Source organism: Neomonachus schauinslandi, chromosome 1, assembly GCF_002201575.2.
Source record: "Neomonachus schauinslandi chromosome 1, ASM220157v2, whole genome shotgun sequence".
In the NCBI taxonomy this organism is placed as follows: domain Eukaryota; kingdom Metazoa; phylum Chordata; class Mammalia; order Carnivora; family Phocidae; genus Neomonachus; species Neomonachus schauinslandi.
This window is the reverse complement of record NC_058403.1, coordinates 195610863-195679153: the sequence shown is the minus strand read 5'-3', so window position 1 is coordinate 195679153 and position 68291 is coordinate 195610863. Positions and strand designations below refer to the sequence as shown.

The 68291-nt window shown below is 55.6% G+C and overlaps 2 protein-coding genes across 5 annotated transcripts; one reads left to right on the top strand and one right to left on the bottom strand.

The window, feature by feature from the left end:
- Positions 1–20246: 20246 nt before the first annotated feature.
- Positions 20247–25390, bottom strand: CISH (cytokine inducible SH2 containing protein). Its single transcript, XM_021686988.1, has 3 exons — positions 25359–25390; positions 22064–22284; positions 20247–21817 (listed from the first exon to the last, which is right to left on the bottom strand). Exons 1-3 carry the CDS (start codon positions 25376–25378, stop codon positions 21285–21287), a joined length of 774 nt encoding a protein of 257 aa, XP_021542663.1. The 5' UTR covers positions 25379–25390; the 3' UTR covers positions 20247–21284.
- A 4972-nt stretch (positions 25391–30362) lies between these two features.
- On the top strand, positions 30363–58845 carry MAPKAPK3 (MAPK activated protein kinase 3). 4 transcript variants are annotated; one of them, XM_021686866.2, is made up of 12 exons: positions 30363–30502; positions 30773–30873; positions 30975–31049; positions 49220–49359; positions 50947–51011; positions 51478–51557; positions 53421–53544; positions 54744–54819; positions 55153–55277; positions 55955–56040; positions 56309–56389; positions 57071–58845. In XM_021686866.2, the coding sequence occupies exons 2-12, from the start codon at positions 30829–30831 to the stop codon at positions 57221–57223; spliced, it is 1050 nt and encodes a 349-aa protein (XP_021542541.1). In that variant the 5' UTR covers positions 30363–30502; positions 30773–30828; the 3' UTR covers positions 57224–58845. The 4 variants fall into 4 exon arrangements, with proteins under 4 accessions (XP_021542541.1, XP_021542540.1, XP_021542542.1 ...); XM_021686865.2 differs by having other exon boundaries at positions 30363–30472; positions 30773–31049; XM_021686867.2 differs by lacking the exon at positions 49220–49359 and having other exon boundaries at positions 50931–51011.
- Positions 58846–68291: the final 9446 nt, after the last annotated feature.

The following is a 68291-nucleotide window of genomic DNA, read 5'->3' as shown; positions in this document are numbered from 1 at the left end:
ACAGGGCTTGAATGCTCTGAGGTCCAGGCCACAATAGCCAATGGCTCTCCCTGGGGAAAGCCGGGCTTACCTGCCCTGTCTTCCCACCTTCCTGGGGCCAGAGCAAGGGATGAATTACCCCCTCTAGCATATGTCACGGAGCTGATGGTAGAGTCCAGGCTCGTCAGGCCCCTGAGGTCTTGAGGGATGTGCCTATTGCCCACCCAGCCTCCTTCAACCAAGCCCTAAGCATGGGCAGGGGACGTAGGAGTCCTTGACTGATGTACTCTGAAAGCAACTCCGTCCCCTCTGCTGACAGTTGAGGAAGCTGAGGCTTTACCTCACAGTTGGATGCTTGTCCTAGCTGCCCATGGGTTTCTCTGTGGGGGCCCATCTAGCTGCTCTATTGAAAGGTGCCTCCCAAACCCTTTTCTACCACCTGCCTGTAGCTGGACCCTGGGCCATTAACTGCTGCCAATCCATGCCCTAAACCCTTGGCTGTCTCCTCATGACATGAGTGTGGTCACTGTATCCTACAGAGTCCAGGTCTGAAGAGGTGGGGGAGGATGGCTATGGGAAAGGCCTTGCAGACCCTTTCGAAGCCCCGTCAGTGCTCTGAGTAAGCTTCCCTCAGAACAGCGGGTTCCACTGCTCAACAGGCTTTGAGAACTGATTTAACCTTTTCAGGCCAGCATGTCCTTCCCTGTCCACTTCTGGATTCTTCAGTCCGCTGCCCTGGACTGCAGCCTCCCTGCAGAACTCTCCATTCCCTAAACACAACTCCTTCCCTTCACCCAGCAGTGCCTTTCGTCAGGAGTGCCTTGCCCACCCCCGCCAGTCCAAAGGGTCCCCTCCTTCAGGCTGCAACCCAGAAGCTGCCTCCTCCAGAACACCTGCCCTGACCTCTCTATTCTCACCGCCGGCCCCTAGCCAACACCAGTGACAGTCTGCCCCATGTATTTGGAAACCTCCCTCATCTCTCCGGGGCCCCACGGTCAGTAATATCCACTAATAAACCAGCAACGTATGTGTTTTCTAGAATGAAGCTGGGACTTCCTGTGTGGCTCACGTCTGACCTGACAGCAGCTTTTGCATACTCTGGCCAGTAGGGAGAAGAAGCCATGAGGGCCCGGCCGAGCTAGGCAGCTGTCCCAGTTGAGCCATGGCTGCTAATGGTCTCAAGTGCACCTGATCTGTGTGCAGCGGCTGCGCCAGGAGTACAGGCTGTCCTTGGCGGCAGCAGGGGCAGGCGCCAGGTTTCCTGGAGCTCTGGGCTCCAGCCAGCCCCCAGCCAGAGTCTTGGCCAGAAGAACAGCCTGATCCCTTGTCACTAATAGAGGCCTGATCCTCAGTCCTGGATCAGCCCTCTGGACGGAGCTGGGGACTGTCAAAGCAACCCTACCCCTCCTGTGGCAGATCGAAAAATGGCCCCAAAGATGCCTGTGTCCTAAATCCCCCAACCCTGTGAACGTGTTGCCTTACACGGCAAAAGGAACTTCGTGGGTGTGACTAAGTTAAGGATCTTGAGATGGAAAGATTAGCCTGGATTATTCAAATGGGCTCAGTTGTAATCAACAAGTGTCCTTAGAAGAGGCGGGGCCGGACTGTCAGTGAGAGGAGATGCGAGGGAAGCAGACCTCACGGGCAGCCGGGGGAAAGGGCCGTGAGCCAAGGAATGCAGACAGCCGCCAGACACTGGCAAGGGCGAAGAAATGGATTCTCCCCTAGAGCCTCAAGAAAGAACAGAATCCTGCCAGTACCTTGGTTTTCACCTAGTAAAGCTAATTTTGGATTTCTGACCTCCAGAACTGCAAGATGATAAGTTTGTGTTGTTTGAAGCCACCGGATTTGTGGTAATGTGTTATAGCAGCAACAGGAAACTACTACAGATGGTAGTACCTGAAGTGAAGCGCTGCTCTAACAGATACCTACAAATGGAAGTGGCTTTGGCAATGGCCATGAGCTGGAGGGAGTTTGAGGTGCATGATAGATTGCCTTGAATACCTCTGCTCGGAGAGCTGGGGTGGCTGCAGTGCCCGGGTGGGGGGTGGGGAACCCTGCTCCATCTGGAGACCTAGGCTGCCCAGGCCCCCCCATCCACAGGTCTCACATACGGTAGAGAGCTGGCCCTTGCAGCGAAAAGACTAGAAGAGTGCTCAGAGTGGGCTCTGGAGAGGCTAACCTGGCACCAGGGGCAGCTAGGGAATGGGACTGTGATCAAGGGAGGGGAAGCAAGGCTGGTTTCCACAGTCCATCTGTGGTGGCCTTCAGAGAGGATCGCAGAGACTGGATCTGAGCCTGGCCTTGGCCCCCGTGGAGTCACGTGGCTGGCCCAGCACCTCTTGAGTATGTGAACTCTCTGGGTTGCAGATACCATATCTGTGAAATGGGTACAGCAGTCCCTGACCTCAAGCTGATGGACCTGACCCCTCCATGTAAGCTGTGGAGGGTTCGGCTTCTTCCAGCCACCAGCCAGTGCTCAGCTCCTGCTACAGGCCTGGACTGGGCTCAGATAGAGTTAAGTCGTTCCTGGGATTTTCAGCCTGTGGTTCCCAAAGCTGAAGTGACAAACGAGAGTCCTTGACCCTGTCCCTGTCCAGGCTAGGACCAAGATTCCACTACAGATGAAGGGGACTCAGGGGCTCTGGAGGCACCATCCCACCTGGCCAAGGCCTGGGGCTCCTGAAGCCACAGTCCTAACTCAGGAGCTGCAGGGAGAGCTGCTGGGAGGCCAGACATGGGCTGGTGTGCCTCATGGCAGGTCTGAGAATGTGGATTCTCCTGATATGCTTTGGATGAAGCCCAGAGGGGCCTGATCGTAATAGATGGGGTAGATTGTAGCAAGACTCATGTCTACTCCCTGATCCTCCCTCCTTCTAAACAGAAGGAAGGAGGTTACTCAGGGTCGCATAGCACTTGCCTCCTGACTCCTGGTGCAGTGCTCTCGGCCTCCATTGCTGCCAAGGGCCTGTGGTCATTTACTTGGATGGTGTGACTCTTTCATATGGCTCTTCAGGTAGCTCCTAAGGTCGCTCCTCATGGTAGCTCAGCCATTGCTGAGCGGCTGGATGGAGGAGGGGGTGGCCAGGACCACAATGGGGCCCGTGACTCTGACTGGAGCCTGGGGTACCTGGAGCCACCATAAACTGGGGAGTGGGGGAGTTCGGATAGTCAGCTTAAGAGTGTGGGATGCCATCAGGACATCTCAGAGGCAGTGTCGGGCAATGGACAGGTGTCGGGAGATTCAGATGCAACCAGTGGGGGCAGAGGTCAGAGGCAGCCCTTGAAGTGAAATTGGGAAGACCACTCTCCCACGCCTGAACATGGCCAGCAACAGTAACTGGGCATCTCCACGTGCCAGCTCCGACCAGGTGCTGCACACCCTGGTATAAATCCTGTCTGCACATCAGGAATGGCGTCCTTGGCCGCTAGACAGGTAAAGAGACTAAGGCTTAAGTGGCCCAACGTCACACAACCAGGAAGTGGCCATGGTGGGGTTTGAACCTAGTCCTCTGATGTCCCAGCTGGGGGCCTGGGGTGGGGATGGGTGGGGGGAGGTGGTGAGCAGGCCCTGGGGGCTGACTACAGCCCAGGGCGCTGACTACAGCCCAGGGCATCAATTCCCAGAGAGGCTTCAATACCTGCGGGTGGGGGAGCGGCAGGGCTCACCGGAGCTTCCAGGCAAAGGGGAAAGTGGCGAATCATCCAGAAGCACCAGGTGTAGAGCAAGCTGCCTTCCCTCCCAGGTGCACAGCTTTCTGCTAAGCAGGAGAGGAACCAGGTGAAGGGCCCTGCATGCAGGGCAGGGGAGGGCAGTGAGAGCAGCTGCTACTGAAAGGAGACCGATGTCCTCTGGCCGTGGGGTGGGACTGACAGACCTCGGACTCTGCTTCTCGGCTGACAGGCAGGGTGAGGAAAGTGAGTCCCATCTCAGCATGAGGCGGATGAAGCCTGCTGTGGCAGGCAAGGCGTTTTAGGTCCCCAGGCCTGGGGGGTTCTGGAAAGAGGCGCCAGGTGGATGTGCCTACCACCCTTCTTGAAGGCGTTCCACAGCTCAAGAACTGACTACACATCCCTCTCTCTGCCTGCACAGAAGTGCACCTTCTCTTCCTCGTTCTGCCCAGCCACTTAGAGCCACGGGGCTTGTTCTTTCAAACCAAGTTCAGGTGGAACTCAAAAATGTATTTTTACAAAGATAAAAAGTAGTATCTTAAACATAAATTTATTATTATTATTATTAAAAGATTTATTTATTTATTTGACAGAGAGTGCACAAGCAGGGGGAGCAGCAAAGGGAGAGGGAGAAGCAGACTCCCCGCTGAGCGGGGAGCCTGATGCAGGGCTCGATCCCAGGACCCTGGGATTATGACCTGAGCCGAAGGCAGACGCTTAACCAACTGAGCCACCCAGGCGCCCCAAACATAAATTTATTTTTAAAGTTCACATTCTCAACATCTTCTTAGCATTAAGTCCATCAAGAATAGCAGTGGGGGTGCCTGGGTGGCTCAGTCGATCCTGGGATCGAGTCCCGCGTCGGGCTCCCTGCTCGGTGGGAGGCCTGCTTCTCCCTCTCCCTCTGCCTGCCGCTCCCCTGCTCGCGTGCTCTCTCTCTCTCTCTCAAATAAATCTTAAAAAAAAAAAAAAAAAAAAAAAACCCCAGCAGGGAACACACGTTTGAACTGGGGGCTGGGATAGAAACCACCATCTTATGTCAGCCTCAGAGATTAGTTTCTCTCTGTGTTTGATTTCAGTAACACAGGACCATGTGACCCCCGACTGTCACAGATAAGTGGTTACAAGTGGTGGCAGTGTTTCTGAAGGCCACCTTGCAGTCTCTTTCATTCACAGGGACAGCAGGAGAAGTCTTATTTCAAGCTCAGCACAAACCCAGTTCTCTGGACACATGTGTCATAATTTGGTGTTATGTCCATTTGAGTCTGTGTGTGGTTTTTTATTTTATTTTTTAAAAAGATTTTATTTGTATTTGTCAGAGAGAGCGAGCACAGGCAGGGGGAGCGGCAGGCAGAGGGAGAAGCAGGCTCCAGCTGAGCAGGGAGCCCGATGTGGGACTTGATCATGACCTGAGCTGAAGGCAGACGCTTAACCGATAGAGCCACCCGGGGGTCCCTGTGTGTGTTTTTTTAAATTGGGCTCTTTATAATAACTAAAAATATGAAAAGAACAGAGAGGGAAAGCAAGAGGAAGGAAAGGAAAGGAGGAAGGGAAGAGAAGGAAAGGAGGAAGGGGAAGGGATGGAGGAGGGAACTCACGGGGCTCCTTTGGGTTCTTGGTGACAGCAGCCTCCACCTCTGCCTCTCCCGGGAAGCCTGCCCTGGCTGGTCTATCCCTACACATCCTAGAGATTCCCAGAGCCTCCTTTCGCCTAGCATCTCTCTCAGCAAGTGAATCTGGGCCACATGCTCCTGAAAAGTCTCAGGAATCCACAATCCCCTCTTGGCTCCTGTGTGGACCTTCCAGGTACTCAGTCCCTGGTTCTGGGGCCGGGAAGAAGGCTCCAAGCAGGGGACAGGGACTAGGGGCTTCCCTGGGTCCTATGGTGGTGTCTCCAGGGGTGAGAGGACTGGGGAACCCAGTGCCCCTGAAAGCCTGAGGTTTCTGTAGTTCCGGGTACCTTCATTTCTGGGAACATGCTATGCTTTGGAAAGAGAGAAATGAGAAGCAAAACCCTAGGGCCCAGCACCACCCCCCTTCCTGCCTCCCTTCCGCTGAGTCACAGCCAAGAGCCCAATACCTCAGCCTCCTCTTGGGGCCACTTGGGTGGGGTGGAATTCAGGGTCATGTGAGGATGCAGCATCTGGGACAAGTCCTCTTTTCCTGCCAACATCCTCTCTGAGGTTACTGAGGGCTGAGGCTACCTCCCAAGCTTGGGGAAGGGGTGACTGAGGTCCTTATCTGTCCTCACTCCCCTCCCATTGCCAGGCCCATTGTTCACCTGTAAGCACTGAGCACCAACTGTAAACCAAGCAAGGGGGTGGGGTGGTTTAGGTGGGGCCTATCATTGAGGAACTCGTGAACTTGGACAGGGACTCTGGACAGGCCTCCAGTGCGTGGCTGGGTCCTTAGGTTTTCTCTGGTCAGCAATGGGGAACCATGGGAGCCCTTAGGCTTTGGGGGAACCAGGCCACCTTATACACACACATCGTAGAGACCTGTACACCCTTACACAGGGACCCACATGCACGTGCATGTGCATAGGTACGGGACTTGAGCACTTGGGTCCATGTCCATGATCACAGGTGTCCGTGCAGGGCCTCCCATGGTTGGGGGAGTTCTAGGCTCTGGGACCCAGGTCAGGACCTTGTGTGCGTGTGTGTGTGGGGTGTCACCCTGTCTTGGAGGTCCAACCACTGTCTCTGAGTCATGGGAGCCCATGGGAGCTTGAGTTCTGTGCCCCCATTTCATTGGAAAGAAAGCTGAAGTCCAGAGAAGGTCCATGCCTCAGCCAGGATCACATAGCAAGTTAGGGGAGATCTGGGAGGGGAGGGAGCCAGACCCGGGTGCCTTGCCTACATCCCTAACCTCTTTGACCTGGCACTTGGGGCTGGACACCCCCTGACAACCACACTGCATTAAACTGGGAGATGAGATCGGTGATTCTCCCAGCAAACTCACCTGAGGACCAATCCCAGGGTATTCCCGCTTTATGGACCACTGCCAGGGGTTTCCTAGACACCACATCTCTGGTTGGGCTGTCCTAGATTCTTAGAATGCTCTCTCTGCCTCTCCCTCTCCCTCTCTAGTCCCTGAATGAAATCCAGACTTCCATATTCCAGTTAAATGCTTCCTCCACCTTCTCTGGCCCCATGGAAGGTTCCCCTGTCTCTGGATTCCCCTGAGTGTCTCTCCCCTTACTTCCACCTCCTGTTCACCCACCCACTAAACATAAAATTGATGTCTAGAGGCCTAGGCTGGCAGTGGAGGGTGCTTGAGGCAGAGACAGTGGGAGCCACACCCAGGCCAGCCCAGCCCTTCAGACTTTGCCTGTGGCGGGGATGGGCCTGGAGCTAGGACAGGAAACTGCATCACCTGTCCCCAGCTCCGCTCCTTCTCTGAAGGCCCAGCAAGGCCCTGTGTGACCTCTGAGGGAGGAGAAGACTGCCGGCTGACAGAGCAGGCCTGGGGCACTGCACTCGAGGCAAGATGGGCCCCTCTGAGTTTGCCATTCCGGGTTGTGTTTATTCCTCTGCGTCCGGAGCGCCCCTCCGAGGTGCGCTAGGCCTGTGCCTGTGTTTGGCCAGATGAAGGGTGGGGGCTGACGACGTGTACAGAGCCCTCAGGTATGGTGGGTGCTGTTCTTCCGTTAAATGGCCCCGGACCAAGTTCTCTGCTCCTTTGCAGAGCTCTTCCCTTCCACTTGGTCTCGGGAAGGGGGCAGAGGGGCTGCCTTTGCCCCACGAGGCTGCAGGCCCCATCGCCACCTGGCCATGTCCTCGCTCCTCCTCACCCCTAAGAGCTAAGGACTCTGTCCAGGGCGACAGCGGGTGGCTTTGCTGGGTCTCCGGGAACGGACCCAGCTGGCCCAGCCTCTGGAACGGCCGACTTGCGTCCAGCCTCTCGTGCAGAGGGTCCAGCGCAGGGGAGGACATCAGGATCTTGCCTGTGCACCTGCCCTGGAAAAAGTTCGGTGGGTTCTGGGGGGTAGAGGGGGTAAAACTCACAGTCAAGAGGAAGGTGGTTTTCAGTTTCTCACGCCTCATTTCCTCCCCTGGCTCTTGGAGGCCCATGCCCCTCATGAAAAGTTAGCTTTGCTGCTTATCTATTATACAGTGTTCGTTGTTATTTATTATACAGGGGGATGGCCTAACTGGTTCTTGCTGATGCATGGGAAAGTTAATTTCTGTATATTCTGTATATTCTGTAGATTTCTTATAACTGGCCACTTCTTGGTTTCTCTTAGATCTGTTGTTTGTTGCTTCTCTTGGATTTTTTTTTAATTAAATTTTAGTTAAACATACAATGCGTTATTGGTTTCTGGAGTAGAATTCAGTGATTCATCACTTACATACTACAACCCCCAGTGCTCATCACAAGTGCCCTCCTTAATGCCCGTCACCCATCTAGCTCATCCCCCGCCCACTTCCCCCCAGCAACCTTCAGTTTGTTCTCTGTCGTTAAGAGTTTCTTACGGTTTGTTTCCCTCTCTCCCTCTTTTCTTTTCCTCCTTCCCATATGTTTATCTGTTTTCTTTCTTAAATTCCACATGAGTGAGATCATAGGGTAGCGTCTCTTCGATTTTCTACATTGATGTTTTACTACTGAAAATAATGACATATTTGCCTTTTCCTTTCTAATATTTATAGCTCTTATTTATTTTCCTTGTCTTTTGGCTTGGCTAACATCTTCAATATAATACTGAAACATAGTGATGGCTAGAGCACTTGTGTCTTGTTTCCCACACAGGGATTGATGCCTCTGGTGCCTCCCTATCAAGTGTACTTGCTTGGATTTTGGAGAGAGAGACAGTCTTTCTCTAGTTAAGGATGGCTCCATCTACTCCTGGCTGACTCTGCTTTGCTCGTTTATTTTATCTTATTAATTTTTTTAAAAGATTTTATTTATTCATTTAACAGAGAGAGACACAGCGAGAGAGAGAGAACACAAGCAGGGGGAATGGGAGAGAGAGAAGCAGACTCCCTGCTGAGCAGGGAGCCGGATGCGGGGCTCGATCCCAGGACCCCGGGGTTAATGACCAGAGCCGAAGGCAGACGCCCAATGACTGAGCCACCCAGGCGCCCCTATATTATTAATTTTTTAAGAAGATTTTATTTGTTTATGAGAGAGAGAGAGGGAGAATGGGCGGGGAGAGAGGGAGAAGCAGACTCCCTGTTGAGCAAGGAGCCCGATGCGGGGCTCGATCCCAGGACCATGAGATCATGACCTGAGCCAAAGGCAGATGCTTAACCGACTGAGCCACCCAGGCGCCCCTGCTCATTTATTTTAGAAGCTTCTTTATTTGCATCATTTGTGTAACAAACCTTCAGTGAATGTTTGCTGTCAGGCCTACCCTTGGTACCAGAGGATGAAGGAAAAATTGACACAGATGCTGTCCATAGGGAGCTCACGGCCTAGTGGAGGACAGAGGCAAGTAAACAGGCCCTTGTCCTTGGGCCACATGGCCTGCACTTGACGGCAGTCTGCTCAGCACCATGTGGGGCACTGGGGATGGCCAGTATTCAGATAAGGCCCTGCTCCCTTGGAGCCCCCGGTGGAGTCAGATCCTCTCCCACTGAAGTTCCCACACAGTAGCTGCCATGCTCAGCCTGAGGCCTTCTCTGATGCACAGGGCAGCTTGGTAAGTGGCTGAAAGCCCATCCCCTGGAGCAGCCCTAAGCCAGGGAAGGTGGGCATTGGCTACACACCCCCGCTTCCCCGCTCCTTGCTGGGGCAACAGTGAGGTGTGTTCTACTCCATCTCTCAGCTGAGGACTGTGCCTCAGTGGCCCACAGAGGGAACCCACTCATTAACACACCTGGCTAATAAGTATCCTTTCCTTCCTGCCTCACCTCCCCTCTCCTCTACATCAGGAACTGGGAAGGCTCTGAGATTTTGCCCAACTCGCAGGCTAACAAGTTAGCCCCTTATATTCCCAAGGCTGCTGGCAGAAGGCACTAGACTCATGGTTCAGAAATAAGGATCAGTTTGTTACAGTAACAGCAGGATCAGCATTTTGTTGCACCACTTCCCTGAACCCCAGTTCCCGCAGGGTGACCCAGGAAGCGCCAGATGGTGCGTGCACATGCAGTGGGTTTGCATTACAGGAGAGGAGCCCTGGGGTCAGGGGCCTGAATGTTTTATAATAGGCTGCCAGCAAACTTGCCAACCTTGGACTCAGGGGGAGCTACAGTCTTTGCTGTACTGGACAAGAAAGAAATCTGCCTTTTTCCCTAGAGGGAGATACTGTCTCTGTTTTCTAAGGCTGTTTGGTATAATCATCACCCTTGAAAGGATTGTTTGGACAGGGAGTCATCTCCTCCAAAGGCAAGGATACAGAAATGGGAGAGAACCATGGAGAATTGTCTCCCAACACCCTACTGGTGAGTCTTTTTTAAGTAGGCTCCATGCCCAGTGTGGGGTCCAATGCAGGGCTTAAACTCACGACCCTGAGATCAAGACCTGAGCTGAGACCCAGTTGGACGCTGAACCAACTGAGCCACCCAGGCGCTCCCCTACTGGTGATTCTTGGCATCAAATAAGCTACTTGTATTTGGATCCTTGTCTTAGGGCCTATTAAGCTAATAAGCTACTTGTATTTGGATCCTTGTCTTAGGGCCTATCACCTCTGGCAGGGAGATGACCCTAAAAGGACATTAATGGATTTCTGATGTGACTCTCCTTTCCCCAGACTGACCTGCCCTGCAAATAATTCAGGGGAGCACATGAAGGAAGAAGAGGTTGCCTCACCCAGAATCAATACTGTCGTGACCCTGAGGGAGGTGCTCTAAAGGGCTCTTAGGGTTTCTTTTTTCATGTTTAAATATTTAACATTTAGGGTGGTTGCCTCTGTGACATAGACATTGGACTTTTCTTTTTTTCCAAAGATTCCAATACCATGTATTGGGTATTGTGCCTGGTCTCTTACCACTCTTTGCTCATCTGCCTGAGGCCTGTTGTTTAGATCATATCACAAACACACAAACGATCAATTCACAATAAATGGACTAAGAACACATGGGCATCAGCAACCCTGGGGATTTGACACTCAGCACTGACACAGTGTGAAACAGACCCAAACACCAAACATCCACTCCTGGTGACACCATTTGGGCCCCGGGGAAGCGCAGGAAGGTTGTGACCCTGCCTCAGAGTTCACAGAGGATGTGAATGTGAATTGGGAAGGTTTACTTCTATAAAAATAGTTAACAGTGAATAAAAGTTTCAAAAAGTTAAATAAAGTTTTAGTTTTAAATCTTTTTAATTTAAATGTTGACATTAGTTCATTGTAACTTGTAACATATATTTTGCCTTTTAATTTTACTAATTTTGATTATTGTTAAAATAGCTTTGTGGAGTATATTTTAAATACATGTCAGTATTTATTTATTTATTTATTTAGAGAGGGGCTGTGGGGAGGGGCAGAGGGAGAGAGAGAGAATCTTAACGGGGAGCCTGATGCAGGGCTCAATCTCACAACCCTGAGAACATGACCTGAGCTGAAATCAAGAGTCAGATGCTTAACCGACTGAGCCACCCAGGCGCCCCAATACTTTTCAATTTTTAAATATATTTAATTTAATTTATATTTTTGTGCTCTTTGAATATAATATTTCACTTTAAATCATTACTGCCAATAGGACAGTAATTATATGAAAAATCTTGATTATAATAACATAGCCAATAGTTTTACTGGAATAAAACAAGAACAGTGAATGTTACAGAACAAATATATAATACTTTATGAACTCGGTATGTCTTTATTTTCTTAGTCATCTCATACCACTGAACGCCTTGGACATGAGCAATAATCATGAAACTCAATCATCTTTGATATCTGACTTTCTGATATATATATATATTTTAAAGATTTTATTTATTTATTCATGAGAGACAGACAGAGAGAGAGAGGCAGAGGGAGAAGCAGGCTCCCAAGGAGCAGGGAGCCCGATGCGGGACTCGATCCCAGGACCCTGGGATCACGACCTGAGCCGAAGGCAGACGCTTAACTATCTGAGCCACCCAGGCGCCCTGACTTTCTGATATTTTTATGTGACTTCCAGACATAGAAAAACTACAGATTTATAGATTTTGTATTGTTATGAAAGTTTCTTTACTGAATAGGAGGATAGAACATATTTTATTGGCAGTCCATAGCTTGATTTATGATGTAATATTTAGATTCTGGGGGCACCTGAGTGGCTCAGTCGGTTAAGCGTCTGCCTTTGGCTCAGGTCATGATCCCAGGGTCCTGGGATCGAGCCCTGCATCGGGCTCCCGGCTCTCCCTCTCCTTTTGCTGCTCTCCCTGCTCAGGCTCTCTCTCTCTGTATCTCTCTGTCTCAAATGAATAAATAAAATCTTAAAAAAATATTTAGAGGGCGCCTGGGTGCCTCGGTCGTTAAGCGTCTGCTTTCGGCTCAGGTCATGATCCCAGGGTCCTGGGATCGAGCCTCGCATTGGGCTCCCTGCTCAGCGGGAAGCCTGCTTCTCCCTCTCCCACTCCCCCTGCTTGTGATCCCTCTCTCTCTCTGGCTCTCTGTCAAAATAAATAAATAAAATCTTAAAAAAAAATATTTAGATTCGGGGCGCCTGGGTGGCTCAGTCGTTAAGCATCTGCCTTCGGCTCAGGTCGTGATTCCAGGGTCCTGGGATCAAGCTCTGCATCGGGCTCTCTGCTCAGCAGGAATCCTGCTTCTCCCTCTCCCACTCCCCCCGGCTTGTGATCCCTCTCTCTCTCTGGCTCTCTGTCAAAATAAATAAATAAAATCTTAAAAAAAAATATGTAGATTCTGTAATGTGGGACTCCATGTGTCCTTTTGCCCAGAGCACTACGGGTATCAGGCCTGAGCTCCGGTGGGAAAAGCAGACGTGTCTATGGGTACTTCTTGATGCAATGAGGGCCAGCGAAAGTGCGCTGCTGGGGCTCGTGTCTCCGTGGGCTCCCGTTAAGGGGGAGCCGAGGGGTGGGGTGGGACAAGGGAGGAAACCCCAAGGAGAAAGGAAATCACCAGATCTACACATTTACTCCTTACCATGATAAAGGTGAGTGATAACATCGCCCCCACTTTACAGAGAGGGTTCGTGACTCGCTCAAGTCACGCAGGTTGCCTGGCTCTGAAACCACCTACAGCAGGTGTATCCCCCTGCACCCGTATCCCTCTGCAAACCCAGTAGGTGCCAGCCAGCAGCCCTTCCCACTCAGGATGGGTGGGCTCCACGTCCAGGTCTCCCATGGCAGCTTCTTCCCAGCCAGCTTGACCTGGGTGCAGGTGCCAGGGCCTCTGGCTGGTGGAGCACGCAGCCTTCCCCCCACTGCCAGCTGCGTCAGGTAGCCTGAGAACCGGCACTCCCAAGCGCAAGCACAGTGATGAACTGGGTCCCTAGGCTGCCCCGCCATCCTCCTGCAGGGGTCAAAGGACTTCTCTGTCACAGCCCTGCCTCACAGCCCCACCCGTGCACTGAACCTCAGGACTTCTCAATTCCACGACTGGCCCTGGAGGATGGGTTGGGGGCCCCCTTCTCTGTGATGCGTTGGGGGTGGGTGGTAGCAGGCTTGGGGCTGTGCTCGGTGAGAGGCAAAGAGTGACTTGAGGGCATGAGGGGAGAGGCAAGTCCCTGCCCCTGTCCAGCCTTGGCTAGGGAGGGTTCTTCTTTCTTTTGGAGGCAAACATGTCTTGAGTGGTCAGAAGGCTGCCCCAAGGCCACACAGCCAGGGAGGGAGGCCCTTACTTGCCCACTGTGCCGATCCTGACCTGCCCTCAATCCCCCCTCAGCCAGACTTCCAGGCTTCTGCTCTGACGGTGCCGATCCTGGGACCCCGTATTGGGAACACTGAGCCACACCCGCGAAGTGTAGCTGGGCCCCAACCCTGTCCCAGAGCCGGGTCATAGTCCCCAGGGCCTTCCTGGGGGCCCTGTAGCATCTCCTCTCCATTACCCAGGCAGGGAAACTGAGGCTCCAACAGGCTGGATGTGGGCTGAAGGCTGCACAACTGGGCACCGGGCTGGGACGACTCTGCGTGGCCTGACGCTAAAAGCTGAGGCCTGTTCCCCAACAGTGGGACAGGGATCTGAGGGACAGGCCTGTACAAATGACAGGAGTGCTGGCCAGAGGCTGTCTGTCCCTCAGGAAGGGGAACTCTGCGAACCAGGCCTGGCCCCGCTGACCCCACCTTGCTCTCCCTCCTACTCTCCTTAGCCCTTCCCAGCTTGGCTGCACATCCCACCTTCACCTGTGTGCCCACACTGCACGCTGCCCCACCCCCCACCCCCACGCACCCCCCTCTTCCCCTACTGTTTCCGGTTGTCCACTCTGTACCTATTCCTGGGCTGGACGCTGGGCACCGCAGAGGCCGTGCCAGAACTGGGCCTCTCCTGGGGCCCAGCAGACTTAATGCTGAGATGGCGGAGTCTCAGGAGGCACCTGCAGTCAGGTAGGGCTTCCTGGAGGCAAGGACCCAAGCGGAGGCCTCAGTACCCCCCCCTCCCCGAGGTCACTGCCTGTCCTCTGAGCCTCTCTCCCTGGAGTGGCCAGCAGGTTCCAGGAAGTGTCCCCTCACCCTGCAGTGCTGATTCCAAGAACTGCAGCTCCTGGCAGTGCTTGCTCAGGATCCTTTCCTAGAACACAGGCCTCGCCCCGCCCAGGCTGCTGGAGTCTCATTGGGCAGCTGGTGGAGGTAGTGGAGGAGGGGGGACCCTGGGAGGAGCCTCTGTAGGAACCAGACACTGGGAGGGGGGCCCAGGCTGCCAGCCCAGAGGGGATGGAGGCCAGGAGGTCAGTGAGTGTGAAAGCACTTTGACCCCAGTTCGCTGTGGGGGGGGCAAGTCCAGCGAGTTCAGCTCAGAGCCTCCCCGCACACCCTGGAGCCTCGCTCCTTGGGCCCAGAAATTTGGCTGGCTGCTGCAATTCCCCCCTCCATCTCCCTCTGTCCCCCGCCCCCCCATAAGCCCGGCACCCAGGGTCCCACCCCCTGGGCAAAATGCAAGGGCCTTACTCTGGCCTCAGAGCAGGCCTTCATCAGTGACTTCCAGAGGGACAGGCTGGGGACAGGCGTGGCAGGTTCTGAGCAGGGAGAGGGGATTGGGGCGGTCAGGCTTGGGGCCCTTGGAAGGATGTGACATCTATATTATTAATCCTGTTATAATGTCACCTAGCCTGGTTAGGACAGAGGAAGTCACCCCACCCCATACCTCAGCGAGTCAGGTCAGGCTGGTGGAGGTCTGGGGTGACAGGCTCGGATTCATGGGCAAGGACAGGGCCCAACTTCCCTCAAGGTCACTGGGCCTCTCCTCTGGGGCGAGTCCTCCACCCCCACCACCTCTGAGCTGGCAGCACGCCTGCCTGCCCGCCTGGGACCTGCCAGATCACGTTGAGCAACCAGTTCCTGAGAAGCGTTGAAGTCTGTTTGGTTTAAAATTAACTCCCCCACTCCTCCCTCCCCTGCTTGTGGGCCTCCTCTGAGTTCTTGGAAGAGGCACTCTGCTCTTTCTTCCTGGGAAGAGGCCTCCAGCCACAGCTGCTCCGATTCTGGTGAAAACACCTCACCCTGGGTGGGGGTGGGGGTGCCCGCACCACGCCTTCTCTGCCCTCTGAAAGGCCCAGGGGTCCTCCTGGAGCCCAGCATGCCCTGGTTCACCCACTGAGACCCAGGGGAGAAAGGGGGGGTGATTGTCAAGGTGCTGATAGGGGTGCTACTGCCCCCAAAGCCCACAGCTACCAATCAGGGACCCGCTGGCCCCGAGTGAAGAGGTAAAGGGCTATAGAGACCCAGCCTGGGCACCTCTAGGGTAGGGAGGTCACGGACGCTGGCAGCAAACCCAGGACTTTGGGGGCGCCTGGGTGGCTCAGTTGTTAAGCGTCTGCCTTCGGCTCAGGTCGTGATCCCGGGGTCCTGGGATCGAGCCCCGCATCGGGCTCCCTGCTCAGCAGGGAGTCTGCTTCTCCCTCTCCCTCTGCCCCTTTCCGCGCTCATCCTTGCTAGCTCTCTCTCTCATAAATAAATAAAGTCTTAAAAAAAACCCAACCCAGGACTTTGGCTTCTTTGAGACATAAAGAGAGATAAAGCAACCTGAGCAGGGTCACCCAGCTTTGCTGGCCAGGCTGACAACAATGATGCCCAGGGGCAGCCTCCACAGGCACTCGCATCGGGGCCAGAGTGCTCTCTGTGAGGAGGTCCTTGTCTCTTACCCACAGTCCTCTAACTGCCCTGGGAACCCACCTTCTTTTCAATAGACCTTCATCTTCTAGTGTCTCCTTGGGCTCCATGTCCCTGGGGCTTTGGAGAAAAGGTTTCCTGAGAACCTGCTCTCCTAATAGCTCCTCCTGCCATGGCCATCAACGCAAAAAGCTGAGAAAAACAAAGGAATGTTGGCCAAGTGGAAAGGTCAACACACACACACACACACACACACACACACACACAAGCTCATAGTGATGTTGCTCAGAGGTGGGACTGGTGGGGGTAGGGTAGGGATCAGTGAAGTGCTCTTTGGGAGGAGGCTGAGGGCCTAGAGGCCCTTTCCAGAATAAAGTTTTGGCCCAACCCAGACTATGAGTAAAAATTCTCACCTCTGATGGAGGAGGAGCCCAGCTCTGCTGAGGAAGAGCCCAGTCTGGTTCACTGATGCTGTGTGAAGGGAGAGTCCTCGGAATAGGGCTCTGCCTGGGGAGCGTTTGCTGGGCACCACTCCCCCTCCGGCAATACCGTCCCAATGTGGGGCTCGCCAGTGTGGACTGTGGTGGAACAGTCCTAGAGGACTGCCTGGAGGAGTCGTGGCAGGCCCAAGTTCCATCGGCCCTCAGAGACCACTTCTAGCACTCTGGGCCCTGCCTGCTTCAGCCAGGCCAGGGTCATGGAAGCAACTATCTTTCCATTAAGCATAAAGCTTTGGCCACACCAAAAATGCTCCCCCTGCTCCGGGCCTAGCTCATCTCCTTTGGCTCATAGGTGAGCATCATTCCACTCACCCCACATTACCCCAAAGCCAGACCGAGCCATTCTCCAACCACCCTGGGGCACAGGCACTACCGCTATTTCTGTTAGATGGGGACACTAAGGCTCCGGGAAGAAAAGTCCGGGTCTGGACGAGTCTGAGGCGCCACGAACCAGGCTTTTCAAGTTGCCAGCCAGCAGGCAGCTGACTCCAGTTCAAGAGTTCTAGGGGGAAGGGGACAAGCCCTGGCGTGGGACTCAGAACCCTGGGCTCCAAGCCCATATGCCCACTGCCTCTTCGTGACTATGGAAAGCTACTTTGCCTCTCTAGGTTTCAGGCTTGCATCTTCGAAATGGGGCAGACCCAGAGGCACCTGCCCAGCTCACCTCTGTCCCCTGTAGCTCACCTCTGAGGGCGCAGACCACTGAGGGCCGGGAGAGGAACAGGCCTTGAAGGAGACCACCCCCAGGGTCTGGGGCAAGGGTAGCCAATGGCCTAATCTTTACTGTTACTGTGAGAGAAGTTGCTAGAAGGTAGAGCTGGCCACACCTCCACCCCAGCCCATGCAGAGACCAACCAAGGGGTCTGTTCACCAAGGACCAGAATCCAAGGTCATTGGTAACTGACGCCTGAGGGTGGAGGGCTGGGCTTAGAGGGCAGAGCTAATGGGGAGAGGGCCCACTTCTAGCTCCAGGTGGTGCCAGCCCAGCTCCCCTGCAGCCCCATGGGGACCTCAGCAGACATCGACACCCAGCCCTCCTCTCAAAAAAGACAAAAACGATGGACAGGGAATAGTTATAATGACAGCTGTAACAGCTCTCCTCAGCATCACCGCATAAATCCTTCAGCCTCCCCATGTCCTCTCTGAGGGAGGCCCTGTCACTCTCCTCACTTCACAGCCAGGAATTTTCTCAGGGTCAGTGAGGTTGAAGGAGACTCCCCAGAACCAAGTGCATGGCACACAATCCAAACTGGAGCAGCAGGGGGGCGGTCGGGGTAAGACCAGGGTGGGGTCCTGTCGGCCAGAATTAAACCTCCAGGGCCTCTTCTTGAGTCTCAGATGTGGGAGGCTCAGCCTGCTGCGCAAGGGCAGCTAGGCAGACCCCTCGGGTGGCTGGCCGTGTGGCCTGCCTAAGCTGGGGAGCAAGGCCCACACCGTGCAGTCGGGGTGGTGAGGACTCACTCACCGTGAGAGGTTGTTGAGTTTCTGGCAAAGCTAGAACCTGCTTTGTTTAAAACTGGTCTAGGGGCGCCTGGGTGGCTCAGTCGTTAAGCGTCTGCCTTCGGCTCAGGTCATGATCTCAGGGTCCTGGGATCGAGCCCCGCATCGGGCTCCCTGCTCCGCGGGAAGCCTGCTTCTCCCCCTCCCACTCTCCCTGCTTGTGTTCCTTCTCTCGCTGTAGCTCTCTCTGTCAAATAAATAAAATCTTAAAAAAAAAAAAAAAACAAAACTGGTCTAACAGGTTGGTGTGAAGAGACTGCCCAGGCCTGCACAGGTTCCACGTCTCCTGGAGAAAGCCGGCCTTTGTGAGGTCCCCAGAATCCTCCTGCTTTCTTGGTCGGGACTTACTTCAAGCGCCTGCCCCTGCCCTTCACTGTGGGCCGCTGTGCAGGCTGGGAGCGTTTCCGCCTGAGAGTGCAAGCTGCCCAGCTCTGCCCCCAGCCCGATCCAGACTCGTGTTCGGCCTTGGCCCAGAGAGATTTACTCAGTTGGCAGATTAAAAGCTGAGCCTGGGTACAGGGGCACTGATGATCCTAGGGGTGGCAGGACACTTGGTGATCATGGGAGAAACGTCCCAGTAAGACCTCACTGATGAGAGAAGTCTGGATGGCCTGGTGGTATCTCTGTCCCAAAGTCATTCCGGAAGGCTATTATGAGTCTAGGGAGGGATACCACGTGGGATCATTCTCCAAACCCACCTCCCCATGGCCTGATGGAATCCTCCAGGGCCCAGCCTCCAGCCCTTGCCCCTGCTGCCTCCTCCAGAAAGTTCTCCTGACCCCACTGGTTGAGCACTCGAGGACACAGGGAGATAAACCCAGCATCTAAGATCAATTTGCCTGAAAGCTGCCAACCCCAGCTGCCTGTTCTTGCTAGCTCTTGTAGCAGCCCAGGGGGAGGGGGCCGTTGGGACCCCTCAAGGTAAGCTCTGCTCTGTGCCTCACTTCCCCAGCCAGTGCCTTGCCCCCTCTGGGCCTCAGTTTCCTCCTCCGTGGAGTATGGGTCATATTTAGGTCTAGTCCCACAGTTGTGGCGAGGACTGCATGAGGTGCAAAGCCTTCGTCCATTGCCAGCACCTGGCGGGCACCCTGAGCCACCCCCCAACCCCTGGAGACAATGAAGAGTTTGTGGGCCTCCTCCTGTGACAGCAGCTTTCTGTCCAGGCCGTGGCACGAAGTGGGGAACACCCGGCCTTTGGCCCCTCTGTGTCCACTACTCACCCATCGGGTGACTCAGATCTGGGGGTGGAGCAGACAGAGGAGTCACAAAGGGGCTGAGATCCAGGCTGGAGCAATGAGGAACAGCAGATATCCCTGGCAGGGTCATGGTGACCTGGAGGAGGCGTGCTGTCGGGCCCTGCAGCCAGCAACAGAGAGGGTGCCAGGCTGGGCACCTGGGCCTGGGCACTAGTCCCAGTAAAGTCAGCCTTCACTCACCTCTTATTCACTCTCATCCAGTATAAGCTCTATTCTTTGCTAGAACTATCTCCACGCCCACAAATTTCTGTGCCTCCACCGTTCTGGCTTTTTATCCCTTCCTGCTTCCTCCTGTCATCAGTATACCGCTCCTTATACCTTTCTGCTCTCAGTCTTCCAGCATTTGTCCCTTCTAATCATCTAAAGCCCAAGAAAGCAGGAAGGTTAAAACTATTTCTAAAATAAGGGTTAAAAGGCTATAAATGAGTTTCAGAAGAGCTTTCCTGTGAGTTATTCAAGTGAAAGTGCAGAAAACTTCAGGACACAGTGGAATTTCAGATACAGAAGTGTTACAAAGTCAGACCATCAGATGATGGAGAGTATTTTCATTTTAATCGCTCTTCCATCTACTTCTGGGGTATAGGGCCCTGAGAGGAGAGGGGTCCCCCCAACCCCAACTAGCCTGTGCCAGAACCTTTCCAGGTCCCACCGCAGGCCAGACCCTGCCAGCTTACTGGCCACCATCCCCAGCTCCACTGTTCTGCCCCACCGCACAGAATGACCCTTCCCCACGCCTCCTTGTGGTCACGCCCTGGTGCCTTTGCACTCCCTGTATTTCTCCTGACTTCCCTGTTGGCCTCATCTCAAAAGACACTGCCTCCAGGAGTGGGTGTTCCCATAGCACCCTTCCCCCAGGATCCTCCACTTTCAGTCTTTAATTGACATCTCCTGTTCACACGTCTCTCAGGCCGGGTGGTCTGCTGCCACCACCCCCAGCTGGCAGGGGCCTGGGCAGTGACCCGGCAGGCAGTCCCGCTGCCCTTCACCTCCTGCCTCCCATTCTCCAAGGGGAACAAGAGGTAGCAGGAGAGGAAACCTGCTCCCTGTTCCCCTCCAACTTTTAGTGGGTCCCCTAGTAGGGCCTGCTCAGCCATATAAGGTCGCTGGGCCCCAGCTGACCCAGATGTAAAGTGGGGGATAATAATAATATCAAATGGGACAAATTGTATAAGAACTCAAAAGAGGACCCACTGAGGGCTCCTTAAATGAAAAGTACAATTTTATTGTCGATACAGAAAAAATCAGTAGAAGAAAAAAAGACTACTGAACTGGGTTTTGCCTGTTATAATAATAATTATTTTATAAAGTCTTATCAGATACGTGTTCCTTTCCCTCTCATGTGCAGGTGCCTTTCTGGGCAGGAGGCGGGCCCAGCAGACCCGGGGCCCAGCCAGACCAGCCCTGCGCAGGTAGGGCTCTGCCCTGTGACGGGGTGAGCGGCGGGCTCTGCTGGGCACTGACACCTTGCCTCCATTTTCTTGTCCATTTACCCACCCTCCCAAAGCAGGGCTGGGGGCAGAAGAGGGGGGACACATTCACAGGTGGGTGGGTCAGCGCCAGGATATCCAGAACTGCCTCGGGTCCAGCAACAGGTCTCAGGATGGGGCTCTCCACAAGGAGGAACCAGAGAAGCTGGGGCAGAGCTGGGGTCTCCAGAGCACTCAGGGCTCAGGGCAGAGAGGTGGGGCTGGCTCACCTCGAGACCAACCCCAGGAGAATAAATAAATAAATACTGTATAACTTTGCCATCCCCCAGCCTGGCCTGTTCCCCCATCGGGGGACGGTCACTGCCAACCTCAGTTCCTCTGGCCGCCATCCCGAGACAGGGTGGCTGGAAGGAGGGGGCCCGCCCCACCCTGTGGACTGAGAAACCAGGGCCGGCAAAGTCTACACAGTTCAGGAGGTCATAGCGGGCAAGTGGGGGCCTGGGCCCAGCCCACAGGGTGAGACAAGGTCCTGCCTGTCTCCCTCTCTTCTGACCCATGGCTCTCCACAACGAGCCACAAGGGAGCTGGGCGGGGGTTGACCTCCCGGCTGTGGGACGCTTTTCCCTGCCCCTCACCCCCCAGCCTTTGCTCCTGCTGGCTCTTCCTGGTCCGGCCGCTCAGGGGCACGTAGTCACCGGGCTGACCGGAGGAGGGACGGCGGGAGCCCAAGTCCAGCTGGGGCCGCTGTCCCCTCGGGGTACGGCCGGGTGAGGCTAGGCAGACGCTCGGGCGCGTCAGAGCTGGAAGGGGTACTGTCGGAGGTAGTCGGCCATGCGCCGGGGCAGTGGCAGGCAGTCCACGTCCGCCGCCAGGCGGTTGATGACGAGGCGACACAGGTGCTGCAGGCTGCGGGCGCTGCTTCGGCGCACGAACGGCTGCACCAGCTTCAGGTGCACAGCCGTGACTGCGGGCGCGGGCAGCGCCGGGTCGCCGGGCACGTCTTCCTTCGGGGTAGGCGGGGCCGGGGTGGGCGCAGGGTCAGGGCTGTCACTTCGGCTGTCGGCGGTACAGGAGGCCACATAGTGCTGCACCAGGCTGACCACGTCGGGGAAGGCTAGGATGCGCGGCCTGGACAGGCAGTTGGAGTCCAGGCGGAAGCTGGAGTCGGCGTACTCGATGCGCACGTTGGTGGGGCCTCGGGTGGTCTTGACCGACAGTGTGAATAGGTAGCTGGGGTGGGTGCTGTCGCGGACGAGGAATGTGCCCTCTGGCATCTTCTGCAGGTGTTGCCGGGCCTCGCTGGCCGTGATGGAACCCCAATACCAGCCTAGGCAAGTGGAGAGGGAGCCGAGAGACTGGTCACAGGGGAATTCGGCTGGGGGGCACAACATAGGGCCGGGCAGGGCAGGGCAGAACTCTGCCTCCCCCTTTACGCTTCCATGGGGAGCGCTGCACCTCCCCCATCAGACTCTCCTGGGCAGGGCCATGTCTCTCAGATCAGACTCAACGGACAGAGCTAAGTTTTTCCCACCGGACTTCCCAGAACAAGGCCTGCTTCCCTCCTCAAACTCACCAGATTCCCGGAGGTAAGAGAAGGTCTTGGCTATGCACAGCAGATCCTCCTCAGGGTCCAGCACCTTGGGTTCACTCTCTGGCTGGGCTGGGGTCTCCTCTCTAACCTCCTCCAGAAAGGCCCCGGCAGGCAAAGGCTGCATAGCTGGTTCGGGCAGCTCCAGGGACTGGGCCCACAGGGGCCGCTGCCCGATCCGCTCCACAGCCAGCAGAGAACAAGGTCTAGAAGAGGGTGGATGGGCAGTGAGTGGAGGCCCTGTGCTCGCCCTATTTTCTGAGACCCCCTGTGCCCTGGACCAGCGACATGACCTCTGGCCAGTCCATCTCAGTGTCCCCCTTGTGGGCTCAATGAGGTCAGCATACCACCTCCCAGCTGTCACCACAAAAGCCTCCTTGATGGCTTCCCCCAGGTGGTGATTCTCTTTTGAAAGAGCCTTCTCCACCCTCCTGCATTTATTGAACAGTACTTAATCTCTCTATTGCGTACCAACCGAAAACACAGATCATTCCCTATAGGCATTTCTAGCTCAGGATGGGCAACTGGTGTCCCCGCCATTGGTAGGATCCAGTGCAAAGAAGCCTCCCATTGGTGCCCTGTGGGCTGAGGGGGGCTGATTAGATGGCACTGGTCCCACCTGAGCCATGGCCTGGGCCTTCATGGGGTGCTCCAGAGAGGCCCCCAAATTATGGTAGGATGCCTGAGGTCACATGCTACCTCCCCTTGGATAGGAGTATCTGTCAGAGGGACCTAGGTCCACACTGGCCAGGGCTGAGAGGCTGGACCAATCTCCCCAAACAGGTCAGACTCCCATCCTGTTTTCTCCTCCCAGCTGGGAGTCTGGGGTGGACACTGACCTCTAAAGGCACTGGCAAGTCCCACCTCCCACAAACATAAGCTTCCCGCAAAGGGCAGGGTACTCACACCACATTCCAGTTCCCACCCTGGCAAGCCAGCCCTACTAGGCTTTATGATCTTATGCGAACGTTGCTGTCAGCTTCTCCACCCCCTAATGAGGGATGCTACCAGTCCAGATCCTGCGGGGTTTGGCTATACCATATTCTCAGGTGGCTAGAGTTGGGTTGCTGAGCCAGCCCCAATCTGAGCAGTAGCCTTTCTCTAGGGGAAGGCCACCCAGCATGGTGATCCTGGGGCTTCCCGGGAGTGAGGGGCATGGGCCCTGGATCCCAAGGAAGAGACTGCTGGTCCTTCCTCACTCCTCAGGAAATACATCCTCAGGCCTCAGTTCTGGGTGTGGTCCCCTGCTGGGCCTCAGGACACGAAGATAACAAAACCATGGGCCTTGCCTTCAAGGAGAACTTATAACCCAAAGTCATAAATGCAAAGGGTGTCATGGGGGGTCAAGGTCTGCCTGTTCCTGAGCTGAGTCTGTGAGGCCAAAGGAAGGAGGAGGGGGAAGGCACTCCCTCCAGGCAGAGGTGACAGCACAGGTAAACAGTGCCAGGGACTTCTTAGGAGGCGGGAAGAGGTGGACAGAAGCCTTGGTGGGACACAGGCAGACAAGCCAGATCTCACAGTGTAGGTTATAGGTGAGCGTTAGAAGATTTTAACAAACCCGGAGAAGGGGTCACAAGACCCTGGTCCACCATAGTCTGCGTAGTACTTCTCCATAGCCACTCTGGATGCATTACGGGTGCTCTGGAATCCTACTGGGGGAAACAGAGGCCAAGCTCTAAGCAACCAGCTGGTGGCCTGCCTGCTGGGTCCCCGAACTCAGCTCAGGCTAGCCACTCAGGCCAGAGCCTCCAGTGTGGCCACGTCCAGACAGCTTAGCAGGACCCTTGTGGGTGTGGGCACCTCTAGGGTCAACATGGTGTCTCGGTGTGTGAAACAGCTGTAGTGCTCTCCGCAAGCTCCTGGCCAGTAACTGTGTACCTGAGGAGGGGTGTGTCCACAGCTGTCATCGTCAAGGCAAGGGCCATGGCTTGTGTGTTCCAGGTGTGGTGCCTGTATGTGTGTGTACCTGTGGCGGAGCCCCGCCTGTGAGTCCTGACTGGGGACCCAGGCCAGGGGAGCATACTCAGCCCTGATGGTGGGCCCCTCAAGCAAAGCCAGCAGCTGAAACCTACATTTGGGAATCTCTGCTCCCTACCCCAGGAGGGCACCAGCTGGGTTGTGGCTGTGTATTTGGAGGTCTTAAAAATCTTGCTCCCTGACACCGAACACTGGCCCTGAGGTCCCAAGGGGCCTTCGTCTGGAACAAAGTAAAAGGAGAATGTGGGACCCCAGAATTGGGGGAGGGGTCCTGAGGACAAGGGTGTGGGGGTGTTCGGGAGTCCAAAATTCAGAGGAGGGAGATGCTGGAGACAATCAGGGAAAAGTATAGTAGCACAATCTTCCTAGCTTGCCTCCCTGGAAACAGGACGGCTCAGGACAAGGGGCACTTCAGCCTTGCCCCACCTTCTACCCTTCTTCACTTGGTACTATGCCAGTTCTGATAACAACAGTCACTGGGCCACCCAGCTCTCCCTGGGTGTGGACACTCACTCATCTCTCCTTTCTCTCTCCCTGGAGCTTTCGAGTTCCTGTCAGATCAGTCTGGAGAACTTCAGACCTATTGGTTGAAGGGGGATGCTGAGGCAGAAGGAATGTACCAAGAATGCTCAGCTGAGGCCAAGACTCTGTCTTATCAGCCCCCACCCCACCCCCATCTTTGGGGAAAGTTGGAGAAGGGAGGCAGGAGCCAAGTCCTCACAATGGGATCCCAGACTGGGCCGAGAGGAGGGGTGATGCAATTGTGGGGGTACCACAGGTAAAATCAGGCCAAACTCAGGCTCTTCCAAGAGCTGCTGGTCAGCAGGTGCCAACCTGGGGGGTGCCATGGATCTCAGGCTGGCTTCCCAAGAAAAGCCTAATTGTTAGCCGGTGGCAGAACAGCGGATGATGGGACAGAGAGGGGCAGGGGCTAACCCAAGGTCACCAGTAGGTCCTGCGGCCTGCAGGGTAGGGTAGAGAGCTCTGGGCCCAGAGGGGGTCTGGGCAGGTGAGCCACATCTTGGAGTACGCGCTTCGCGGGCGTTCAACTGCTCCAGCCAGAACCCAGGGTTAGGCTACCCCGTGTTCCTCCAGTCGCCAGCCGACCCCCAGTTTCACCACCCACAGTGCGAGTACACGTAGTGACGGTGTTGTCACCGCTCCCTGTCGTCACCCCGAGGTCCTTTCGCACTCGGTCATCTCCGACCCGTCAAGCCCTCTCACTGGCCGGCAGCGAGCACGAGGCGGTACGCTCCCGAATGCCGGCCGCAGAGGCCGGGCGGGGGCGGCGAGCCGCGCTTACCCCTGAACGCAGAGGACCATGTCCCGGCAGCGGCAGCAGCAGCTCCGGAGCTGGGGCTCGGCCGGACGGCGGCGGCTGGAGGGAGCCCGTGGGCGCAGGTCTCGCTCGCAGGGGAGGCTCCCTGGGCGCTCGGGCGGCGGGCTGGGACTGAGAGGCGACCGCGCGGGCGGGCCGGGAGGGCGCGGGGGGCGGGCCGGGAGGGCGGGGCGTGCCGCCTAATCTTTTGTCCTCTGTGTCCCAGCCCTTCCCGGAAGCGACGTCTTCCTAGAACCGCCGGCTGTGCTGCCGGGCCCGGGAGGGGCGTGGGTGGGGGCGCCGGCTCCCCAGTGTGGCGCTGAGGGCTGCTAAAGCCAACACCTTTGACAGATTTCCAAGAACTTTCCAGGAAAATGGGGCGGGGTCCCGCTCGCCGACCAATCGCAGCTCAGGAGGCGGAGCCGAGTGGCCGGGGCGGGCCAATTGCAGCTTTGGGATCGTAAGCTGAAGAACGAGCCGGGTAGAACGTGACCTAGAGACCAGTAGGGAAAGACCCGGTTGGAGGAGGCCAGGGAGGGGCAGGGGTTCTACCCGCCCGAGCCCAGACTACTTTTGGGCATTCCGCTTCGTTGGGGACAGTCCCCTTTGTCTCTGCAGAACTCGTGGCAGCGCAAGGGCAGGGTCACGGGCCTGTCCGCCCAGCTAGCGACTCCCCCAAAGCGGTCTGTCCGGTGAGCAAGCGCCCCCTGTGGGCCGCATTTGGATCCCCGGACTCTGTGTGGGGTGGTGGGGAAGTCGGTGGCATGGGGTGGGGTTTGGAGAAGGACGTGGGAGGAGGGGAAGGGTGCAGAGGGGGGCCTCAGATCCGAACAGGTCCGCGGGGGTCAAGGATCCACCACAGCTAAAAGGATCCAGGCGAGAATGTTTTCTCTGAAAGAGTTGGGAGAGAAGGCACATCCCAATCTTGGGATGGGGCAGGTGTGGCGACCTCATTATGCATTTGATGGCTGGGGCACTGGGAGACCCCAGCATGGAGCACCTATGTAGGGTGCAGTCTCTTCAGTAGAAACTGTCTACTGCCCCATTACTGTGAAGACAAAGGGCCCTCATAGCTGCCAAGCAACAGAACTAAGATTTGAAGCTGGGTCCCTATGGGGCCAAATCCCAAGCTCTCTAACCCGGGACTACCTCTTCCCTTCACTGAACACTTTGGATGTGCCATGTACTATCAGTGATTTCCAGCCTCATTTCATTGTCTAACCACTACATAGTGTGTCCTCTTTACAGGTGAGGAGATGGAGGGACAGAGAAGTGAGAATGTACCCTAGATCTCACAGCTGGCAAGTGATGAGTTCGTGCTTGGACCCCAGCCCCCACCGCCGCCCGCCTCCTCTCCAGGTTCCTTGACCTAACAACTCCTAGGCATCCTTCAAGATCCAGCTTTAAGGTCCACAGTGAAGCTTCCCTGCCGCCAGGCCAGTCAGTGTCAGAGCACCGAGGGTGACTCCTTGAAAGCTCCCTTATGGATGTCAGGGATTATGCAGTTCTGTGTGTTAAACTAAATGGCCCCGAGGGTTTTGCCCTCCAACCACCTTTGGTGAATTTGACAGAGTAACTCACCTCACCCGTGTGCATGGTCTATGGTGTGCCCCTGTTTTGCCCCAGGTGTTGTGGGTCCCTCTGGCCATCTCATTATCACCTCTCCTGCTCTGGCTGCTCCCTACCCATCCCTGCTCTGAGTGCTGGGCCCACGATGCCACCCAGTGGCAATTCCTCTCATGGTTTCACTCGACACATTTCCTTATTCTCTCCAGGATAAGCCCTCCCCACACTCCAGGGATTGGCCTTGCTGCAGAATCTCCCTGCTCCTCCCCACCAGGAACAGTCACAAGATGGGTCAGTCACAATAATACACAGCAGTGCCTTCCTCAAAGTCAGGCTCATTTGGTCTCTCTAGTCTCATCATTTGCAGCCTTTCCTCTCCCGGAAGAATAGTCTACACATGTAATGTGTGTGTGTGTATGTGTAGGGGCTATATTCAGTCCTCTACACTGCCCACCCCCCGCCCTGCCCGATGCTAGAGCGCTTGCGCGCGCTCGCGAACACACACACACACACACACACACACACACAGACACACACTGGACCCCTTCGTCACTGTAAGCTATTCCAAAGGCCTCAGCCCTCGGCCCCTTGGACAAACAGCTATCATGGAGGGCTGTGTGGCAAAGTCTGACACCACGAACCCACGCCTGCCCTAGCCCAGCTATCCCAAACAGTGAATTCTCCCATCAGTGTGCAAGTGGTTGCTGGAAAATGAGCAGCATTCTGAGTCTCTTGGGTTGAATGAACAGTTGCAAAACATCTGTCTATGATGGACCTACCTACATGGGAAATGTGTGCGCTTGTGTAAGAATTGGCATTGGTGGTGGAGACTGCAAAGGGACAGGCATCGCCATTGCTTACTTCTTATATTTCCCTATGGTTTGAATTTATTATAACAGGCAGGTTTTACTTATGCAATTAAAATTTGAATTAAAAAGAGATCAGTTTAAAAATATAATTATAGGGGTGCCTGGGTGGCTCAGTCAGTTAAGCGTCTGCCTTCGGCTCAGGTCTTGATCCCAGGGTCCTGGGATCAAGTCCCACGTCGAGCTCCCTGCTCAGTGGGGAGTCTCCTTCTCCCTCTACTCCTCCCCCCTGCTCGTGATCTCTTTGTCTCTCTCTCACGCTCTCTCAAATAAGTAAATAAAATCTTAAAAAAAAATACAGTTATAAAATGTTTAGAACAATTGTAATCTGATTCTATTTTTATTTTTTATTTTATTTTTTATTTTTTTAAAGATTTTATTTATTTGACAGAGAGACACAGCGAGAGAGGGAACACAAGCAGAGGGAGTGGGAGAGGGAGAAGCAGGCTTCCCGTTGAGCAGGGAGCCCGACGCGGGGCTCGATCCCAGGACCTGGAGATCATAACCTGAGCCGAAGGCAGACGCTTAACCATCTGAGCCACCCAGGCGCCCCGATCTGATTCTATTTTTAGAAAATAAGATAACAACCACAACATACACTGAGATAATTTGGCTGGGACAAGGAGCCAGCCCCCACCCTCAGCTGCCCAGCACTCTGCTTGTGACTGGGACCCTGCTTGTCCAGAATGAGATCTTGCTCAGCTTTGGTTTCACTTGGCCCAAACCAGTCACCTCCAGAGGCAGGATCCTTCTCCAGTCTCCAAGCTGTGAAAGCTTCCAGATCACAGTCTCTGAGATCTTGGATCAGGTTCTCAGGTGGGGCTCTGGGACTGAGGTTCTGGGTCCTGCTGGGCATAAATGTCTGTATGCGTGTGGTGCACGTGCAAGCCCATGTGTCTGGGCACATGTGCAAATCTGCGCTTGTGCATGTGTGTGCATCTGTGAACACGTGTAAGAGCATATTTGTACAAGTGGAGGTAGGAAGGGGGCAGGGAGGCACAGGAGAGGAGGGTATCGTTCAAGGGTGAGATCTGGGCCCTGGAGTTGTTCTTTGGGGGTTGGGATGGAGACCCTGCCATGAGAGCTACTGATCTCAGGCAGGTTGCTTGATCTCTCAGGGCGTGTCTGTCCTGTAGGCTATGTGGGGCGGGTACAGCCCTGCCTCCTTTGGTCCCAGTGAGGTCATGGAGTGCCCCGGTAGAACATCCACTCAGTGTCTGGTCCGAAAGAAGGGTTTAGTCAGTTGAGGCCATCATCAGGGTCTCTGCTTCACCAAACCCTGCTAGCTTGAAGGTTGTCTCAAGGAGACAGGGCAGAGCCCTGGACCCTTTCCTCTGGCTCTACGCCTGCACACACGGAGTACCAGCTCTCCTGGGAGTGCTGGTCTGAAGAGCCTTGGACCTGCAGCCCAGGAATCCACGTGCATCCACATGCGTGCGTGCGTGCATGCGTGTGTGTGTGTGTTTGTGTGTGTGTTGGCGTATGGGGAGGTGGGCGGGAGGCTATCTGGGCCCAATCCCAAAGCCAGAAGAAGTGCTCAGAGAACCGGTTGGGACTGAGGCCTCAGCGCCTGCAGTCCTACAAGTGGCCTGTAGATGGCAGAAGAGGCCCGCGCAGGGACCTTAACCCAAGCCTCTCCTTCCCAGTCCCAAGTGAACCACCACATTCCAGTCCCTCAGCCTGAGGGTTGAGGAGTGGGCGGGTTTGCAGGAGTAATGCAGATTTGTCACAGGAGAGAGCAACACCCCCTGTGGCTCTATACAAGTTGTTTCCTCTCCGGGGGCCTCAGTTTCCTCATCTGTGAAATAAGAGTTGTTTAACAGCCTGTGATGGGAAAACTGGGTCAAAATACCTAAGATAGTCCAAGATGGGCTCAGAATAGAGACCTAAAAGTGGAAGGGAACACCACATCGTTAATATAGAGTATATGGAGTGTCAGGAGGAGACTTTTTAAACAGGGCACCAAAAGCCCAAAGTATAAGATGAAAAGTTAATGGATCTGACAAAATGGGAATTTAGGATATCTGGTCTAAGGACGCTGTATCCCAAGGGAAAAAAATAAGCCACGGAATGAGCAGGAGAATGCACAGAAGGTGAGAGACACCTAGAGCCCCCAGGAATTGGAAAAAGGCGAATCACAACGAAATGCCATTTCACTTGGCCTGATGGCAAAAATTAAGACTTTAGGTAGGCCGGCGGTGGGCCACCACTAAGGAAGTCGCAAGCCTTACAAGCCTTGCTGGAGGGCCGTCTGCAGAGTGCAGGGAAAACGCCCGACTCAAGTGGCTTCCTGAGGCTCCGAGAGAAACTAGACTTCCTGCACTGTCACTTCCTAGGTCGCTGGTAAACTCCGGGGCTCACACCGCCCTAGCGGATGTCCCGAGCGCCTAGGTTTCCGCCCCCTTCGAGAAGCCACGCCCCCTATCTGTCCGGGCGCCCGGGCGGGGCCCGCTAGGGCCTCCCTCCCCGCGCGGTCCTGCCAGGACTCGCCTGGCCCTTTAAGGCTGACCGAGCCCGGCCCCAAGTCCAGGACTCACGGGGGATGGGGGGTGGGGGGTGGGGGAAGGGGAGCGGTCACGTGGGCCGCCGCCGGCACGACTCGGCTCTAGGAGCTCCCGCCCCGGGTTCCCGGGGCCCCGGTCCCTGTCCCTCGCCGGCGCCAGCCAGGTACCCTGCTGTCAGGGACGCTCTTGCCAGGTACGCCCTCATAGGGCTCCCTCCACCTCCTGCTCCCAGAACTCGCGGCCTCTCGGCGCCCAGTCCCTTCCCCTCTTGACAGGAGTCGGGCAGGACTCGCTAGTGCCGGGCTGCGCAACCACCGCCCCCCGCCTCCCGTCTGTACTCTCGGACAGTTCGCTTCCCGCTCCCGGCCCTGTCTGCTGCCCGCAGCCCAGCCAGGCTCAGGGGCTCAGGGCAGCGGTGTATTGGAAGAGTCTGAGCGGAACTCATTTTTCCCTTCTCCCCCAGGTGGCCCTGGACGCGCCAGGCTGGGGTCGACTCTGAGCGCCCCGCGGGGGCCATGGATGGCGAGACAGCAGAGGAGCAGGGGGGCAATGTGCCCCCGCAAGGTGCACCCTGCGGACCCGGCTCAGCCGGCGCTCCTGCCCTCGGGGGGCGGCGGGAGCCCAAGAAGTATGCAGTGACCGATGACTACCAGTTGTCCAAGCAGGTGCTGGGCCTGGGTGTGAATGGCAAGGTGCTGGAGTGCTTCCACAGGCGCACTGGGCAGAAATGTGCCCTGAAGGTCAGTGACCCCTCACTGCTCCGTGGGTGACCTAGAGGGCCCAACAGCAGAGGCCTGTGGGTGCAAGGTGTACCCAGGACCCCTGCTAAGCTTCTTATGATCAGTATCTCCTTTCATTCTTATACTCCCCTGTAAGGTCAGGCTCCTGGTACTCCTTGCTTTACAGATGGGGAAAACAAGGCTTAGCCTAGCTAAGCTCTCTCTCCCAGAGAGCAAGGGGGTGGAGTCAGTATGAGTAGAGTCTGTTGGACCCGGAAACAGGGAAGGAGTGGTTCCTGAGGCGGGTTATGGCTGGGCCTATGTGTTCCTGCCAAAGGGTGGGGGGTGCTCTCGCTCAGCTTGGTTGTTTCTTCCATGAGAAGCTCTTTTGACTGGAATGGATCTGAATTTCCCTCTACCTGAGGCTGAGTCCCCACCGAGGCTTGGGGTGGGGCTGCTTTCTCTCATGGCCCCTGACTGCCTGGGCTGGAGTGCTGGGTGGGAGCCTCTCAGGGCTGGCTGGTGGGCAAGGATGGTGTCCATCACACCTGTGAGCAAGAGGTTGCTGATGGGCTCCAGCTGAGTCACCGGCCCTATGTCGAAAAGGGCAGGTCCTGCTCCAATCCTGGCTCACCCTGGTTCCTGGGCAGAGGGCGGGCCAACCATCTATCTGTGTCACACCATAGGCTCCCTGGAGTTCAAGAGCTCAACTGATATAGGTGGAATCCAGGGAGTTCTGGGGGTGGCTGATCTAGCCACATAGTTCTGGCTTAAGTCATTTAGTTCTGGGTCCAGGACCCTGCCCCATACCCAGAATGCCTTGAATCTGTTGTTACTGGGAACTTCACTCAACTACAGTTTGTGCCAGTGGCCACCTGGATGGATAGATCATGACAAGGAAAGTTAGAATACAGCAAAGGATCTCATTTTACAGACATTGCAATTATGAGCTTGAGTGCAGAGTTCTGTGGATGTGGCTCTAATCTCTGGCCTGCATTTGCCAGCTCCGTGACCTTGGACTAGGTCCTGGACTCTGGAAATCAGGTTTCTGCCTCTGTTCAGGGGGAAAGATAAGGAGTTGATGTGAACTTGGAACGAGATGATGCCTGTAGAGTAGGCAGACCTGACGCAGGCCTGGAGAGGTTACGGGACTTATTTGGGCACAGTGTCTGCAAGTATCTGAGCAGGGACCTGGGTCCAACTCCCTGTGTCTTTCCTAGGGGCACGAGGGCTGATAGGATGTGTCTGGAGGAGGCTCAGGGCTGGGCTGGTGAGGCTGAATCTCAGGCACAGCTTCTTCACCTACTAACCCAGCAGTGGAATGGGGTTGGGGGGGCCTTCTCTGAGTCCTTCAGGAGAAAATGGCTCTTCTCAGCGGGGAGTCTCTACCCCTTCGCTCAGCACCATCTTAGCGCTCTCACCTATAGTGGGGTAAGGGGCAGTTTGGGTAGATAGACAAGGGGCCAAGTGAAGCCAGAGAGCCTCTTAATACCAAGGCTTTGCCCCTGTGAACCAGGGCTGAGCTCTGACCAGCCCCTGTGGTGTTCCAGATGCTGTGAGCAAGGCAGGGATGGAGTGGGAGGCCAGAGATCTTGGGCCCAGGCAGCACCAGCTTTAAGCAGGCCTGGGTCTAGGCCCTTCTCCACAGACGCTGTGTCTGACAAATGACTTGGGGGAACTTCTGACTGTATCAGTTTCTAAAACACCTCCTCTTGAATCTAGGGCCTCAGTGCTTTCTTTGTTCTAGACTGGGAACTAGGACAGGCCTAGAACAAATTCCCCTGCTATACCCCCTTAGGCTTTATGGGTGAGTGTGGCTAGGGCTACTGCCTTGGGACCTTCAGGAGCTGGCCCTAGGAGGACATGGATTAGATGTGGCTCCCACTCCAACACCTTTCTTGTCTTGCCCCCAGTCTCCCTCTGGTCTAGTGGGCGAGTCTGGAAGTCTCTACCATCTGGCAGGTCTTTACCATCTTCCAAGATGGCGCTAGCACCGCTTCTGAAACATCATACCAGTACTGTGCGTGGTGGCTCCAGCCTTGATGAGGAGAGTGGCATTTTTCTGCTTAGCTTCTGCTCCCTGTCGTCTCTGCCCTTCTTGGTAGTACAGGCCTAGGGCCCCGGCCTCTCTCCCTGCTTGTCCTCTTGGCCCTGTTGCTCAAGATGGCAGAGAGTGCTCAGCCTGAAGCCCGGAATGTAGCAGGCACTCGTAAAACAGGAAGAGTTGTGGTCAATGTCCCTGTAGCTGTTACTATTCCCTGGGGGCCCTGGAGGGAAGGCTCCTCCCCAGGGAGCTGAGCCTCTTCCCCTCAGCCCCTGACCACTGTTGTGGTCCATTTTGGCTTCGCTCCCACTCAGTGGCTCCTTCCCAAGGCCACTTCTGCTGCTGGTGCCGTCATTCCACTCTCCATTCCTGAGCACTTGCTGCAGTCCCCTTGGCAGGACCTAGAGGAGCCCCCTGCCTCCTACCGACATCTTGTGCCCCCTCCTAGGCCTCACTGATGAATTGGTACCCCTCAGTTTTACTCCTAGCTGGGCACAGCCTTGCATATCTGCCCCCCATCAGTCACCCCACCACATCCGAGACACAACCCCTCCATCCTTATCACATATATGAAAACTGTGACTTGGAGTCAGTGGTCAGAAATCATGTAGCTTGATTGGGATGACAGACTGTAGCAGAGGCCAGAGTCTCCTCCCCTCCCAACTTCCTGCCCAGCCCACTTGTGGTCCCCTGCCTCTTGGCAGGCAGGAGTGACCATGACACTTAGATAAGTAAGCACAATGCAAGGTTTTGAGAGGACAGAGGGGTTCTGCCTGTGGGGAAAGGGGAGTCTTCTTTCCTGCCCCTGTTCTCCGGGCTCTGGGGCTTGGGGCCCTCCTCTCTGACCACTGGAGTATTTCGGAGGCCCCTGGGGCTCCCCGTGCCCTCCTTTTCACTTCTTCATCGGACAGAGTGGAGTGGTGGGGTGCTGGAGCTGCAGGCCGGGGAGTTACCCACATGGCTCCCTGGGTGGGGCCGGCCCGTTGAAGCTGGTGCCGCAGAGCTGGATTTGAGGCTGGGTGTGGCTGCCAGGCGGGCCAGGTACTTTCTCATTTGGCAGCTGCCGCCCCCTCACCTCCCATCTCGGGACCGGTCAGATCAGCCTTGGCAGGGCCATCTGTTACCGAGTCAACCAATCAGGAAGCGGGTGGAGGGGCTGGTAGCCCTGTCCAACGGAGGCCCCCAGTAGGGGTTTCACTGTACCCAACCTCCTCCCCGGGCTGCCCCTCTCCTTGAAGGAAAGAATCGCTGGAGCTCGTGTGCTTCCGTGCCAGTGGAACCTTCGGAACTGTCAGGGGTGGGCAATTGGCTGTTTAAACAAAGATCCTAGGAAGGGCATCAAACCCTAAAGAATGCAAGTAGTGGGGTTTGGGGCAGAGGTCCGTTGTTTTGAGCTGCTTCACGCCTGCCCAGCTGGCCTTGCTCACAGGTTTAGAAGCTGTGCTCAAAGCCTACACCTCTGCTGGGGATCCCCTCTGCTGGGAGTACCAGAATCTTCCCATCCTATCCAGGAGCTGATGCCGTCTCTCCAGGCTTCAGGCCTTGGTGCTGTGGATTCTAATATTCTCATAGACGGTTAGCAGTTTTCCAGACTGTTCTGTCCAGCAGGCCCCGTTCCCAGTGCATGATACGTGTTCTCTTACCTAATTCCTGTGGTTCCCATTTTATGGGTAATGTCGCTGATATTCAGTAAGGTGAACGACTTGCCCACAATGCACAGGGGAAGAGTGGCAGGGCTGTGATGTGAGCCTATGCATTTTGATGCCAGAGTCTTCGCATTTAAGTCACCCCACACCTCATGCTAGTTTCTGGGGGGGTCTCTAAGACTTGGCCCCCAGAAGGGTGCTGGCATCCTTGGCTCCACTGGGAGCCCAAGTGGTGCTGTTCATAGTTGTCTCTCTCTCCTCAGCTCTCCTCACTGTGCAGGACTCTGCTTGTGAGGGGACCAGTGGTCCCACAGGCCAGCACACAAGGGCCATGATGGCTGTGGGGCTGTCTCAGAGAGGTTGTGTGGTTCATCTCAAGCCTGGTGAGTCTCAGACAAGCCCAGCCCAGCAGAGCCCAGCAGAGCCCAGACTGCCACAAGCAGGAAGTGAGGTTGGTGAGTGGGCGAGAAGAAACTGTGTCTGGGCTGGGCGAGCCAGGGGAGACTTCCTGGAAGAGACTGCCAGCTTTAATCCAGGCCTCTGGTCTGAGAAGGATGTGGACGACAGAGGAGGGCACAGGGTGTGTGTGACGGCATGCCTGATTTGCACCACTCAGCACCTGCTGCGGAGTACCACTTCCCCACTCCCAGCCGTGGGTCCTGGCAGGATGAGGCTGATCTCAGCGGGGCAGGTGTCCAGGCCCTGACAGACACTGCGAGCCGTAGAGGGACTGTGAGGGCTCTGTGGAAGGAGAGGCTTTTACATAGGGCCTTGAAAAAAGGTCAGCGACGCCCCCCCCCCCTTCATTCTCCCACAACTCAGATTCATACCGCGCCCCCAGGGACCTCTGTCTGTCTTTGGTGTCCTCTCTCACTAAGTGGGCAGAAATCCTCCCTCCTTCCCCCAGAGCTTTCTTTCCTAACATCGCCAGAACCCTCGTGGAGCACTGTTGCTTAGGGTGCTCTAGAGGCTCCTGGGTCACCTGAGCTGTCCTTTACTTCAGGCCGTGTGGGAAGGGCCTGGTCTCTGTGACAACAGAGGTCTGTTATGTCTCTGCTGAGGTTTGCACTTGGGGAAGCTATTTCCCTACTTGGATCCCTCATCTTTTTCTCCAAGGGCCTCCTTGGGATATCATCATGGAACACACCTGTGAGGGGGCAGCAGGTGGAGCACCTGGCTTTGCAGTCCCCTCACCTCCTTTGGTTCCAACCTGGTGACTGACTGGCTGCCGGGTGTCCAAAGGTGGTGGTCACCAGGCAAGAGTTGAAGACAGCGGCCATCCCTAGGTGTGGTAACAGTGTGCACCCAGCCCTCCTGCGTGTGTGGGTCCCCTGCTCTCGGGGCACTAAGAACATGGCTCCCATCGGCTCCTGTGTTTTTTCCAGGCGAATTTTGGTTCTGCTGGCCTTGCTCCTGTCTGTTTGAGATCTTATGTGTTCCCACGTGAGAGGCTGCCTGAGTGCATTTTGTTGGTGGCATGTTATTGGCCTTTATGAGGATTCCCTTGGGCTCATCGTGCACCTGGGGAAGCCAGCCCCTTGTGGGGTGAGAAAGTATAGTGTGAAAGGAATTTTGGGTCCTGGACTCCTCCCTACCCTCCCACCCTTTTAGAACTAAGTGGATTAGGCCCTGTGTAATTGTGAATAAAATCCTGCTGCTGGGAACCGTGGGGGTTTTGCTTAGAGCAGGAGAACAAGAGGAGACTGCTGTTTGGGGCAACAAGGAGCCTCAGGAGGCCTTTCCAGCACTGGACAGGCCAGAGACACTGAGAATATTGATTTTGCGTTTTTTTTTTTTTTTTTTTTGCGGGTTTTGTCTTAGGATTGCCTTTTTCTTTAGACTAGGGCTTTTGTCATTGCTGCTTACTCTTTGTGGCACTTTCTGTTCTTCTTAGCTCCTTGTTGCTTTCATTTCTTCTTTCCCCTCTCTGTTACCCTTGCTGTCACTTAGTTCCTCCCCTCTCTGGCCTTGCTACTCTCTGTCTCAGGAGTTTCAGGCTTAATGGGCCTCTTCTCTGCAGCTTGCAGGCCAAGGGCAGGCAGCGGACAGATGGGGGCTGGTTAGGTGCTGGGGATTCACGCGAGTCACCCTGAAGGGGTCACCCTGAAGTCTCCCCCCGACAGGGTAGGGTAGGGGTAGGACAGGAGGGAGGAGCATCTGTACCCATGCCACTCACAATGTCCCCTCCTTGCTGCTGGCCTTGACCAGGTGCTGGTGGCCTTGGCAGCCAGAGCAGTGGAGTCAGGAACATTTGGGCCAAGCTTGTAACCCGAGGAGTCCCCTGTGGAGTGTAGGAAGTCAGCGTCGGCGGGGGCCTCCACTGTTGGGTCTCCTTTTATGGCTCAATGGTCTGAGACTTATGCTCTGGACAACAGTGTGAGATTAGGAGCACTGTGACTCCCAAGGATTCTCTGGCTGAGGCTGAGGAGAGAAGGGGCTGGGGTCAGAGCCAGAGCCTCAGAGCCTCCTCTTAGTGGGAGGAACTTGTGGAGGGACTGGGAGGGCTTGGACATGAGGTGCAACCTCCCACTACTCTAGGGGACAAAACTGCATGTGAGCTGCCCTGCACTGGCCGGGACGAGCACCCCAGAGCACCTGACTCTCTAGCCTGCACTCTGCACCTGACCCCGTCACCTGTGACACTCGAGGCTATTTTCACGGGTGTGATGGGCCAGGGCCTGGACCTGCACACTCATCACCCCATTCCTAAGGGTTCAGCCTCTAACAAGGGACTCACAACTTGTTCTGTAGATGTTCCCCCAACATAAACAAGCCCCCTTCTCAGGGTGTGGCAGAGGGACAGGCAGGTAGCCTCCATGCTCTCTGGCAGGCAGTGGCACATGGGGCAGAGGTTGGGGGTGGAGGGTGGGGATAAGAGCACCCACTTATCCCTTGAGTGCTTCCTACATGCTGAACCTGGACACAGAAACATCTAAGAATGGGTGTATCACCCCCGTGTCACGGATGCAGAGGCTGAGATTCGAGAAGGTAAAGTAACTCACTCCAAGTCTCAGAGTAGGGACATGCCCTGGCTGGGCTGGAACCCCTGGCCTTTCTGGCGGCAAAGTTGTGGCTCTCAGCTATCTCTGGGGATCAGGAGCCAGACCTCTCTCCCAGGCCACAGCCTACCCATCTATAAGATGAGGGGCTGGGCGCTCTGCTTGACAAGAGCTCCCCTTCTAGCTGTGCAGACCTTTTTGGTGGGCAGTGATTGTGGGCATTGCTAGGGAAGCAGGCAGGTAAATAGTGGCAATAGACGGGCAGCGTGGAGACTGGCTAGAGGGAGCCCCAAGATGCCTCTCGTAAGCTAGCTGCTAAGTGGTGTTGCCAGGGGGACGGTCAGCTGTGTGACTCCGCCAGCAAGGTCTGTGTTCAGCTATGGACAGGAGCTCTGGGGTTATGACTTAGGTTGGAAGACCCCTTTCCACTGTACTCCATTGCCCAGTTAAAGCCTGTAGTCAGGCTGAGCCTGTCCCAGGGCGCATCTTTACCCTAGGAAGGCATGAGAGAGTGGGGATGAATCACTGTTGCCTGTTCCTATGGCAGGAGCATCCCTCAGTGTGGCCAGGCCACTACCCTGGCCTCTCCGAGGACGTCCCTTTCCTCATGGCTACGGCTCCATGGCATGATCAAAGACCAGGACATTTTCCCAGGAGTTGGAACCCTCAGAGCCTTCTAGCAGAAGAGGAGCAAGAGAGGGAGAGCGACCAGGGGCCAGTGGAGGTTGGACGCTCCTCTGGGAGGAGCCTGAGTGAGGCCATGGCGGCCTGTGCTCACCCAAGCCTGTGTGGGGAGCTGCAGGGACGTGGATGAAGCCAAGGGAAATGGGAGAGATGCTAGCAGATATGATGTTGGCTGTTGGCTTCAGAAAGAGCAGGTCTGAGGGGTGGGGAGTCAGAAGGTTCCCTAGGGTCTCGGCACTATGCCTCTGGGAGTAGTCCGGTCTGTCTCCCCTCTTCCCCCGAGCACACACATTTATTCCTTTGTTATCTTTGTGACACCTCCTCCAGGGCACAGAGACCAGCCGTCACTCTTCTCAGAGCTAGAGGGTGCTGGGTCTCCTGTCTCTACGGCCAGCCCGGGGCGTGGCCTGCTGGGTGCCTCAGCAGGGGTCCCCTGGGCATGGCCTCACTTGCCCTGGTCACCCCCTGCTTAGGGAAGGTGGCCACTGCCCTCTGTAGCCCCACTGGCTATGTGGGCATCCCTGTGGCAGAGCTGGCCCCTTGGGAGCACAGACTGTGGCTGGGGTGGGGCTCTCTTCACGAGGAGGGACCATTAAAGGGACCTTACTTCTGAGATGAGAATAAAACACTTGCGTTTGCTGAAATTTTCCACTCTTAGGCTGAAAATGTCCTATTTTTACACTGTCATAGGAGAAATAGAACTAGGGTAATGTTTCACCGATAACATAGCTGATTTTGACAGAAAAATGCTTTTTTCCCCTAAGAAGTTTTTTTTTTTTTTTTTTTTTTTTTTTCCCCTAAAAATGTTAAAAGGAGGATAATAGAACCTGGACCCTCTGAGGAGGCACTCCGCGGCCTCACAAGGCACCTGAGTGGCCTCTCCTCAAACCCCCTCTCAGAAGTCTCTGGGTGGGGTGCTGGGATCCGGTACCTGCCTCAGGCAGAGGGAATTCTGGTCCTGCCACTTACTCCTGGTGTAATCTCTGAGAGAGAGAGAGAGAGAGAGGATGTTGTAGCTCTCTCTGGGCCTCTTTTCCCTCCTGTGAAGTAGATGCTGATAGTCACAGACCTGCCTGTCCTGTCCCCATTGCCATGTGTGAGGAGACTGCACATCCATTTCCATAGATGGGGAGCGGGAGCTCAGAGAGGTTAAGGGATTGGCCCAGAGTCACCACACATTTTGCAGAAAGGGACATTGCTCAAAAGGATGCATGGGGGCAGTTGAGGCGTATAAAGGTGGCTGCCGCCTGAGAGAGTGAAGTTGTGCCCCTCCCCTAGTCTGCCATGCTGAGAGCTGGGCTGGTTCCCTGGCTGGGGTCCCCAGGTCTCCACCTTGCTCCCTCACCTGACCCTTGGCCCCCTCCCCTGAGGTCAGCCATCTCATCCTCTCCCCACCCTGGAGAGTCTGTCCCTTCCTCACTGGGCCTTTCACAGCAAAGCAGGGTCCATAGACTCTTGATTCTTAGTCCATTTTTGCAAAGCCATGTCCAGTCCTGCCCCTCTCAGGGTTTGAGACCATTTCCTGTGACCTGCTGGTTTGCAGGGGGTCTGTCTCCCCTTGATCCAGAGGCTGCATCTGGATTTCCCCAAGTTCTGCAGGTGAAGAGTATGGGGCCACTTCAGGGCAGACCCAGGAGAATCCTGTAGCCAAGCAAACCTCAAGGCCCATTTCCACTCAGTATGTACTTGGCACTGTGCTAATCTGAGCTCTCTCTGTGTTCTCATTCCGTCCTCATGGCCACCAGGGAACATGCGTACTGTCACTATTCCCATTTTCCAGTTGGGACCAGTGAGGCTCAGAGAGGTTGAATGGCCTGCTCAAAGCTAGAGGCAAGTGGAAGATGGCAGTCCATGTCTGCCCTGGAGTCCCGTGCCCACAGCTGGTCCTTCATAGTACATGGTCTCCGGCCGGGGGCACGGGGACCCCTGGGCCTGCCCCAGCTAGCACTATGTTCCTGCTGTCCCTCTCCCTCCCTGCCTTGGAGCCCAGCTCAACTCCCTCTTTCTGGAAGCATTCTTCCCCTCTCCCACGTGTCTCCAGCCATCTCCCTCCCCAGACCTGGCACTTCTGCCTTTGTTTCCCGGTCATCTGTGGCTGGTGGGAAACAGGTAAACCAAGGCCATCAAAATTTAGCAAATTGAAGGAGTCTTGTGTTCCTGAGACTTAACCATTTCCAGATGTGTGTTGGATCTCCTGTAGGCTCGGAGCCTCAGCCATTCTCTCCTCTTCTGGGACTGTGGTGGGAGGCACCCAGCCTATCAGCGGTCCTACCCTCCCTCCTGCGCTCCACCCCCTGCCATCAGGTGCTCTGGCCTTGGCCTGGAAGGGGGTTGTTTGGGGGCTCCTCTTCTTCCTGGGCTCCCTCGGCTGGGCTTCCCCGTCTTGTCTGCTCTGCCAGGTTCTGGCTCTAGAAAGAAAAGAAGAGGGAAAGAAGGAGCCAGGACCAGTTCCCTAGGGCTTACATCCTCATCAAGCACTCTGATTGGCAGTAAATCATCCATAGACCCCCAAATCCTTGGGGACAGAGTGCCCACGGCTGCATTCCCAGCCCCAGTCTGGGCCTAGCCCTCAGGCAGGGCCAGTAAACATTGGCAGAAGTTGGGGAGGGATCTATAAAACGGGCAGGCCTCCCTAGGCATGAGGGATGAATCTTGGTTCCCAAAAGACTCCCGGGTGCAGAGGTGGCCATGTGTGAGCCGTGAGACCCCGAGAAGCCACAAAATCTCCCTGAGCCTCAGTCTCCTGGGCCACTGTTATAATAGCCACCAAGTGGCAGAGCCTCGTCTAGATCCCGAGGTGTGGGGCCAAACCCCACACGCAAAAGGAGCAAAGCAGCTATCGGCGTGGTCCCCACTGCCTAGAAGCCAACAGATGGGTTCAAGTCCTGACTCTCACTGCCCCGGTGTGTGACTTTGGACAAGCCACTTAACCTCTTGGAGTCGTAGTTTCCCCACAGTTAAAAGGATGATACTGGCTCTTCTCAGAATATGGTGAGCACTGAATGAGGTGGTGTCTGTGATCAGATGCCGTGGCCAACACACCACTGGCCGAGAACCAGGGAGAGATAGCTGTCATGAAGGGGCGGCTAAAACGGATCTGACGCTCTCAGTCCCTGAGCACCCAGCTGGGGCCTGGGCATTCGGGGTCGGTGGTATCATGTGAGCTGACCTCCCTGGAACTTAGCCTCTGAGGAGGAGAGGTGAATGGACAGGGCAAGCCGGAGGCCAGGATACGGCCAGAACTTAATGAAGTGAGGTCTGATCCGGCACGAGGCCAGCTAATACATAGCTGCAAAATTGGTTCCATTAGCTCCTTTAATGAGCTACAAAAGCTGGGGAAGTGAGTGTGTGTGAGAATAGTGGCACATGTCGGAGGCTCTCATTCGAAACTGTGGTGAAAAAGTTAGACTTGACACGGTCAGCAGCTCTCCAAACAGCACTGGCGCCCGCGGATGGGGTGGGGTCGGTGGGGGGCAGGGGCACGGCCCTGGCTTTAAAAGGAGACACTGAGGTGGCTCAGTTGGTTGGGCGACTGCCTTCAGCTCAGGTCATGATCCCAGGGTCCTGGGATCGAGTCCCGCATCGGGCTCCCTGCTCAGCGGGGAGTCTGCTTCTCCCGCTCACGCTCTCTCTCTCTCAAATAAATAAATAAAATCTTAAAAAAAAAAAAAAAAAAAGAGGTGACTACTGTTAAAAAAAATAAAAATAAAAATAAAAGGAGACACTGAGGCCAGAAGGCCTGAATCCTGGACTTGAGGTCAATCTATACCGTCCCATCCCTGAGGCTGTGGCCTCGGCTCTGAGTGGACAGAGCAGCTCGTGAGGATCAGGGGCCGGCCAGGGGCCAGCCAGGGGCCAGCCAGGGGCCAGGGTGAAGTGTGTTGGAACCCCTCACTGGTGCTAGCCGCACAAGGCAGGAGTGGTCTCAACAGCTGGCTATAAAATGAATTTAGCTTCTCCAGTGGTGTGTCTCTCATAAAAGCAGAGCTCTGTCTAATGGGAAAAATAATCCTAAATAATCAGAACTGGGAGCCCGAAGGGACCTTAGACATGGCTGAGTTGAATGCTCTTGTCAAGGAGGGAGCGTGGTAGGTTCAAAGTGCTTTTTCTTACCTATGACCTCTCTCTGGAGAATAGAGGTTTCCCACAACGAACAAAATGGGAGTTGAAGACCTGTATTTTCCTATACCATTCCATTCAGTTCTGCTGCCCGAGTGTTTGGCGTTGAATGGGCGCACCACGATGCAATCGATAGCCCAGAAATGCAGCTCTTCAGTGTTCTGGTCTGCCCTTGCCTGAGGCTGGGATGAGGCCCCCAAGTGGGAGAAGGGGTGTCGTGGGGGGACATACCAGTCCTTCCGCCTCTCTCTTCTCTGTACTCTGGCACAGGACAAAGCTGGAATCCCCAGAAAGTAGAGGGTCTGGCGATGTTACCTCGGGCTGCCGGTGGTCGTGCCAGGCTACCATGCCACGTGCCGGCCTCAATTTTTAGGAGGGAATCTGTATCAGATAAGTTCATGCGAATCCTTCTGTATCTTGCAAAATTATTATTGAAGGTGTTGTCGGAATGTTATACTTTCCCCTCATGTAAGGTCTGATGTTAAATCCCTTTAAGAATTTGGTCTTGAGGGGCTCCTGGGTGGCTCAGCCGGTTAAGTGGTTACGCATCTGCCTTGGGCTCAGGTCACGATCCCAGGGTGCTGGGATCGAGTTCCGCATCCGGCTCCTTGCTCAGGGGGGAGCCTGCTTCTCCCTCTCTCTCTGCCGTCCCCCAACCCCCCCCGCCCCCACCGCTTGTGTTTTCTCTCTCAAATAAATAAGTAAATAAATAAATAAAATCTTAAAAAAAAAGAATTTGGTCTTGGAAAAAGTTCAATGAATGTCTGTGCTTCTCTTCATGGGGTGATAAAAGCAGCAGAACCTATCTGGTTTCCTTCTTTGCCAAGACTCCCAGGAAGCTCAGAATTAAAAGATGTCCTCAATTATAGTTACGAGCTTACATGGGTTTCTGGTACATTTTATTTTTCTCTGTATTCTAAAGAGAATCTGACGTTTTTTGTTTTAGTCATGCTTTTAGGGTTATAAAATGCCTGAACTCCTGTTGTCAATGAGTAGAGCAGTGGAAATAATGAGACTTAGAGTGGCTCACTGGGCAGTGAGAGCACCTGGATGCCTGGCCTCCAGGAGGTTCTCTTTGCTGTAAGGATGATGTCTCTCAGGCTGTGGGTTGTCATGAAACCTGGAGTAAATATTTCTTAATTTGTTAGTGCTTCACTGATGGGAGAGATTGCAAGCCAGCTCTCTTCCCCCGGAAGGAGTGGGTGTTCCCACAGTGGCCACAGAGCAGCTTGGCCTGGGCTGCAGGTTAATTGGCTGGGAGTATGGAGGTTGGGTGAGGGGAGGCTGCCTGTCCAGGCTGGTGGCCTGGGGGCCTCCTGTGTGTGAGACAGATGGGGAGACTGTGAACACTTTTTACTTGAGAAGAGCCCGGCCCTGGGGTTAGCTGGATGTGGACACTAGATACATGGGTGAGCATAAGGGCCTGGGTAGGTGGCCCTTCTGGGGCTGGGAGGTGGCTGGAGTAGGGTGTTGGGGGCTTGTCCCAAAGCTGTGTCCTCACAGAGCCGCCACAGACATCCCAGTTCCATGTGATGCTCTAGGAAAGCGGATGGAGTGCTTTTACAGCTCTGGGCAATGTGAGGTGATGCAGGAGACAGGGCCTCAGTGGGAGAGGAGGTCTGGGTGGAGGGGTCTGGGCTTGGGCAAGGCGGTCACAGGGTGAGTAGTGGCAGCAAGACCGCCAGTCTTTCTTGGGCACCTCTCTGTGCCCAGTACTCTGGTAGGCACCGGAGAGAGAGAAAATATTGGATGAATGAATGGACAGATGGATGGGTCCCACTCTCTGGGGGTTCAGAGTCACTATTGCAGGGGTAGGAGACATGCATGCCCACGGCCCCCACCCCCATGCTCCCTATACCCATGCACCCCCAGGACACACCCCTATACCTGCCTGTATCCATGTTCCCGTGCCCCCCACCCCCTGCGCACCCACACCTGTGCACACGTTCATTCCAGAGCAGGTCTCCCGAGGCCTGTAGCGGTAGTTTTGGTTGGTGCCACCCCATCCTCTCATTTCCCCTCAGGGAGGGGTTGTCTGGACACTCTCTTAAAAGTCCCTTCTTCTCCTTGTTCAGTCTTGCCACACTCCGGCTTGGTGGCCCCAGGGCTGTGACTTCATCTTCCTGAACCTCTCTTTCCTCAGTCTGTAAACTGGGGTTGCCAGCCCCGCCCGGCTCACCTCACAGGGCAGTGCCAGCATTCCCATGAGATGAGGGGGGAGACTGTTTTGTAAACTGCAGATTGTTTTCCAGTCCAGTGTTGCTCTCGCTTTCCCCGCTCCTGGACTGGGGAGCTCCTCCACCCACATGTGAAGCCTGTTCTTGGGTGGGGCAGGATGCAGCATGCAGGGAGGGAGGGGGCCTGGCTAGTCCTGAGCCTCCCATTCTGCCTGGTGCTGCTGGCTGGGGGGCCCATGGGCCCCTCGGCCTCAACCTTTGTTGGGGTCCAATGGTGGGGTTGGCAGGGGTCTCGGCCATTCGGCTGTAGGCTCTGGGGGCAGCTTGGAGAATTTGTCAAAGGAGAGCGAGGGAGAAGGGAGAGGTTGAACCTGCTTCGTCAAAGCCTGAGGCTAGAGCAGTGTCGTTTGTTCAAAGAAATGTCATCTCAGATTCGATGTTCATCTAACTTCACTGGGGGCCCACACCTCAGTACAGCCAGGAGCCCCTCCCTTGGGAGAAAGCCAGGGTTCTGCCTCATGGGTGTGTGGGTACCTGCTGGGCGCTTCATGGAGCTGCCCGGGAACCATCACAGACCCTCAGCTTTGGTGGACCCCTAGGGGGCCCAGGGGACATGCGGTGGGAGTGAGGTTAGGGTGGGGTCTGCCAAATTGGCTCGTCAGAAGGCTATGCCATCTTCTTTTCTTCCCAGCTGTGACTGGGAACCAGGTGGCGCCCATCTGTTTCAGGAATTTGGATATGGGTCTGTGGAGCCTCAGGGACTGCTCCATGGGGGCGGTGATGGGGGAGGGGGGCTACAGTAGTTACTTTGCAAGGAGCCCCTGACCAGAGGTTTCTGTTCCTCCAATCTAGCTCAAGCACTGTAGCTCAACATTAGGGAAACAGAGGCCCAGAGAGGCAAAGGAGCCACCGAAGGTCACACTGAGAGTGAGAGTAGAATCTGAGCCTCCTATCTCCTAGCCCTGTGCTCATTTCCATGCCTGGGAAAATGGGGCTCTTGCTTGGGGACATCTTTTATGAAGCGTTGTGTGGACTCATGTACCTGTGTGAATGAAGCCAACGAATTGCCATTTATAGCAATGGCCTTGTGGGCTGGAGCAGTCAGGATGGGCTCCTTGGGAGAGGAGGTAAAGTCTGGTTCACCAGGGAGGGTGGGTGAGGTGGAGTGGGGAGCAAGTTCGGCCAGGTTGTCATGTCTCTCGTTGTTGAGCCTTCCTAGGTCTTCCTCAATTTAATCTTATTCTGTCCTCATGATAGGTTGTGTTTCTTCCTCTTAACCCCACTTCATAGATTTGTTCCATAAATCTACAAATATTACATCAGCCAGTGCTCTGTGCCAGGTCCAGTACTGGGACCCAGGGATGACCAGGCAGGCTGGCGGTGCCCTTGCCCTTCCTTTGTCTCTCTGGGCCTCTGTTTCCCTCCAGTCTGGCTGGGGCACCAGCCACGTGATCTGGGACCAGTTAGTTCCCCTTGCTGTGCCTCCATTTCTCAGCTAAGGAACGGGGATAATGAAGCCCCTTGCTCCTAATATTTATAAAGTGCTCAGAACAGAGCCAAGTACGTTGAAAGTGCAATACTTATATGCGTGTGTTTGTTTAAAGAGTTATCAAAGGAACACTAATTGTAGGTTGTGAGCCGGCGCTGCACAGGAGGGAGGTAAAAAGGGCGATGATGCGGGAGCTCGCTGGGAAGCTGGAAGTGTTTCTGTCTTGCTGGGGGTGTGGGTCACGGCGGGGTGTGCAGCTGTCAAAACTCATTGAGCTGGACTCTTGAGACGTGTGCATTTAACTGTACGTGAAGTGTACCTCAACCAACAACACACACAAACACACACACACACGCATATATATATGAAGAAGAGTTGAAGGGAGAATGAGGGATCCTTGAGGTCCTCTTCAGTCAGGGTGGTCAGGGAGGGCTTCTGAGAGGAGGTGATACTGGGGGGACTCCTGGAAGAGGAGAAGGCTCTGGCTATGGAGAAGGCAGATGAGGAAACTGAGGCTTAGGAGGTTTGGGGCCACACTCAGGGCCAACCTGAGGGATCAAGAGTGACAGCCCAGGAGGTTTCTTGGCAGCTGGGCCTGGGCTCTGGCCCCTGTGATCTCCCCTGCCGGGAGGCCAGTGGGGACATTTACTGTGTTTTCTGGGGGCAGCCCTCTCCCCACCCCTGTGCCTGTTCTTAGGGTCTTGGCACTCAGAAAAGGACAATTTTAATCCATGTGGGAAATGGGTTCCTGAATATGGACTAAGTCGGGTGGGGGGCATTCGGAGGTTCCAGCTCAGGGCAGCTCCACCTGCTTCTCCACCTCAGCAAAGACAGGGCCCAGGCCCAGGCCATAAGGCCTTTGGGGCCCTCCTTGGCCATACACTCCCCTCCTCCTCTCCCTCCCACACCTTCCTTCTAGCACCATGTCCACCCTCCCACCCTTTGTTTGTTCAGGAGCCCGGTGTTTTCTGTCGGCCCTAGCCAGGAACCTGCAGGCCAACCTGCCCTGATTTGCCCTAAAGCTGCCTTCAGTCTGGTGGGAGGTATAGAGGCAAAAACCCTAGAGGGGAGGTGCTGGGAGGTCTTTCCAGAGGAGGGGACATCTGAACTGAGCCCAGAAGCTTCCTCAAAAAGAGGGCGTTGACCCAATGGAGAAGGAGAAGGGCAAGAGTGTACGTGGAATAGGCAGAGTGAGGGCTGTTCAGGTCAGCAAGTACATCATTCTGACAAGAATGGGAAGAGCTGGGGGCAAGGGATAGCAGGCAATGAGAGCAAGACAAGCCTGAAGGCCAGGGGAGGAGGTAGCCATTATTTGGAGGAATGGGGGTGGGGATTTAAAGAGTGGGGACAAGGATAGGTGGGGCTTGGGACCCCACTGGGAGGTTTCCAGCTGTGTACTTGGGAGTTTTTGAGAGGAGAGAGAGGACTCGGGTGTAGGGGTGAGATGCCAGGAGCAGGGCGGAGTGAGGAGGGGATCCAGGAGCCAGCCTGGAGAGTCAGGCCAGACTGGGGAGGAGATGGCAGGGGGGCAGGGAGAAGTGTAGGGAGGCCATGCAGAAAAGGGTGCAGAAGAGACAGAGCAGGGAGGGAGGATGGTGCATCTTGGGTCCTGTGGCTAAAGACTGGGGGACCCCTGGCTAGAGCCACAGTGGGGGTGAGCTGGTGTGGTGAGTGGGGGTGACTGAGCCCCTGCCCCCAGCACCGTGAGCAAGAACCTGGTGCTCAGGAGCTGTGTGGTCACGGAGCTGAGGATGTTCTGGGAGGCAAGGGCAGCATGAGCAAGGGACTCATGGTTTCCAGGCTGGGAGTCTATCCACAGCAGCCTCTATGCACACCCCCGTCCTGGACTGCTTAATGGAGCAGGGACCCCCAAAACTGGTGGAGGGACTTGCCCGGCTTCTTTCACCCCCAGGCTAGGGTCAAGGTGAGCAGCTCCAGAGATGGAGGAATAGCCACGGGGCAGCAGATGCGAGAACCTGCTGACTTCCTCCGTGCCTCAGTCTGCCTCTGTCTAGAGAGCTTGGTCCCAGAGTCTGCCCCACACAGTGCCCTGGCAGAGGGGAAACCATCCTGCAGACGAGGAGACCAAGGCCAGGAATGGCCCAGGGTCCTGTGGGGGCTGAGCAAGATGAAGCTGCTCTGAGCCCCAGGCTTGAGTTCTGACCCTGGTCCTCAACCCTGATCAACTAGAAAACAAACGGGGCGGGGTCTCAGGTGAGCAGCACTGTGGGAGGATGGCTTGTCCTGCTGTCCGCATTCTGGACCACCTCACCCTGCATGCTGACTTTTCCTCCCCTACACCTCCTCCTCTGAGCAGGACCTCCGGGGCCTTGCTCGTTTCTGGTGATTGGCCTTCTGGTTGGCGGCCCTAGCCTAGGGCTGAGTTAACCTGAGCAGGGCTCCTGATGCCCGCGCACCCGCTGCGTGCCTTGCCGTGATGCATCCTGTGGGGATGGCTCCGTTATGACTCCATTTTACGGAGTTGTGGGCTGTGGCTTGGAGCTGTGAATGTTCACCTGAGGTCATATTGAGTCACTGGAGGAATTCAGCCCCAAACCCAGGCCTCACCCGACCAGGCTGTCACCTCCTTCAGCTAGGGTCCCTCCTGCCCCCAGACTCTACCTCTGGGTCTACAACTCTTATGCCATCCCATTGGAAAAATGCAGTTCCAGGGATGTGTGGCCCCTGGCCTGGGGTCTCACATCTGATGTGTGATTTGTCTACAAAGCCCGCGCAACTGCCACTTGACTTGCAGCCCCTAAGAAGGGAGGCAGGGCTTCTGTAAGCAGCCTCTGAGCCTTTCCAATTGTCAGCCACCTCCCAGGGCTTTCTTGTGGTCATTGGACCACAAGTCAGAGAGACCTGGATTGGAATCCTCATTTTGCCCTCCATAAGCTGGGCAAGCTTGGGCAGGTCGCAGGCCTCTCTGAGCTTACATATTCTTGTCTGCCACGTGAGGGCGGTGACGCTAGTGGGGGGCTGCTGGGGAAGTGGGCTGTGTGCCTCATGCTGTCTGTGCCTACCTGCCCTCAGCTCCTGTATGACAGCCCCAAGGCCCGGCAGGAGGTGGACCACCACTGGCAGACCTCGGGGGGCCCTCACATTGTGCGCATCCTGGACGTGTATGAGAACATGCACCATGGCAAGCGCTGTCTCCTCATCGTCATGGAGTGGTATGCTGGCCCACCCTGTGTCGGGGCCTCATCGGTACTCCTGTGGCCCCCAGGCTCCCACCCTTCTTCTAGGGGCCCTCTCTGCTCTCAAGATAGCAGCTGCGGGAGGCCCCCCAGCCCCTGAGGAGTAATGGAGGGCAGTTGCAGGCCTTGCCCATGGAGCTGTGCAGCTGGCCACAAGGCCGTTCTGTCCGTGTGGGAAGGGAACTCCAGGGGCTCCAATATGGCCTCCGTGGGTGTGCTGTCACTCTGTGAGGAGGGGCTGGAAGAGGGGTCAGAGAAGGCAGCCGAGCCCTGAGCGTGTGATGCTGGGCAAGGCCCTGCTCCTCTCTATGCCTCAGTCTCCCCCGCTGAACAAGAGAGGGTGGGACAGGGGTGCCTGGGTGGCTCAGTCGTTAAGCGTCTGCCTTCGGCTCAGGTCATGATCCCAGGGTGCTGGGATCGAGCCCCGAATCGGGCTCCCTGCTCAGCGGGAAGCCTGCTTCTCCCTCTCCCTCTGCCCCTGCTTGTGTTGCCTCTCTCCCTATGTTTCTCTCTCTGTCAAATAAATAAATAAAATCTTTAAAAAAAAAAAAAAAAAAAGAGAGGATGGGACAGAGTGTCCATGCCCCAAGGAGTTCTATGAATTCATAACACCTTGTCAGAGATGGACTGTCCATGGCTTTGAGATGGAGGCTTCAAAGCCTCCTACCTTGGGAGGAGCAGGACACACACTGTCACCTCCACCTTCTCCTTCCTACCTGGGTTTGGGCTCCCGTGGTCCCAGGAGACCACGGGGTAATCCAGGAGCCAGCGGCCTCTTCTACCTTGGGCTTCTCCCAACAGCACTGTGGCTCAGCCCTAGCCTTCCTCAGATGCTGGGTCTCGTGTCTGGACCTCAAGCTCCTCCCCATCCACCTTTAAGCAGCCCTCATCCTATAGGTTAGCAGCCCTTGAGTCAGATTTGAGGTTCAGATCCTGGCTCTACCACCAACTAACTGTGTGATTTTGGGTAGCTCTTAACCTCTCTGAATTTCTGTAACTGCCACATAAGACGTGGAGGAAGATGTTAACGTGCTATTCGCCCTGTACCTGACTCCATTCTCAGGGCTCCACGCGTACTGCTTACTCAATTTGCACAACTCTGTGACACTGGTGCTCTAAATCCCATTTTACAAAGGAGGAAGCTGAGGCGCAGAGAGGTAAAGGGACCAGGCCAGGGTCACATAGCGCTGTAGGTGTTCAGCAAACAGTGGTGATGATGATGACAATTGACATCTCCTCCCTTATTTGAGGGAACTGAGACTTGGATGAGGGTTGGGCTGCCCAAGGCTCAGCCAGGTGGGGGCAGCCCCGTGGGAATACAAGGCCCGCCCCCCCCCCCCGATGATCTGAGGACCTGAGCCTACCCTAGTTCTAAGAGTCCAGATCGACCCACCCAAGCTGATGGCCTCCAATGCACCAGGTTCTGCAGGGCACAGGGAGGCTGCCCGTAACCATTTCCCAAGGGCAGGGTGGCCGGGCCTAAGCTCTGGGCCCATGATTCAGGCCAGGAGCAGGCTGACACCTGATTCAGGGGGCCCTGCTTCTAGTCACTTTCTCTTCTAGCATGGAAGGTGGTGAGCTCTTCAGCCGGATTCAGGAGCGTGGCGACCAGGCTTTCACCGAGAGAGGTAGGTGTGTGCAGCAGGACCAGAGGGGGCATTTGGACTGAGACGGGCTGCACAGAGTTGCTGTGTGATGCTGGGCAAGGCCCTGCTCCTCTCTATGCCTCAGTCTCCCCCACTGAACAAGAGAGGATGGGACAGAGTGTCCATACCCCAAGGAGTTCTATGAGTTCATAACACCTTGTCAGAGATGGACTGTCCATGGCCTTGGGATGGAGGCTTCAAAGCCTCTTGGTACCAACCAACACTTGAGCTGGGAAGAGGTGGCCCAGGCCTGAGGAAAGAGGTCCAGGTGGGCTGCGACATCCCCAGAGGAAATTAGGATGACTGGGGTGGGGGTATAGGATGGGTCCTGGGTAGCAGGACTGCTCTCACCATCTTGTGCTGTTCCAGGGGGGATGATTGGGTGGAAGCCCCAGGCTACCCGACCTTGGCCTGGCATCACTGGCCCTTCCTCTGTCTGTGTCTGCAGAAGCTGCAGAGATCATGCGGGATATCGGCACTGCCATCCAGTTCCTGCACAGCCAGAACATCGCCCACCGAGATGTCAAGGTGAGGCTCAAGGTTAGGGGACCAGAGAAGGGAGTACACAACCCCCAGTGGCTCCCAGCACCCACTAGATGGAGGCAAGTTTCCTTGATTGGCATTCAAGGCCTCTGTCCCCTAGCCCAGACTGCTCTTCTCAGCCACTTCTCCCATGGTTCCAGCATACTCATCCTGCCCTAGCCAGATGGGTCTCCTTGTTTCTTTCAAACACTGTGTAATCCCAATAGGCTTTAGAACAACTGAGTGCCTACCTCAAGTCAGTAGGCCCTGACAAGCATCTTGTTTAATCCTTACATAACCCTGTGGGATCATTGCCATTACCCATTCTACAGATGAGGAAAACAAGTCTCAGAGAGATTGTGTCTTGCCTAAGCCTGCGCAGACGCCACACCGGTATTCATTCATTCATTCTTTCAGCGAGGATTTTTTTTATTTTAAAGATTTATTTATTTATTTGAGAGAGAGAGAGGGTGAGGGGGTGGGCGGAGGGAGACAATCCTTCAAGCAGACTCCCCGCTGAGCACGGAGCCATCCCAGGAGCCTGAGATCATGGCCTGAGCTGAAATCAAGAGTCAAAGGCTCAACCGACTGAGCCACCTAGGCACCCCCAATGCCAGCATTTTCAGGGAAAGAAGCCGTTAGCTGGGAGGCAAGGAGGAACGAGCAGAGGTAGTCCCAGTTCCTGGGCCTGCTTGCCCTTTCAGTGGATGGGCTTCAGACATGTTCTGGAGGCTCAGCTCTCCAAATGTCCTGTGTAGGGAGGGCTGGGTCCTAGAGGTCATCAGGACCAGATGGGGAAAACGCGACCCGTGTGAGGCGCCCCACGTGCATACGCACGTACGTGCCAGCCACCATAGAGCAGAATCTGCGAGTCCTGAGCCCGCTGCCCCAGGCCTGGAGCGTTACCCTGAGGCCTGTTTCGTCCTGAGACTGGGCCGAGAGTTGCTGAGGGCCCAGCTGCGGCATCAGGTTCCTCCTCTGGCTGAGTACCACCAGCCCGTTTATCCCTTGATTCTGGGTACACGTGGAGCCACGACAAACTCACGTTCTGAACCCTTGCTTTATTTTGGCCCTGCCTTCCTTTTTTTCCCCAAGGAGAGAACAGTCTTCTGTAGAGGTGACTCCCTTGTATAGACTAAATGTGCTTTCCTGTTTTCACCCCAGTCCAAGGTCGGATAATCTCAAATAGAACCAGAGAAAAGGCTTTCACTGGCCCCAAACTGGAACTCCATCCAACACCCTGTCCTTCTACCCCAGCTCTGCTTGAGGGTCCCCCCTTTCCTCCATGGCCTTAGGTCCTACCCATTCATTAAAAACCAGCTTCAGGGCTGCCTCCTCCATGCAGACCTCCTCACTGTCCTCTCCTCTTAGGCCTCTCTGTGCTTTGCAACCAGGAAGAACTGCTTCTGTGCAGTGCCTGGGGCCTGAGGGGCAGGGGCCTTCTCCCCGAGTGGCCTCAGGTGGGCTGCCCTGCTGCCTTGTTCTGGGTTGGGTACCGGACAAGTGCTTGGCAACATGAGCTGCCTACCTTGCCTGGAACCCTCATTTTGGTGTTTCATGACAGCATCACCAACTCAGGCTCTGAAGTTCCTACTCCTGGGCTCTCTGTGGTACTTAGCTCTTCTCAGCTTTGGCTGAACACCTGCCTCTGTTTCCCTTCTGCGAAAGGAGGCATCACCTCCCAGCCACCTTGGTCTTCTCCATATTTGACCTACATTGTTGGTGACCAAGGCCCAGGTCTTTTTAATGAGATGGAGCTGGTTCCTCCTGAATTGATTGGGCTGAAGGAAGTCTGCCTGAAGATCATCTTGGGAACTCTTCCCCACCTGGTGCCTAACTTCAGACCAATGCTTTATCTTCCTGGCCCAGCCTGAAAACCTGCTCTACACGTCCAAGGAGAAAGATGCAGTACTCAAGCTCACCGACTTTGGCTTTGCCAAGGAGACCACCCAAAATGCCCTGCAGACACCCTGCTACACTCCCTATTACGTGGGTGAGTCCTTGGGACGTGGTTTGTACGTCCCTACCCCCACTGGACCCTGTTGCCATGTGGGGCAGCCCGTGGGTTGCAGAAGCCAAAGGGTTAAAGCCCAGTAAGGAGGGAGGGAGGGATTCTGTCTTCGTGGAGGCGGTGACGTGGGGGGCCGGAGGCTGCAAAAATATTCTCCCAAACTTCAGCTTCTGCTTTTGAAAATAGATCCAGGAAAATTCTGGCTGTGGCCTGTGAGCTGAATGACATCACAGCAGCTCTAAATATATACGTGATAAAAGGCTGCCATCAGCTTGGGACGGAGCCCAACCGCGGTTGTTTTTCTCCAGTTTTTATCTTTCTGGGATTCATATTCAGAAAGTAGGCAGGCCTTTCCTATTACATTAGAAGGATACAGGGCACCAGCCCCTTGTCTCCAGGGCGAGGGTCCCTTAGGCCAGGGCAGGGATAGGACTTGGGGGTGTCACATACCCATGCTTCCTTCCTTGGAGAAGCTCCTTGCTCCCTTATGAGCAGGTAGCCCAGATCTGGAAAAGCCCCTGCTGAAGGTGCTCCTTATCCGAGAGGGGTGATGACTCGCATTACAGAGGGTCTTTCCCCTCAGGGGAGACCTTCCAGGAGAGCTGCTTAAGGAGTGGGGAGCCCCCAAACAGCCGAAATGGTATCCTGTTTACCAGGACGTGTTTTGCAGTATTTTGGCTCAGAAATCTTCTGGCTTACCCATCTCATTGCACAGGTGGGAAGAACAAGGCCCCATGGGATGGTAGCCAAGCTGAAAGCAGAAACCAGAGCCCTGCCCTGGCCCCTCCTTGCCCGTGGGCTAGGATGTGCATTCAGGGGGACGAGGGACACGGGGCTGCTGGGGGGAGGAGGCCCTCTTGCCTATGGCAGGACCCCACCAAATCCCAGACTGGCCTTCCTCCCTTTCCTCCCTCCCCAAAGGCCGATAGCGGCCCAAAGAAGCTAGGAGGCTATCATTCCTTACAGCCCAGCCTAAAAGTGGGTTTATTTTTTCTGGGAGCTGTGTTTCCTCCCCCAACTTCACACATATGCTGCCTTCCCAGAAGGTGCCAGACACCAGTCTGCTTTGCCCCGCCCCCCAACCCAGGTACCTGCTCCCCACCTTGCTCAGGCTTCAGGCTCCTGTCTGGGCTCCAAGACCCTTGGGGCTGAGAGCCCTCCTGTGCCCTCTGCCCTGGTAGCTCCTGAGGTCTTGGGTCCAGAGAAGTACGACAAATCGTGTGACATGTGGTCCCTGGGCGTCATCATGTACATCCTGTGAGTAACACGGCCTCTGCCTCCTATACCACCGCCCCCTGCTACCCCCAGTACCGCTTCTGCCTCCTCTCCCCCAACCCTTGGTGAGGGGCTTGAGTGGGTCATTCTTCATGTAGGCTGGGGACACCCCTCTTTCAGGGTGCCTGAAGGTCTCTCCTTGCCAAGGGCAGATGGCGTTCCTAGGATGAGCCCAGAGTCCAGAGGGCTGGTCTTCTTGCCCAGGTGGCTACCTTGGTGGCTGCCTGTCTTCCCAGTCAGGGATTCGGGGAGGAGAATGGGTCCACCCTGGCGCTGCCCTTACACCTGTGCCGAATGACCTCCACTCTCTCCCAGCCTGTGTGGCTTCCCGCCCTTCTACTCCAACACGGGCCAGGCCATCTCCCCAGGGATGAAGAGGCGGATCCGCCTAGGCCAGTATGGCTTCCCCAATCCTGAGTGGTCGGAGGTTTCTGAAGATGGTGAGTGAACCTCTCTGCCCCAGCTTGCTCTGCTGGACCCCATTAGCCTTCATTCTGGGACCTACCACGTTGGTGTCAAAGCAACCTGTGTTCAAATCCTGGGTGTGTGACATCCCACATCCCATCTCCCAGCTGGGGACCCTAGGCAAGTCACCCAAACTTTCTTTTTTTTTTTTTTTTTAAAGATTTCATTTATGTATTTGACAGAGAGAGACACAGCGATAGAGGGAACACAAGCAGGGGGACTGGGAGAGGGAGAAGCAGGCTTCCCGCTGAGCAGAGAGCCCGATGCAGGGCTCGATCCCAGGACCCTGGGATCATGACCTGAGCCGAAGGCAGACGCTTAACGACTGAGCCACCCAGGCGCCCCAAGTCACCCAAACTTTCTGAACCTCAGTTTCTATATCTCCTGAATGGGCTCAAAACTTGCCTCCTCAAAACATCCTCTAACTCCTACCCCTTCTTAGTATTTCCCTTTTGGGGACCACAGACAAATTTGCCCTGTACCCATTCTCCATGGCTGCTTAACGAGTTACCCCCGAACACGTGGTGGCTTAAAACAAGAAACAGTTGTTAGCTCACTGTTTCTGTGGGTTAGGAATTCGGGAGCCCATGCAGAACAGGGGCGACTGGCTCTGAGGAACTCTGCAGCCTCCCCACTCCCCTGTCTTCCCCAGCCAAGCAGCTGATCCGCCTCCTACTGAAGACAGACCCCACAGAGAGGCTGACCATCACACAGTTCATGAACCATCCCTGGATCAATGTGAGTGCCTCCTTGTCCTGTGGCGGGCAGGGTGGCAAGCTGGAGGGGGGCTGTGGGCAGGAGGGTGGTGGCTCCGGAGGCCCTGGTGCAGGCCACAGATACGCAGCAGGACCCCGCCGAGAGCCTGACTTTGCCCCTGCTCCAGTCCAGCTCCTTCACCTCCCTGAGCCTTGCTTCCCATATCTGAGACCAGGAGAGAGGGTGGGGCCGGGGAGCCAGGGCCGTCTCCGGTGCCTGTTCTAATCCAAGGGTTTGGGGCTCCTTCCAGCAATCAATGGTGGTGCCACAGACCCCACTCCACACGGCCCGCGTGCTGCAGGAGGATAGAGACCACTGGGATGAGGTCAAGGTGGGTGGACGCTGTTGCTGTCTCAGTCTCCCAGGATTTGGGGAAAAGGGACTCCAGGGTGGTGGCTACCAAGAGCCTGGGTCATCATCCCCTCCCCTGGGGTGAGAGCCCAGGGTGTCACAGACTGCACCAGGGGTCCAGCTGGGGCACCCAGAGCACTGGGCCGCACTACTGCATTCAGGGTGGTGCTCCTGGCTCACTGGGACTCGGGGTCGGGGGCTCAGTGAAGGAAGGGGCTTTGGCCATAACCCCCCTTACAATCTACATCTGGGAGGGTGGTCAGCCTGGTTTCAGCATAGGGGACAGCAGCTCAGAGCCCCAGGCACCCCAGGCCCAATCTTCAGGCTTTAGTGCCCTGTGTGCCCCACAAATTGGTGTCCCCTGCAGACCTGTGGTTCTTAGCAGGTGACATTGGTCCAGGTCCCTGACCTACTTACCCTAGGTGTGGTCACAGGGAGTCACTATACTTTCTGTGCCTTGGTGGATAAGCTCAGTGTCCACCCCAGAGCACTACAGTGTGGATTAGGGGACCCAAGGGGATGGCCCAGTGCTAGGCGCGCAGTGGGCGCTCAGGCAGCAGAGCTGTTGCCGCCCTCGTTGACATTAGTAAGGGGCTGGAGGTAGGAGGGTGATGGCTCTTGAGGCCAGTCGGTCCTGACCTCCACGGACATCTGTCACCAGGAGGAGATGACCAGTGCCCTGGCAACCATGCGTGTGGACTACGACCAGGTGCAGATCAAGGACCTGAAGACCTCTAACAACCGACTGCTCAACAAGCGGAGAAAGAAGCAGGCAGGCGGTTCCTCAGCCTCCCAGGGCTGCAACAACCAGTAGCACGTCGGGCCTTGGATGAGGGCCTTGGATGGGCCGGGCCTCTCAGCCTGGGGACAGACAGGAGCGTGCTGTCGCCCCGGGTCACTGTTTTTAACAAAAGGATCATTTTGTTGTGTTTTAATTTGTCACTTAGAACTTCAGGATAGGGGACCGTGACTCCAAACCTCCTTAGAGAGGGAGCCCTGGAGTTAGGGAGCCACCTGCCCCAGCTGCAGCGCCTTTGGCCAGAGCAGCCTGAGTGAGACGTAGCTCTGTTGGGCACGCTGGGGCAGGGCTTTAGACTTCTAGGCCACCGGCAGTTGTGGCGGGCTTCCCTCCTCCCTTGGAGACACCCCCCTGTAGGGTGGACAGATGGGCCTGGCCCTGGGAAAGGCATCTGGCCATGGGTTACCATGGTGACCAGGGACCGGCTTGCTGTCTGTGAATGCTGAGTGAGAGAGCAAGGGAGGGAGAAGGGGCAATGGGGGTCTGCCTCTGCGTCCTTGGGGCGGCTGGTCTCCTTCACACTGCTCCACCCTCTCAGGCTCCCTCCCTTTGGTCTCCTGAGGCCCACGGTCAGTTTGCCTGCCTCGCTGGGTGGTCCAGCCCTATCTTGCTGCAACCCCATCCCACAGGGCCCCTGGAGCGCCCTCCCCGCAGAGTCCCTGGGCCTAGTGATGCTGTTACTACCCCTTACCCAAAGAGTGGCCTCTCATCTCAGGGGAGGGTGGGAGGTATTTTTAACCCTTTTCTACTTTGGAAAATGTCACTGTGACAAAAGCCAGTACAGTTCTCTTGCTCCTACCCACTCACCGGTTCCCAGGCAGGAAAGCTTCTCTGTAATGGTTCATCCTCCACCTTGTCCTGGTTGATGGCAGGGGCTGCCTCCTCGTGGACTTTTGTGAGAGTGGATGGCTGGGGGCAGGACCCAGGGGCTCCCCATTAATCAGGGGTCTCTTTCTACACTCTGGGTCAGACTCCAGGCAGTGGAGGGCTACTGAGTGATGCTTAGAAGGTCTGGTTCTGGGTCCCAGCTTTGGCCTGAGTCGGAACAGAGAGGATCCCTTCCTTGCTGGTCTAAGCTTACCCGGTCCCACGGCTGCCCCGGGTAGCCTCAGGGTTCTCAGTGCCTGATATGGGCCCGACAGGTGCCTGACACCCAGCCTGGTCCCTGACCTCTCTCTCGCTGGCTGGGAAACCCTAGCCCACATCAGATAGGAAAACACTGCTGGGTTTTACATGTAGATAGTAATAAACACCATTTTGGCATTTCCTCCTGGTTCCTGGGTGTCTCTGTCTACACGAGTGGACAAACGTGGCCCAAGGGCAGCTGCTCACACCTACTAGTGATCCCCCCCTTAGGCCTAGTAAGCATGCGGGCTGGCCCCAGGGCCACTGTGGCCTTGCCGGGCGTGGACAGGTCAGACAGAGAGGCAGACGCATGGCAGCTTCCTCATGCCACCAGCTATGGGGCGCCCGGCACACCGTGTGTGTGACACCCACCCCCGGGCCCCGCGTGCGCCAGCGTCTGCCCACAGCGGCCACCCCCAGCTGCATGCCAGCCTGCTGAAGGGCGGGCGGAGAGCCTGCTGCAGCGCTGAGCTATTTTCAGAAGCTGCCAGATTTCGTTTGGCAGTGAGAATATCGGGGGGGGGGGGGGGGGGGGGCGGGACGCTGGAGACTGTCTTTTGACTATTCCTGCAGTAGAGCACCTACAGCCTTCGGGAGCCCTTGCGGGCAGCCTCGAGGTGGGGCCTGACTGTGGCATATTCCCTCAGCTCCTATCTTGAAACCTCCCAGTTTCCCAAGAGCTCAACTAGCACCTGCAGCTCTCCCTCCACCTCCTGTCCCCTCAAGGCGTGGGGGAAGGGGTGGAGATGGTAGAAGGCAGGGAGAAGCCAGCACTCCTGAGATGCGGGCTGCTTCCTAGCTTGGCAACCTTGGACAAGTCCCCCAGCTTTCCCACCTCAATTTCCTCAACTGCGATGGGGCGGTAGTGCCCACCCTAGGGAGTCATCTGGGGGATCCAGGCAGAGGATGCGTGTGAGGTGCCTATCCAGGTGCCTGGTGCATGGCTCGTGCCCAGGACCCATTTGCCACCCCAGCATCCTTAGCCATCAGGAAGGAGAGAAGTACCTGAAGTTGCTAGAGGGAAAAGCAACCCCGCCCCAGATCTATCTCTGGGACTTTCCACCCCCCAAAGTCAGGCATTCGCCACCCATGGGGTTTTACTCCCAAGGGCCTGCTCTCCAGAGCAGCATCACCCGGGTTTCCTGAACCTCGGGCAAAGCCTTGGGCTTCAAGGAGGGTGGCCTACGCTTCTGAAGGGCCCCTGGGCCCCCCAGATGAATTCTGGGGACCTCGTGGAGCCTGTGGTTCAGACCAACCCTCGCCATGTACTCTGCCCAGTGCAATACTGGCCAGATGCAGAGGCAGACTGTCTAGTCACAGAGCTGCAGACAGACTCCCTCGCTGGGCCCTGAGCACCCACGGTGCTTGAGCCCCCGCGCTGGGTGCGAGGAAAGCAGCAGGGAAAGCTGCACGCAGGGCTCTCACCTCAGGGAGTTCACTCTCCTCCGGGAGAAGGACAAAACAGCAAACAAATGCTACCAAATCTCAGGCTCGAAATGGTCTATGGAGGAAGGGCGTGGCTTAAGAAGGAGGTGTCACAGGGCCTTTTAAGCCAAAGAGGGAACTGATGCAGCTCAGTGGCTGGGGAGGGTGTCTGATAGTTTATAGGACTGAAGGCAGAACTGCAGGGACCTGGACCAGAGCCTTGGGGACAGAAGGACTCTACACCCCTCAGCTCTGCCTGTCTGTGCTTCTCCCTGGGGCTGATCTTGATCTTCTGCCTGCACCGCCTTCTCACATCCAAGACCGCGGCTTCCGCAGTTCCAGCAGGGAGGCATCTGCCAGGGGCCTACACCCCAGACCCAGGGAGGGATTCTAATACTTGGCCCATCGCTGTTGTGGGGAAGGGGAGGTGGCTAGCTTGGTGGGGGTGCAGCAGAGGGAGTTAGAAAAGGAGAGGGTTGGAAGGATTGCTCCCATATCTGCCATGTCTGCTCGGCCACTTCCAAGAGCTGAAGAGACGTGGGGTCCCCTGATCTCTGGCATCAGGTACAGCTCTCATAAGCCAGGGTGAGGAGGCTGGGTGCCTGGCCAAGTCACACTATTTGGGCCTCAGTGTGGCTATCTGTGAAATAGGAGCAAACCCCTGACAATCAGATGGAATTAGGTGAACCCCAAAAAGCTGTGTGGCCACTTGTTCTCAAGTGTTCCCAGCCTGTTCCGACACAGGCATTTACTTGGCCACCATGCTGGCGTCCCTGGAAGTTTTCAATAAAGCATCCACGAGAGGTGTATTCACATGTGTGCACGAGTGAGTGCACGTGTGTGTGTGTGTGTGTATGTATGTATGTGTGACATTGCTTCCCAGTGCTTCCCAGGGATGCTCCCCTGACCCAGCTGACAGCAGAGTTCTCTGTCTTGCAAACCTGGTGCTGGCTAGCTTCCAGCAGCCTAGCTCATTGCTATTCCACACCAGCCCCTCTCTGTCCTCGATTCAGCCCCTCCACCGCAGTGCCAGAATTGAACCTGGAATGCAGGCTGCCGCAACCTCTGCAGGGGGCTCAGTGCTCCCAGGCCTGCTGGAAACTCTCTCTCTCTCTGGGAGGTGTGGGGAGGGGGCCTAGGCCCTGGGATAGCCGTCTCCAGACCTAAGTTCCTTGGGCTGAGCCTTTGCATCTCTAGTGGGTCCTTGCAGCTGCCTTTAAACCCAGCAGGGTAAAATTATTCCCTTTGTCCTACTGGGCACCCAACGTATTCACCCCTTGGAATCAAAGGCAGGAAAGGGTCTGGAAAGTCCACCTCCCTCCCTGAGGGTGGGGTGGGGTGGGGTTATTTAGCTTAGAGCCAGGATATCTGAGCTTTGGTTTACATGAGGATTTGGGCAAAGCCGTTCCACTTTTTTTTTTTTTTTTTTTAAAGATTTTATTTATTTATTTGAGAGAGAGAATGAGATAGAGAGAGAGAGCATGAGACAGGGGAGGGTCAGAGGGAGAAGCAGACTCCCTGCTGAGCAGGGAGCCCGATGCGGGACTCGATCCTGGGACTCCAGGATCATGACCTGAGCCGAAGGCAGTCGCTCAACCAACTGAGCCACCCAGGCGCCCATTGGGCAAAGCCGTTCCACTTTTTGAGGTTCCCCATCCTCATCAGTAAAATGAGACATTGATCAAGCAGGGCCAGATCCTTCCGGCACCCTGGGCAGACATGCTGCCACCAGTGGAAGGTTTTCTTACCCCTTAAATGGGAGTAATCCTCACAAGGGTGGGCAAGGCTGTGGAAAAGGGGAGGGGGCAGCCAAGTCCAAAGGGCATGGTCAGCAATGTTGCCCAAGTGTCTGCTAGGCGACATGCCAATGTGCCAAGACTCTGCTAGTCCTGCCTTTTCTCTGTTTCCCATGACCAGGAGAAAGCAGCTGGAGGCTCAGGGAACCAGTTTCCCAGGGCTCAGAGCATTTTGTCAAGGCAGGTTAATTGGGGTGTGGGGCCACCTGCTGGTCACCCGAGTGAGCATTCAGTAGATGCCTACTGTGTACCAGAGCCTGAGGGAGCCATGGTCCTGCCTGGGTGGAGGGGGAGGCCACATTCATCGCGATGAATAGCTACTGTTATTAAATGCCTACTGTGTGCCAGGATGGTGCTGGGACTTTACATGGACCATCTCAGTCCTCACATTCCCGTCTTACAGATGGAGAAACTGAGCCCCAAGCTCTCAGCCACTGCCCTCTCTGCTGGAGAAGGTCAGAGGGGACGACCATGGAAGGATTACCAGAACGCGGTGACATGTGAATTTGAAGGGCAAGTCAGATTTGGAAAGACAAAGATTTAGGGAAAGGGCATTCCAGCTGGCAGGTAGAGGGGGAGGCAAAGTGAGGAGGCAGGAATGGGCTCGACCTGCGTGAAGAACAGAGAACAAGTAGGTTTAATGGGTGAGAGGCAGCCATGGCAAGGAGATCTCTCAGTTTTTCATCCCATCTCCTACAGGAAGGCAGAGTGGGGACCCCAGGGGTGAGGCAGTGGACACCTGGTAGCCTCTCCCTCTTAGCACTCGCAGGGCACTCTCGTGTCTTCCCCCCTCCCTGCGTCCATATGCGTCTCCCCTAGAGATACACCCCATGTTTGATGCTAGTTTGTCAACCTGTCCACCTCCTTTTGCTGCCGGGGTACTTCCAGGTGGTTCCCATGTTGCTTGTCAGGGGCCAGATCTTTTCACACCTACTCCCCAGGTCTTCAGGATGTGGTAGAAGAGTCCTAGGGCCCTCCACCCCTGCTTCCAACAGAGTTATTTCGTGTATTGGAGTTTCTTCTGAGATTTGAACAAGAGTTTATATGCTTAAAAAATTTTATGGACCATTGAACTAGACACGTAACAAACAATATTTATATCAGATCCTGCAGGTAGGCATTATGATCCCATTTTACAGATTGGAAACCAAGGTTCAGAGTGGCTGAATGGCTTGCCGAGGTCCATGACTGGGCTCTGACGTGGCAAACGGACTTCAAGATTGTCCTTTCTCCACTCTCCCTGCCCTTAGAGAGTCCAGACTCCACGGGGACAGGCAGCGAGCAGCTGCCTGCACTGTCTGGTGGGCTGCAACCAGGCGCTGAGGAGGAGCAGAGGTGACTGGTGATCATGGCTCTTGGAGGCAGGCTTACTTTCCTCTTTCTTGTGGGGAGTTCAGAGAAAGTTAGGACAAAGAGGAAGTGATGGGGATGAGGAGGCATTGGGGAGCCTACCTTATCCCCAAATACCTGCTCCTGTGGAAGGGGCAGTGAGGATAAATCCGCCCCCCGCCACCCCAGCCTTCATCTTTGTTCACAGCAAGCCAATCAACTCTCAGACCTGGCCAGGATTCTCTGTAGGAACTCGGTGAGTTCTTCAGCCACCCCATGGAGCAGCCCCGTGTGGAGACCCTCCCCAGTACCTTCACTTCCAGCTGATGGGACTTTGATTCATGGGCCGTGTCTCCCTATCTGGGCTGCTGGGGCTGCATGGAAGGTCTCAGGGCCCACCAAGAAAAGGTAAGGTGGGTGAGAGGGCTGGGCTTTCCAGCTCTGGGCTCAGGCTTCCAGTCACATTTTGAGCCCATGTTTTGAGCACCTAGAGTGTGCCAGGAATGTCTCATACAAGATCTCCTTTACATTTCTTTCCTTCCAATAGCCCTCCTAGGCAGAGGTTATGCCCAGCTTGCAGACAAAGTCACTGAGGCTTGAGCAGCACCAGGATAGAGTGCCCAGGTTCCTATATGTGGTATGTGGCAGGGCCAGGTCTGAACCTGGAAGTATGGGGCTCTATATTCCTCTCCCTAAGAGGAAGGCTGTCCCTGTCCAAAGAGTCCCAAACCCAGCTGACCGCTTCCCTGACCTGGCCTGGCTGGAGGTGCCACAAAGGTGCCCTTCTTTCCCCTGGTCTTCTCTGCCCCCGGCTGCCAGAGGAAGGGCTCTTGGGGGTGACCTCCCATGCCTTCTAACCCCTGAACCTGGAAAGGGAACGCCAGTCCCCTCTCAGGATGGTTTAAGGTCAGGGCACCTCCCTGAGGATGAGAGAGAAGTTGGGCTGCGTCACACAGCCTGGGGTCTCCTCCCAGCTCTGTTCGGTGACCTTGGACAACTCCCTTAATTTCACGGAACCCATCTTCTCATTAGAACATGTGGACAAGTGACACCTGTCCTCTGGACTGTGAGACTGTGCAAGGGGAGGCACAGAGCTCTGTAGAGCTCTCAGCATGTTTCAGGTCCTGAGAAATGTCCTCACACGAGAGACTGTGGGGTCTGATGGTGTCCAGGAAAGTGTGTTGAGTTTCAAGCTAAAAGCCTTTAGAAAGCAGGCTGTCTTGCTGGGAGAAGCTGCAGTCAGAGCTCCTGTCTGATTGAGCTGCCCACCTGCCCTTGGGGCCTCTCTCTCACTCCGAAGGTTCCTGTCAGGCCAGGGCCTAGTGGATTGTGCAGAGGGACTGGCCCGGGCTGTGGTGGGAGACAGGTGAGGTAGAGGAGGCTCTGAGTAATGGCAACCAGGCAGGTCCAGAGAACTCCTCCTCATGGGGTCATGAAGGGGTCCTGTGGGACATAACACTGGTCACTACACCAGCCAGATGAGGGGATGAGCTGACTCAGAGTGTCTAATGCGGGCAAGCCTCTCTGGGCTATTGGGAGGGGCATGCTAAGCAGTTGGAACTCCTTCTTTAATGACAGAGCTCATAGCCAAAGTGGGGTGACAGACAGAGATAGGAAGGTCAGGGAAGGTCTCTGAGAAGGGGACACTCAGCTGAGGATGAATGACAAGGAATTGGTTGTAAGAAGAGCAGGAGGAAAGGCATCCCAAAAAGAGAATAGCAAGTGCAAAGGCCCTGGGGCTCAAAAGACTGTCAAGTATCTGAGGAGCAAAAGTGAGCACAATATGCCTAGAGAGTGCTGGTCTAGTTCAGCCTCCCTTAGACACAAGTGGGTGTGTGGGCAGCCTTATGGAGCACCAGGAAATAGAAATTTTGGAGGTGTCTTTCTCTAGGTTCTGCCACTGACCATCCAGAATAGGGTCTGGCGCAGGGTTCAGGACAGTTTAGACAGATCTGAATCAGCCCTCCCTGGGCCCTTGACTCTATAAATAGAACATCAGCTCCTGAGACAGCTTTAACATCTAATTGTTGGCAATAAATTGAGTCCACTAAAGTGTGGATATAAAGCTTGCTGGGGTTGTTAACATCAGAAAAGCCAGCAGCCGAGTCTGTTTCCACACAGATTAGATGCAGTAAGATATAATTTCTCTCTGGAGGCAGATGCTACAGAGATAGGGTGCGGCTCCTGGGCCCAGGAGACAGGGCTTGATTCCTGTTAATGAGCTCCTGTAACTGGGATTCACTCTTATTGGAGTTATGTCACTGCTCAGATGGGAGATCCTGGGGTGGGGGGTGTGCAGAGATTCTCAGCAGTAGTCGCTTACCATAATCTCAGCCAGGGGAAGAAAATGCCCTCCTCTCTCCAGACCATGAGTCAGTGCAGGCCACCAGCCTGGGCTGGGAACAAGGCCAAGGGATGAGGGGACCCCAAGGTATTCTTCCCAGGACAGGCACCCCACCCTCCCATGCCTGCCCTTTAGGGCTTGACCCTGGAAGATTTTCTTCTTTCTGTTGCTCTTGAGGTCAGGTGGGTTTTCTCAGTTAATTCTGTGGAATAAATCCTACCCACATGAAGCTGGGAGGGCTGCCTGGAGGTGACAAAGGTGGAGTGGGTAGGAGGAGGTTTAGGAGAAGGGCAGGCAGCCAGGTTCTGTCCTCTGGGAAGAAGGAGGTCAGAGGTCAGCTGGCTCATCCAATGCCACACAGAAGTTAGTAGCGAAGCTGTGAACAAAGGAAGGCTCCCTGGAAATGGCCATAAAGTTGGGGGTGCAGAGGAGAGCATCAGGATGGGAGGAGCTTAGAAGAGCTTGTGGGTTCCAGCTTCAGGGCTTCTCAGAGTCCGATTATCTGGAGGGCAGGTGGTGCCTCTTCTCATTTCTCCGTGTGCCCTCCTGGATGGGCCAAACCCAGCCCTCCAAGGATGGAAGTGGATCCAGGGCCAGTGAAAGTCAACACAGGTGTGGTTCAGACACGGTTTGGAGAGAAGTTCTAGGTTAGATCCGAGAAGGTCAGAGCTGGAAAGTGCCTTACTGTACTTAATTCCCATTTGATAAATGAGAAAGTTGAGGCTCACAGGCCAGCCTCTCAGCCTAGGTGCTACCCCCACACTGCTACCCCTGCCTGTCCACTGGTTTGCCCAGGGGCCCTTCCCTGGCCTCAGAGGTCTCTCTCTCGGCCCTCTGGGCTCTCGCCTCCTGCAGAGCTCTTTTCCCCTTTCACTTGCTCCTAATAGGACTTTGTCAGCGACTTGCTTGGGGTTTCCGTGGCTTTTACTTAGGCTTCCCTTCCAGGGGCCTTCAGGTGAGGGGAGTGTCAGTGCTTGGCACTGGGAGCAGGGGTACAGGGCTCTGCCAGGGGCATGCAGAGAGGGGCAGGTGTGTGGGGAGGCTGGTCCTGGGGGCACCAGGTTGCTCTGGCCTAGGAGCCTGGAGGCCTAAAGGGGTGGGGGGGGCTTCCCTGTGCAGATTCTGCTGGAGCCCAGGGGGCTTCTTTGAGTCTGAGACCTCTGGCTCCTGAGCTGGCTGCTGACGTCCCCCTCTCTGCCACTCCAAGGACTGGGACTGCCTGAAGGCTGGACATGTAAGCAATTTCCAGCTGTGCCTTGGGAACAGAGAGAGCTGCAGCTATAGAAATGTTGGAAGCTGTGGCCTGTTTGATCTGGAGTCCTGGCTTTGGGGCTGAAGGTGGGACTGCTCCCTGCAGGCTCCTTCAAGGTGGAGGCTCCAGAGAAGAGAACCTGCCTCAGCCTGGATGGCACCTACATTTATGACTAGCTCCTTGAGTGACCCTGCTACTCAGCTTGGTTTGGGGACCTTGACCCCAGCTGGCCACCCCTAGTGCTCTCTCACTGGCCAGTGGTTGCCAGCACCGAGGGCCACTGTCATGTTCCCCACTGCTCAAGAGGCCCTTGGGATTCTCTCTGCATCTGGGCAAGAGACCCCCGATGTGGGCCACATCCTTGAGGTGGACGGGGGTGGGGGTGAGGGGAAAGCCTCCCTTCCTGCCCTCTCCCCCAAAGTATCTTCCACAGCTTCCACACTTCTCCCTGTGGATGTCACAGGGCTAGGTCCAGCACTGCCTATTCCAGGTTCTGCAGGAGGTTGAAGGCCAACCCCTCACAGACTGGCCACTGCTCTTTCCTGTTATAGAGAAGGGGTTTGGTGTCAGGAAACACCTGGAGCTTGTGGCTAGCTGCCATGTGTGATCTTGGGCAAGCCTCTTTCCCTCTCTGGAATCTTAGTTTTCTTGCCCATAAGATGTCCACAAGGATGCTCCACAGGGTTCTTGAGAGGATTCGATGTGAGAACGTAGGAGAAAACACCATAATCACAGAGTCTGCTGCTCCAAGAGTTGAGATAGTCCAACTCAACAGGACGGAGCTGGGGGCTCTGGACTCTTTCTAGAGTGGGGAGGAGAGAAGGGTCTGGAGGGGAGGTGGCAACTGATCTGACGAGAGGGCCAGGGCAGCTAGGAATCCAGAGGCCCCTATGCCTTGCCAAGAGTTCTGCAGTGCAGACACTGAGGGTGATGTGCCATTTACCCAGAAGGGCTTCTAATAGCCAAAGCTTGGGGTCCAGGGAGCCAGGAGAAAACAGTGTTGGGAGCCAGCCTGGAGGAAGGAGAGAGTAGAGGGAGGGAGCAGGAGATGGATTCCTCTTCTCCAAAGACTACACGTGAACCTGAGTTCTCCCTCAGGCCTTGGGTGTTGGAGAGTCAGTCTCTCACATCCTGCCCACAGGACCAGTTGACAGGGATGAGAAAGTTTCAGATTGGTGAGGGCCAAGGACCACCTCCAAAGCACAAGACAAACCCTGAGGGTACCAGCTGGTTCTGGCCCAAGGAGGGAAAGCCTTTGGCCCCAGGATATAGCCCACTACCTGGCAGTCTTGGTCCATCTCCTAGAGGACAGATCCATACCCACTCCTGCTCTCCAAGGTCAAATTTTTTTTTTTTTTAAGATTTTATTTATTTATTTGTCGGAGAGAGAGCAAGCGAGAGAGTGAGCGAGAGAGCACACAAGCAGGGGGAAATGGCAGGCAGAGGGAGAAGCAGGCTCCCCTCTGAGCAGGGAGCCTGATCCGGGGCTTGATCCCAGCATCCTGGGATCATGAGCTGAGCTGAAGGCAGCCGTTTAACCGACTGAGCCACCTAGGTGTCCCCAAGGTCAGATTTCTGAGCCCAGAAGTCAAGACCTGGGTTGACCTGATGAATGAAGGAGGTCAAATACATGCTCTATGTTCCCAGGCCTGATGTATCTAACCCTCCAGAGCACATCTGAGGTGGAGCTATGGAAACGTCCACACCTCAGTTCCCATGAGGAGTAGCATTGGGTCTGTGATGGGCTCTAAGAACAGTCCATAGGTTTGTCAGTTGGCCACAGCTATGGTTAAACAAGTAGTTTCCAAAGTT

Coding starts and splice junctions, on each gene's coding strand:
- CISH (XM_021686988.1), bottom strand. CDS start 25,378: ATGGTCCTCTGCGTTCAGGG. Junction 22,285..25,358: donor ATGGTCCTCTGCGTTCAGGG/GTAAGCGCGGCT, acceptor ACCCTCTTCTAG/ACCTTGTTCTCTGCTGGCTG. Junction 21,818..22,063: donor CTCTTACCTCCGGGAATCTG/GTGAGTTTGAGG, acceptor CCACTTGCCTAG/GCTGGTATTGGGGTTCCATC.
- MAPKAPK3 (XM_021686865.2), top strand. CDS start 30,825: ATGGATGGCGAGACAGCAGAGGAGCAGGGGGGCAATGTGCCCCCGCAA. Junction 49,360..50,946: donor CTCCTCATCGTCATGGAGTG/GTATGCTGGCCC, acceptor TTTCTCTTCTAG/CATGGAAGGTGGTGAGCTCT. Junction 53,545..54,743: donor CTACACTCCCTATTACGTGG/GTGAGTCCTTGG, acceptor CTGCCCTGGTAG/CTCCTGAGGTCTTGGGTCCA.